We start from the raw sequence: 72,089 nt of genomic DNA, 5'->3' as shown, positions 1-72,089 counted from the left end.
TTTCTTAACTCTTATTCCTCTCTCCCTAAGATTACCTTTCATCTCCTTGAGAAAAACAGCCTCTTTACATAAATTTTTGCCCATGATCGATGGGACGACACACTTACCTCAAGACTCTCCCGCGTTGCACGAGTGATGTGGTCTGGGCATCTCTACCCTGATCCTCTCCGGGGCCCCTTCTGTTGTCCGTCGTCCGTCAGGTCACCGTGCCTCGGGCCCCACGTTCGGACGCCACTTGACCTGTCCCGTGGGCCAGGTTATTGAGGAGACCCGAGGAGGCACCTCCTGAAAGATCAATGGGGGCGAGAGAGAAAGGAGACCAGGCACATAAGGGAAGACAGAGTCAGTCTGAGTCACGTCAAGGTCTCCTTTATTGACTGGGTATTGAGGCTTATAAGTAGGGTTTCAGGCAGGGAGGGGGAGCAAGGGAAGCAAAAGGAGAGAAGAATGGAAAATTCCTAAGGAAGGGTGAGGTTGCTTTGGTCCCAGGCCCCTGCAGCTGGCTGATTAGCAGGTACTCCAGGAAGTTGTACAGCCCGCGGTTAGGCCAGGAACCTGTTTTTGCAAGGTTTGATAAAGTAAGGAAGGTCACACAAAATTCAAGACACAGCTGTCCAGAGTCGGTCTCCAACAGCTATCATATCATCTGCAAATAACAAATGTTTGACTAATTCATTTCCAATTTATATCCCGTTTATCTCCTTTTGTTGTCTTATTGCTCTAGCTAGAACTTCAAGTACTATATTGAATAGATATGGAGAGAGTAGACAGCCTTGTGTTGTTCCTGATTTTAATGGAATCACTTTGAGTTTCTCTCCATTTAATTTGATGTTGGCTTGCTGTATATTGCTTTTGTTATGTTTAGGCATGTTCCTTGTATCCCTGATCTCTCTACGACCTTTATCATGAAGGAGAATTGGATTTTGTCAGCATGTAACGGGATGATCATGTGGTTTTTTTTCTTTCTGTTTGTTTACATGGTAGATTACATTGGCAGATTTTCCTATGTTGAACCATCCCTGCATCTCTGGGATGAAGCCTACTTAATCATGGTGGATGATTTTTTGAGGTGTTCTTGGATTCTGTTTGCCAGTATTTTATTTAGTATTTGTACATCGATGTTCATGAGGGTTATTGGTCTGTAATTCTCTTTCTTTGTTGCATCTTTATGTGGTTTGGGTATCAGTGTAACTGTAGCCTCATAAAAAGAATTTGGCAATGTCCCTTATGTTTCTATTGTGTGGAACAATTTGAGGAGTATTGGTATTAACTCTTCTTTGAAATTCTGATAGAATTCTGTACTGAAACTATCTGGCCCTGGGGTTTTTTTTTTTTTTTTTGGTTGAGAGACTTTTAATGAGTTCTTCTATTTCCCTAGGGGTAATAGGTCTGTTTAAATTGTTTATCTTGTCTTGATTTAATTTTGGTATGTAGTACCTATCAAGAAAATTGTCCATTTCTTTTACATTTCCCAATTTTGTGGAGTACAAGTTTTTTGATGTGTGACCTGATGATTTTCTGGATTTCCTCAGTTTCTTTGGTTATGCCCCCCTTTTCATTTCTGATTTTGTTAATTTGGATATTCTCTCTGCTTGTTGGTTAATTTGGATAAAGGTTTGTCTGTAGCTAGAGTTTTCCTGCCTGGCCCACAGTCAGGATAAATCTCTGCCCGCCAGTCCCAAGCCGCTCAAACCCGATCAAGTAAACACAGAGACTTATATTGGTTACAAACTGTATGGCCGTGGCAGGCTTCTTGTTAACTGTTCTTACAGCTTAAATTAATCCATTTCTATTAATCTATACCTTGCCACGTGGCTTGTGGCTTACCGGTACTTTACATCTTCCTTATCCTGATGGCGGCTGGCAGTGTCTTCCACTTCCCAGCTCTATTCTCCTCCTTGTCCCGCCTATACTTCCTGCCTGGCCACGGGCCAATCAGTGATTTATTTATTGACCAATCAGCAACACATTTGACATAAAGACCATCCCACAGTATTTGTCTATCTTGTTGGTTTTCTCAAAGAACCAACTCTTTGTTTCATTGATTCTTTGTATTGTTCTCCTTGTTTCTATTTTATTGATTTCAGCCCAGAGTTTGATTATTTTTGGCCCTGTACTCCTCCTGGGTGAGTTTGCTTCTTTTTGTTCTAGAGTTTTCAGGTATGCTGTTAAGTCAGTAGCGTGAGATTTCTCAAATTCTTATGTGGGTACTTAGTGCTATGAACTTTCCTCTTAACACTGCTTTCATAGTGTCCCATAAGTTTGGGTATGTTGTAGATTCCTTTTCCTTAAATTCTAGGAAGTCTTTGATTTATTTCTTTGTTTCTTCCTTGACCCAGTGGTGACTCATTTTGGCATTGTTCAGTTTCTATGAGTTTGTAGGCTTTCTGTAGTTTGTGTTGTTGTTGAATTCTAACTTTATCCCATGGTGATCTGTTGAGAATTGCTGTGTCTGACTATATGGTCTATTTTGGAGAAGTTTCCATGAGGTGCTGAGAAGAAGATTATTTTGTGTTTGGGTGGAATGTTCTATAGATGTCTGTTAAGCCCATTTGAGTCACAACATCTGTTAGTTCCCTTATTTCTCTGTTAAGTACTTACAGACCTGTCCATTTGTGTGAGTGTGGTGTTGAAGTCTTCCACTATTAACCTGTTGGGTTTGATGTGTGATTTAAGCTTTAGTAATGTTTCTTTTACAAATGTGGGTGCCCTTGTACTTAGGGCATAAATGTTCAGAACTGAGACTTCATCTTGATGGATTTTTTCTTTGATGAATATGAAATGTCCTTCTCTATCTCTTTTGATTAATTCTAGTTTGAAGTCTTTTTTTTTTTAAGATATTAAGATAGCTACGTCAGCTTGTTTCTTAGGTCCACTTGATTGGAAAAATCTTTTCCCAACCCTTTACTCTGAGGTAATGTCTGTCTTTGAAGTTGAGGTGTGTTTCTTGGTGCAGCAGAAGGATGGATCCTCTTTTAATATCCATTCTGTTAGCCTGTGTCTTTTTATAGGCAAATTGAGTCCATTGATATTAAGAGATATTAATGTCCAGTGATTGTTAATGTCTGCTATTTTTTGGTTTTGGTGGTGGTGGTGATAGTGTGAGTGTGTTTCCCTTCTTTGGGTTTTACTGCTGTGAGATTATCTATTGCCTATGTTTTCATGGGTGCAGCTAACTTCCTTGGCTTGGAGTTTTCTTTTAGTACTTTCTATAGGGCTGGATTTTTGGACAGGTACTGTTTAAATCCGGTTTTGTCATGGAATATTTTGTTTTCTCCATCTATATTGATTGAAAGTTTTTCTGGGTATAGTAGTCTGGGCTGGCATTCATAGTCTCTTAGTATCTGCAAAACATCTGTCTAAGACCTTCTGGCATTTTGTACCTTCATAGGCATGTCCTTCTTTAGGTTGGAAAGTTTTCTTCTGTGATTTTGTTGAATATATTTTCTGTGCCTTTGAACTGGAATTATTCTCCTTCTTCTATCTCTATTATTCTTAGGTTTGGTCTTTTCATGTATCCCAGATTCCTTGGATGTTTTGTGTTAAGAATTTTTTTGGATTTAACATTTTCTTTGATTAACAAATCTGTTTCCTCTATCGCACCTTCAATACCTGAGGTCGTGTCTTCCATCTCTTGTATTCTCTTGGTGGTGTTTGCATCTGCAGTCTCTGTTTGCTTATCCAGTTTTTCCATTTCTAGAATTCCCTCAGTTTGTGTTTTCTTTATTACCTCTATTTTAATTTTCAAGTCTTGAACTGTTTCCTTCACCTGTTTGATTGTTTTTTCTTGGCTTTCTTTAAGGGATTTATTGATTTCTTTCAATTTTTTGTTTGTCTTTTCCTCAATTTCTTTAAGGGCCTCTATCATCTTCATAAAGTTATTTTAAAGGTTGTTTTTTTTTGCTTCATCTGCATTGGGATGTTCAAGTCTTGCTGTTGTAGGACCACTGGGTTCTGGTGGTGCCATATTGCCCTTTATGAATTCTTATACTGTCGTTTACCCATCTGTTCTTCCAATTGGAGTAGGTGGTGGTTGTATAGCGACTGCTGATGTTGGTGGATGGTTGGCCAAAGTGGGATGATGGGGTTTGTGAGGTTGGGTGGTAGAGTGGGTTGTAGAGGTTATAGAGTCTAGGGGATGTGGGGGGTGTTGATGCAGCCTGTCAGCAGGTCTCTAACCTATTGGCTGGCTGCTGAGGATTGCTCCAGAGCAGTGGGGATCCACCAGAGTGAGGGGCAGGGCCCAACTGCCTTGCTGGGGCTGAGATGAGAGGGGGAGGGGCACAGGATATGCCCTGGGGCTTGGGACCTGGAGATTGGTGCTGTTTAGTTGAGGGACCAGTCACTCACTGTTCTTCCAACTGGAGTAGATAGTGCTTGTATAAAGGTCTTCTGATGTGTGGTGCATGTTTGGCCAAGGGGGAGTGATGGAGTTGGTAGGTTTGGGTGGCAGAGTGGGTCATAGAGGTTACAGAGTCCAGTGGGTGTGGGGGATGTTGGTGCAGCCTATCCGCAAGGTGTCTCACCTGTTGGCTGGCTGCACATGCAGCTTCTTAAGAAAACAAGTGCTAAGGTCAAAGTTTCTTCCCCATGCAGGTCACCATGCTCCCAGATAGGATGCACAAAGCATCCTTCAGGCTCCTGGTGCCAGCCTCTGTCCCAGCTGAGATCCTCAATTCAGGATGTATTATTTTGGTCCTTTCCTTCATACACTCTAAAGAAGAAATTTGGAGAGAGAAAATGTAGACCAACTTGCTAGAAAGGAAGGGAGGACAAGGTCTGAAAGTTAAAGGAAGATTGAGCCAAAAGAAAAAAAAAACCCAAAAAACCAAAAACCAAAAACCAAAACCAATGATATATAAGTACACAACAAGCTGGTGGGGAGGAATTTGTAGCTCAACTGCCAGTTAAAGGATCTTGGCCGCTTGTGCATTTCAGGGTCTGTTAGTGAAATTCTCAAATAGGTAGAAGAAAATATTTCACTTTGTTTAGATAATCTAATGTCCTCAAGGGATGGCCTACCTAGAGTGAATAGGAAGAAGTTGTTCAAAAAGTGAATATCCATGGTGTTTATCATAACTGCCTTAATGGCTACACACATCTTGGCTCATTTAGTCCTCACAAATTAGTTTTCAAGGTAGGCATTATCTTTACTTTTTAAAGAGAAATCAAGAAGGTCAGTACTTGAAGGTTACTCAGTTGAAAGGTGACAAAATGTCAATTCATTAGTTCATTCATTCATTTAACTTATTGCCAGGTTACACACATTTTCAAGCAATTACTTATGTGTATAGAGGAACATGTAGGCTCTTTGTTTTCTACATCTGAGGACTTCTTATTGGTGCTCTGTGGCACTGCAGGACAGCTGAGCTGCTGAGACCCCCGGGATGGGGAAGCCCTCCCCACCTCCCACTCTGGACTGGTGAGCAGGCCCAGACTGGCTTGCTTTCCTCCAAGTTCCATGTGAATAGGAACATTTCTTTCTGTCACTGTGAAAAATGTTAGAAAACCCTACTTTAACAGCTGGGTTAAAAAATTACAGATGAGTGGGAGTATGCACTTTTCATACTTTATGAGGAGATCTTAGTCTTGGTTATTTTTGAACAGATTTGATTTTTTTTTATTAAAAATTTAACATGTATTAATTGAACCTGTTAATGCCTTCAGGGTGATTCCTAACCCCTAGTAATCACTATGCTACTTTCAAGTTAACTGTCTTAGCTTCTATGTAAAGAGAGAGAGAGAGAGAGAGAGAGAGAGAACACAGCATTTGTCTTTCTGTGTTTCAGTAACATTCCTTTCCAGGATAAATTGCTCTTTTCAAGGAAGCTCATCACCTTCCACCTAAATGATTGGGTTTTCAAATTTTCACTCTTCCTTCCTTACTCCAGGTTGGTTTCCTACATGTGTGTATATGACCTTTAGTGGACCTTACTGACATTCGATGAAGGTTCCCGTCTTGTTTCTATGAACCTGCACAGAAGTGCTCCCGGAACCCATTGCTGGTGTTGTTACCCATGCTGAAGTCATCAGTTGTCAACTGTGGGTGTTGGTTAAGCAGTGGCACTCATGGCTGGCTGCCGCATGTGGTGGCCATGCCGACGGTGGAGAGTACTGGTTGGTGGAAGAATCATGAGCTATAGTTACCTTTCTAGAGCTTTATTGGGAGAGAGGGGGAGGGAGAGAGAGAGAGAAAGAGAGAAAGAGGAAAAAAGAGTGCACAGAGGGCACGCCCGCTTTTTAGACTGGGACACCCTTGCAGGCTAGTGATGTAATTAAGGACATAATCCTTACAGTGGGCCTTACTTTGTCCTCCATTTCAAGAGTCATGGTCTTGAGGCATCTTACTCCCCACTCGGTGCCTTCTCAGTTCTTTTCCTATGCTCTCATTAAGGCTCATGGGAATATTTGGGTTGCCTGTACATCACACATCAGCCATGAAAATGCACCAATCCTGTCTCAGGCAATCTATATAAACTCTTCTCTGGATTGTCCTGTGACTGTGTACTGAGGCACTGAGTTCCTCTCTCTGAAGGAAGCCCCAGTGGCCCTCTAGCTCTACCATTTCCCAGCAGGTGAGGAATCTGGTGGAAAGATGCTAAGAGGGCATGTCCTTTTCTTAGACCATGCTTTGAGTGCCTGAGATTCTGGAACTCCTGTGAAAATCTTCATAAGCTTGCTTCCAGGCCCTGTGTATCTTTTCCTCAGCCACCAGTGTGCACATTCTGGGTGTAAGATAGATAGAGGCCACATGGTAGGGATGTCCATGGCAACCCTCATGTGGTACATGATGGAGCAAGGAGCAGAAGGGACACAAGTCAGACTAGAGACCACTATGTAAGTTCTTATGTACCATGGCAACTCCTCCCTGTTTCGAGGTGTACTCTGCTCTCTGCCAAACTGGATATGATGCTGTGCTGGGTGACATGTCTGGGTGCCCTCTGTACTGTGTCCAGGGAAGCTGGCCTCCCATTCTGGTGTCTCTGGCTTCTCTTTATATATATTTTGTATATTCCTGCCAAATCCAGCAATCCTTTCCCCAACCTGGGTTCTGGGTAGGTGCTTATGGCTGTAGTGGTCACTGAGATGGTGAGAGGAGGCTCACCATCTCAGAATATGGCTGACTTTGCCTTTTCTGAAACCTCTCCACACTTCTCAGTGATTTCTTTCCATGGCACAACTTCACAGCCAGATCTCAGAAGTTTGCTTTTGTTTAAAGGAAAGTGTGTGGAACCTTGATTTCTCCACTATCTGACTAACATCAAGCTATACCACTTCAGCAACTTGACATTGTCACAATTACAGTATAATCCGTGGGTTTGTTTCATTGAACAAGATAAAGACTTGCTTTGTTACTCTCAAATACATGTCTTAAATCACATTTAGATACTTCTTATGCATAATAGAACATACACAGATCTTGACTCACAGGAGAAATGCAAATAGCAGTATCCCAAGCCAGTTGCCCTTCTCTATGGTTAGCTTGAAATGCACCTACTTAGAAGGTCCATTGTAAAGTATTTAACTATGTAAAGGTGTGTTGCATTTGTTTATACTGTAGAACATTACTTCATGTGAAAGTGTGTTACATTTGTTTATGCTGTGGAGCATAACTTTATGTGAAGGTGTGTTATATTTGTTTATGCTGTGGAATATTACTTTATGTGAAGGTGTGTTACATTTGTTTATGCTGTGGAATATTACTTTATGTGAAGGTGTGTTACATTTGTTTGTGCTGTGGAACATTACTTTATGTGAAGGTGTGTTACATTTGTTTATGCTGTGGAATATTACATTATGTGAAGGTGTGTTACACTTGTTTGTGCTGTGGAACATTACTTTATGTGAAGGTATGTTGCATTTGTTTATGCTGTGGAATATTACTTTATGTGAAGGTGTGTTACATTTGTTTATGCTATGGAATATTACTTTATGTAAAGGTGTGTTGTATTTGTTTATACTGTGGAACATTACTTTATGTGAAGGTGTGCTACATTTGTTTGTGCTGCATTTGTTTAATTATGTAAAGATATGTTGCCTTTGTTTCACCTTGCCTGCCTGGGGCACCTGATTGTCTAATAAAAAGGTAAACAGCCAATAGCTAGGCAGTAGAGGGATGACGGGGCTGGTGGGCAGAGAGAATAAGTAGGAGGAGAAATCTGTGCTCAAGAGAAGAATGAAGAAAATGAGAGAGAAAGAGAGGGACATCCTTGGGGCCAGAAGCCAGGCAGCCACCAGCTATCCAGACACCGGAAGAAGCAAGAAAGTAAGATGTATAGAGAGAAAGAAAGGTAAAAAACCTTGAGGCAAAACATAGATGAAGAGAAACAGGATAACTTAAGTTACAAAAGCTAGCAAGATAAGGCCAAGCATTCATAACTAATAATAAGTCTCTGTGTCATGTTTTGGGAGCTGGTTGGTGGCCCAAAAGAAAGCTTGCTACAGTCCATAGCTCAGAGTAAAAAAGAAGAAGAAGAAGAAAAAAAAAAGCTTGTCCAAGACCTGATTTTCTAGGTGGAAAATATATATTTTCCAAAAATAGATGAGTTGTCCTAGGGCAACTGACTTCATAGGATGTGAAAATGTTTTAAATATTAATTAACTATCACGATGTACCAAGTGTGTTCTAGTTATTTCCAGATCCTTGATTTCAGGTTTATGTTATTCTAAAAGCCATGCTCATTCTCCTGAACTGTCTTAGCTTTCCAATCAGGTCCATTGCAGTTTAAAGCTATTTCCTTCTAATCTTCCACTTTTTATTCCCTTTGATCCATTTCTTCATCTGTTGGCCATGTCTGAGCTTGATCTGATTGATGGTTCATTCTAATGCTTAGCCATAGCTTTTATGAACCAGAGCCTCTGAGTTATTCTAAAGGGCCCAACCTTCCCAGGTAGAAGTCAGTTTCCTGCTGTTGTTTCCAGGCCTTTTCATAGCACAGTTGGCATTGGGTTTGGCTTTCTTAAAGACCAGTGTAGATGTAACCAACCATCTTATTAAATAAGAAACACAGAACCAATGCAAAGAAGAAAGCCAAGAGATCAGAGCTAAGAGCCTTACCCGTCTGCTGCAGCTAGCCTCTTCAGCCAAGAGAGACCTACTTCCTGTGTGTTTGTCTTTATATAGACTTTCTGTTCTGCCTTCTCATTGGTTGTAAACCCAACCACATGACCACCTCGTCACTGCCTGTTTGTACAGACCTCCAGATTTTCTATGGTTGGTATTGAGATTAAAGGCATGTGTCTCCAATGCTGGTTGTATCCTTGACCACACAGAGATCTACCTAGCTCTGCCTACCAAGTTCTGGGATTAAAGGTGTGCACCACGAACGCCCAGCTCTGCTATGGCTTGCTATTAGCTCTGACCCCCAGGCAACTTTATTTATTAACATACAAATAAAATCACATTTCAGTACAAATAAAATATCACCATAGACCAGTAAATTGTGTGCTCCCATTCATGGAGTCCTTGTGGCCAGTCATTCCCAGGTCTTCAGCTCTGGTCCAGGCTCATTTGAGGAGCAGGGTCAGTGGCTGCTCCAGCGTGGCTCATCCCTCTAAGTTGGTGATCCCTTAGAACTCCAGGGAGTAGAACTCCAGGGAGTAGCCCTTAGCCTCTGGGGAATTTGGGCATTCTTGTCATGTTCTTTGGTGTCTTTTGGCCTCTCATGCAGGAGAGAAGTGAATCTCACAGTGGCTTCCAGTAGCATCACCATCCATCCCTTCAATATGGTTAGAAATCTGAATTCTTCATTCACAAACCCCAGGAATCTGCAGTGACGTAGATGAGCTCAGCCACCTGTGTTCTATCCAACTATCCAAGGGATCCTGGTTTTCATTTAGGTTTGAGAACCAGTCTTTGGAGAAACAGTCTCACCTATTGGCCTACGAGCTGTTCACACTCCAGGATGATCATGGCTCAGCTTTGTGCACCGGGATGCAGAAGGATCTTCTGAACCTTGCTTGTTTATGGTGGACAAAACTGGATTTGCTGTTGATTTTGAGGTGTTTAAGGACCAGAGACCCAGGAAGCATGAGCCTGACTCCTAATAACAGCTGTCACCTTAAGTCTTGAAGAGTTTTAGAGAAAACTATAGGTGAACAAGAAGAAAGAAACATGTGTGCACGTGTGTGTGTGCACACACTTGTGTGTGTGTATGTATGTGTGTGTGTGCACCTGTGTGTATATGTGTATGTGTGCACCTGTGTGTGTGTGTATGTATGTGTATGTGTGTGTGTGCACCTGTGTGTATATGTGTATGTGTGCACCTGTGTGTGTGTGTGCACGCGCGTGTGCGTGCGTGCACATATATAGACAGGTTGTTGTTGGGTGTCTTTATTACTCTTTCATATAAGTTTTTGAGCATCTCACTGAAGCTGGAGCTAACTAATTCATCTAGGCTGACAGTCCAGTAAGGCCAGGGGTCCTCCTCTTTCTGTCTCTCTAGTGCTGGCATCATAGGCCAGTGCTGTTGGGTTTGGCTTTTTAACATGGATGTTGAAGATTTTGTGGGGTCCCACAGAGACCCAGCTTGTGACTTGTTTTCATCCTGACTCAAGGTCAGAGAGTCTGAGCTTGTTTCCCCCTGCAAGGCTGCATAACAGGATGTTTTGGCCAAAGGCATGGTTATACTTCAAGGCCTATTTAGAGGATACTTTGCTGGAAGGCATGGTCATCAGATGTCTTGAGCACTAAGGAGGTGTTTACACTTGATTGTACTTTGTATCTTGAGCCGTGATGTCCTTCAAAGGTCTTTTTGCCCTCTTTGCTTTGGGTATATAAAGGCTGTGAGTAATAAACTCAGGGTCTGCAGTATTGACTTAGACCCCCCAGAAGCTTTCCTGTGTCCCTGTCTTTTTCTTCATCTACGTCTATATTTCATAGCTATCATTTCCCAATTCCACACCCCTCCCCCCCTCTTCAGAACCCGTTCAACAGGTTGAGTGGGACTCGACAGGATTTGAATTTAGGTCTTCAGATTTGCACACAGTAATCACATTACCAATTGAGGCATCGCCTCAGGAACCTCTTTATTAAGATGTGACCACTGAAGCCCAAGAGGAAGCTTTGTAGGCTGTGGCTTAGTTTATGCAATTTTGCCTTGGTGCCTATTTGGTGTCTTCTCTTGCGACAAATGCAGATTACAGGTCACATTGCTATGGGAATGATGGACATGAGGAGAGAGGCCTTGTGAGTTACTGAGAGTAAGTTTGAGAACTGCCCCTGGCTCACCCTGTCACCCAGGCTGAATGGGATGGTGGGTCAGAAAGGGAGGGAGACGGCTCTTCACAGGCGTCTTTCCTGCGTGAGCTCAAAGGGTTTAGTGTAAGCCCTGACCTAAGAACAGGGGCTAACACTTATGGATTACTTACTCCATACTAGCCCCTGTTCTGAGTGGAGAAAAAGAACGATTGATTTACCCGTTTTTCAGTGGAGAAAACTGAGTTGCATGGGCATATTATTAAAGTAACAAAACCGGTAGAGGGCAAAGCCAGGCCGTTAGAACCTAAAGCCTGATCTCATAACTACTAGGCTAAATTGTTTTCCCTTAAAAAGTGCATGATGTGCCGGGCGGTGGTGGCGCACGCCTTTAATCCCAGCACTCGGGAGGCAGAGCCAGGCGGATCTCTGTGAGTTCGAGGCCAGTCTGGGCTACAGCGCGAGATCCAGGAAAGGCGCAAAGCTACACAGAGAAACCCTGTCTCGAAAAACCAAAAAAAAAAAAAAAAAAAAAAGTGCATGATGCCTAATTACTGGTTGGGTGCAAGTGGTCGGGGAGTGTGACATGGACAAAGAAGGGGCAGGTAGACACACACACACACACACACACACACCAGTGGGGCAATGATTCCTGAGCTTCATAGACCTTTACCTTTCTCCTTGACTTACTTAAAAAGGCCTAAAGACAGCTGTAGACTCCTGAGGGTCAGCTCTTGCTCTAGGTCCTGAGCATAGGACCTAGTCAGGGCCTAGCAGAAGGGGTTGGGGAGTGCTCCTGCTTTTAGGGCACAATGGTTGTCTGTTTCTCTGTGGCACATAACATATATGACCCTTTGTTTAATCCCCCAGCCGTCACCTTGATACTCAGAGTTTCTGAGAAACAAGAGGAGAATGAGATTAAAGAAACTCTTGTGTGTATGTGTGTGCCCACAGTAATAAGGCTACAGAGTTCATTTTAGGCATAACCAGGCTTTGCCTGAGGGAGCCATATTACCCGGTTGTGTCCTTTCCCAAACCATAGGTGATAGGAATTCTAGACACGCCCCCATGATCTTGCATGCCCTGGTGAGATACTTAGTCACTTTTGCCTAATCATATCCAGGTCGTATGTCCTTCGTAACTCATGCACTATGGGGTCGCATAATTTGCGCCCAGCGTGATCACATAATCTATGTGCATGCATGAAGCAGCCACGTGGGCCCATGTGCGCATGCACAGGGTAGTCCTTAAAAGGTTGGTCCCATCTACCCTCCCCCTCCTCACATGTCTTTTGAGCAGGCCTGACCACAACTCTGTCCTGTTCCCCCCTCCTCCTAGTAAAACTCTGATAGTGGGTTTTGTTGTTACAGAGTAAGAGCACTGCATAAAACCACCAGTAGGGAGGCAGGAAAGATAGGAGGGAAGGAAGCTTCAGGATAAGGGTGTCTCTGTAGTGGGAGTGGACTGGGCTCAAGGTCCATGCCTGAGGAAAGTAGGAAGTGGGAAGAAAAGACTGAAAAACAGGTCTTCACTGATCTCCATTCGGCCAGTTTCACAACTTCTAGAAGGGGAAATGAGAGTGAGTTGCAGAGAGGTCAACAAACAAGGAAGTTAATGTTCCTGCCCTTTAAAAAAAATATTGTAGACTTGTTCTCTCTCTCTCTCTCTCTCTCTCTCTCTCTCTCTCTCTCTCTCTCTCTCTCTTCAGTAAAGCCACCGTTTGTCTACATTTCTTCTTTTTCTTTTTTTCCTTTTTTTTTTTAATGTCTTACAGCACATATTGGGCACTTTGATGGAGACTTTATTCCTCAAGTTACAAATAAGGCAGTGGCCTTCAGGAGGCTGAGTGGCCACCAGGGGTGATCAGTCAGCTGTCACGAATTAGGTCCCAATTCTCTCGCTGTTGTTCTGGCCAATATGTGTGCTCCTGGGCACTCATGTAGCACACCCTCCCCATGCTTTCATGGCAAGTGACCTATTTCTGACTAGGCTCACACAGAGAGGCCCTTTACTGACATACTTCAGTCTTAAGAGAAGTTAATGCCTTCCCCTCCCAAGATATACATATAATGGGTTAAATTGCTATCTGTTGTACCAACTTCTAAAAAAAAAAAACAAAAACCCATCCCAGTGGTAGAGCACCTCTCACTATACCCAGGAGGGTGTGCAATGGTCCCAAGAATCTTCTAGGGCTTGGCAGTGTCTCCTTGTAGCTCTGGAAGTCCAGACAATACACCCAACAGACACCACATAGATACAGAACCTGTGTTAGTTCAGGCAGCCAGGGCTTTCTCCATTTCATCCTCTACAAAGTACATGAGGCACAGGGAAGCATCTGAGTGACTGAGGACATAAGCCAGATTAATTGTAATTTATTTGAAGGGAGGAAAAAAATGGAGGGAGAAACTCCATGTCATCAACAGAGGTGAGTGAGGAAAAAAATCAGTAAGAGTCCTCATGTTAGATGAACAGACCTTAGATGAAGGACAGAATTTGACACAGGGAATTATTGTCCAGGAATCCACCCAGATGCTAATGTATAAAGGGAAAATTCTGGAAATACAGTGCCAATTAACTCAGGTCTCTATATGATGCCCTCTAGGACTGGCTAAATGTCAATCTACTTCCCTCTGGCTAAAGTAGACAATGTGCTAGATTTGAAATTAAAGACCTTCCCTTTGTACCTCTGCAATTGCCTTTATAACATGCACAGGCAAGCTGCTTGTTCTAGCTGTTTGTACCTTTAGCTCTGAGAGTTGTGGGGTGTTAGCTTTGCAGTGACTGGACATTTTGAAATGGAAGTCTTTGAGAGTCAGCAGTTAATTTTATTGTCTACATCTTTATAGGATTCAGTTTATTTCTGAGATATTTTCTTGCTTTAAAAACCATAGTAATTAACTCCTATTATCAAACAGAAAAATATACAATTCTAATTAATAAAATTAGTTTCTCTTTGTTTCCGTTAAATAAGTATTAAACAAATATTTTGGGCAAAATGGTGCATGCCTTTAATCCCAACACTTGAGAGGTAGAGGCAGGTGGATCTCTGTGAGTTTGAAGTCAGCCTGGTCTACATAGCAAGTTGTGGGTCAGTCATGGCTACGTTTTGAGACCCTGTGGGGAGGTAGGGAGGATCTGGGAGAAGGTGGGGGAGGAGAAACTGTAATCAGAATATTGTTGGTTAAACGGCTCACTGCTCGTGGCTGGCTGCAGCCTGTGGCGGCCATGCCGGCGGAGGAGAGTGCTGATTGGAAGAATCACAGCCATGGTTACCTTTTTAGAGCTTTATTGGGAGAGAGGGGGGAGAGAGAGGGAGAGAGAAAGAGAGGGAGAGAGAGGACAGAGAGAAGGAAGGAGCGGAAAGGAAAGAAAGGACGCACAGAGGGCCCACCCGCTTTTTAGGCTGGGACGCCTTGCAGGCTGATGATGCAATTAAGGACCGAATCCTTACATCCCAGACTTTCACTTATTATAAAAAAAACAGGTAGATGGGAATGGGGCATCGTTCCTCTCAAAAACTGCTTCCAGCTGACTTTTGGACGTTGGTTGGCTCTGGGGGGAATGGAGAAGGGGAGTTTTCCGAGGTAAACAGGCGTTGTGGGATGTTGTCTGTCATCTGTTTGCTCTGGAGACATGTATCCCTCTTGGCTGTGGCTGGGAACTTTTTGTTTGACAAGATGCTGGTGACACAGAAAAAAACTTAGAGAGATAAAAGAATCATTACTATTTTGTGCTGACATCTGAGGTAGATCCGGCCTGTCCCTATGGATTTTGAAATATGTTAATCTTTATCAGAGACAGATTATTTTTTTTTTTTTTTGGTTTTTTCGAGACAGGGTTTCTCTGTGTAGCTTTGCGCCTTTCCTGGGACTCACTTGGTAGTTCAGGCTGGCCTCGAACTCACAGAGATCCGCCTGGCTCTGCCTCCCGAGTGCTGGGATTAAAGGCGTGCGCCACCACGCCCGGCAAGACAGATTATTTTAAAGCACCTGTTTCCTTTATTAGTTTGGCACCCAGGAGACAAGTGATCAATTGTTAAAAGCATCTCACAGTAATAAATGTTTATATTAAAGTCTTTTTTGTAGCACCCAGACAATTTTGGGTTTGGGGGTGTAAATACCTTTTAGCTGTTACAGTTTCTTACTTGGTGATCTCTGAACTCTGGTTCTGTGGTGGTCCTGTACCATTAGCTGAACAGTGAGTTAGAACAGGGAACTGGGAAGAGAAAAGCTTGTGGTGCATGAGAATTTATTTTTTTGGAATTAGGGACAAGGCAAAGATCTGTATGCACGTGAGAAACACAGGCAGTGGATCTGAAGTGAAGCAATGGGCTCTTATTTTAGGTGGAAATCTTTTTTCATTAGTAACTCTGAGAGTGCAATTAAATCTGGTGAGGTGGTAAGGCTGTCCTCTGTACCCAACAATAAAGGAGAGGTGGCATCCCAAAACTCCCAGGACTGAGTCAGTGGCTTTGGTTTCCAGAAGGAAAGAATCGGATCGCTTCCCTGCTGCGTTCTGGGTTCCCTGCCATGTCTGTAGCCAAGCCTAGGTCTGCTGGAGGTCTTAGCTTGATGTACCCATGCGTCTTGGCACCTGGGGGCAGTCAGCTGACTCTGTCTTTCTAGGCAGCACTTTTAACAAGGCTGTCGATGGCCTGGCGGGGCATTTGCTAGCCTGTGGCCTTTTCCTAACTTAAGACAGGGACCCAACAGCTTTTGGGAGTCAGCGAGTGCCAGCACTTGGCAATTTTGTTTTCAGGCTTTTATCTCTTCCCTGGCACACCTTAAATGCCACAGATGACTCTTTTGCCTGTAGGGTCAGGAGCCTTGCTCTCCAGATGCTTAAGTTTTAGTCAGGGAGGTTTGGGGAACAAGAGACAGATTTTACTCCATGTCCTGAATTTTTTTTTTCTTTTCCTGATGATTGGTGGCTTAAGGATAGCTTTTGGAAGATCTGCTAGTAGGCAGACTATAAACAGGTCCTTTTGGAAGACTTGTTTGAGGCTATAAGCTGATTTTTGGCTTAAGAGCCATCCTGACTACTGTAAACTTATTTGTATGGATCTTAGCCGCTTCCAGATCAGTCTGTTCTTCTCAAGGCAGTTTGAGAATGAGTGGGTGGAGTTAAGATGAGTTAGGGCGAATCAGTAGAAATCGCCCAAGCCTGCCCATTTGAGCCCGCCCACTGCCAGCGGAAGTCAGACAGAAAAGGTTTCACGTGGCAGACACACAAGTGGGGAAGGAGAAGGGTTTAGAGCTTTAGCAGAAAGCTTGGAGATAAAGTAACTCTTATTTGCCCATTCGCTGGCAGAAGTTCTTGATACTCTGTTATGCAGCCAGGTTTACTGGTGGCCGCCCCTATCTGCCAATGTAGGTGGCAAATGTATCCGCCCCTTTGTCCCATGGCTGTAGCTGAGAGAAAAATAAAAAATTAAAATAACAATCTGGGATCAGACTACAATCTTGGGCGTTCCCGAGAGTGGAGAGAGATCTATGAATCAGCTCAGGTCACGAGTCCTCTTCATCAAGGGATCGTGAGGGCTGCAACTGTACTGCAGTTGGTCCACCCAGTAGACCCGAGACAGCATTTACTTTCCCCGCCAGGAACGAAAATGTGCCTGCTGTTGCCAGTACAGCCCGAGGACAACCCCCAGGGTGTCCCTCACCAAGAATATAGCTCAGACTGCAGCAGCGAGAACGGCAGACTCACTGTGGTGACGGCAGCGGTAGCTGTGTGGGGGTCCAGCGGAGGCGGTGAGGGACGCGTGCGCTTACGGTCTCGAAGTCTTGCTGGATGGGGAAGAGGCGGCAGGCGGCAGCGGTCACAGCAGGTCCTTGGTGCTCGGTGGTGCATCCGAGTAATGGCACCAATGTTGGTTAAATGGCGGGCTGCTCATGGATGGTCGCAGCTCGAGGCGGCCATGCTGGCAGAGGAGAGTGTTGATTGGAAGAATCACAGCCATAGTTACCTTTTTAGAGCTTTATTGGGGGGGGAGAGAGAGAGAGGAGAGAGGAGAGAGAGAGAGAGGGGGAGAGAGGGAGAGGGAGAGGGAGAGAGAGGGAGAGGGAGAGGGAGAGGGAGAGAGAGGGAGAGAGAGAACAGATGGAAGGAAGGAGCAGAAAGGAAAGAAAGGATGCACAGAGGGCCCACCTGCTTTTTAGGCTGGGATGCTGTTGCAGGCTGATGATGCAATTAAGGACTGAATCATTATAAACATATTATATGTTTTCAAAAAAAAATAGTAGATAAGTCTTAAGTAAAAAAAAAAAAGGACAAATATTTAAAGAGTGTTGGCTTGTGGAGTCACTCTCCTACCAACCGCTCCTTTGTTGGTTGCCAGCTTCTCAATAGAGGGCAGAATCGGATGAATAAGCATCGACTTTACTGATGTCCTGGGAAGAAACGATGGAAGTTGGTGACAAAGCAAATGCGCAGAGGAGGCTGAAGAGCAGCTGTAGCTGTGTGGTCGCTGCACAAGTGTGTGAGTTCACGCGGGTCCGTGGAATAAGACACAGATAGGGCATATTTATTTACACTTTTTTACAGTTTAGATAGATAATTTCCGTACCTTCAAAGCAACCTAAAAGGAGCTCCCAGAGACCAAATGCCGGGTGCAAATTACTTGAATGACCAAGTACCTCAGTTTTCTGGGTTTCCTGGACCAAGTTTTGCATACGTCTTTGATCCTTATGGGACTCTCTGATCCTTGACTCTCAAATAGGATTCACATAGAGCAATAAAAGGATAAAAGAAACAAAAGGTAAGAGAAACAAAAGGTGTGGTTAAACAAAGGAAGGATTAGGGCTAGGTGCTGCTCTCTGGAGCCAAGCCAGGAGCTCAGCAGGAATGCAGCCACAAGTTGAGATTGACAGTTGAGATCTTACTCAACCACTGAACAGAGGACCTGGCATTTTCAGGAGCTGAAGGCTCTCAGCAGCCTTCCTCAAAGGGTCGAATCAAGCCAAATGATGGACTCTTTGCTTTGCTTCCAGTTTTAAAATGGGTGTAGAAATTCAAAGATTGGCTGCACCAGTATAAAGAGATGGATACGCCTTTGTCACACGCAAAAAAGAGTCAAGTACAGGAAAAAAAGTGATGTATCTTGTCTTTGCTGTATTTGGTTGAAACTGAGATCTCACAGAGGTATCAGAAGGGATGGATGAGTAGCAAGTCTGGAGGAGGGCTGTGCAAGCACACACATGGGGGTCCCCTGCTCTACCCCCATTTGTTTAAGTTAACTTAGGGAGCTTATGAGAGGTGATTCTCTATGCTGTTGATCACATGATTTCCATGAAGTGAACACAGAGCCTAATAATTATAGATATGTAATTTTCCCATGTTGAACACATGAATTACTATTTGAGGTGGATTTCCACATTTTTCTTTTGCCCTTTTACAGATCATTAAATGCATTTTCAAATTAAGAAAATTCTTAGAGACCTTTCTAATCTGGGGTTGTTTACAGAGAGCCAAAACTCAGCTCTTATATTTGTAACTTACTGATGCTTTTTTGTAAAATTCAGAATTTCTGTATGAAACAGGTGTCAGCCTGGTGTGTATTTCACTGCTTCGTTAAGTAACTACCTTTCCTTTCAAGGTACTTCCCATCCTGGTCATTTATTTTGAATTAAATTGTGCTGAGCTGGAAAACACAGCTCCCAGATGGTAGTAAAATTATTCCAACAAGGTTGACTTTGGGACTGATAGCTGTAATGTGGTCTTTATAGGCTGGTGTCTTTTATACTAACCTTCAGTGACTACATGAAAAGTACAGGCCTGGCACCAGGCCAAGGCGATGCTTGACCAATGCTTCATGGTCCGTACTTATTAAAAGTTCACTTTGGGTTTTCTTTTCCCTGGGATGTGTGGAAAGCTGTGTGCAGAGGAGACATTCAAAGGTTTTCTGTTCCAGAGAAAAATACAAACACACACACTGGCCGTTCCTGTCCAGAATCCCCTTTCACTGCTTACTTTGCTGTTTTTGAATTTCCCTGCAGGAATGGGTTCTCTTTTTTTCTGAGACCTCTCTTTAGTGGGGGAATGAGCAGCCTAGAAGAACTCTTGCCCTTTAAGAATTTCTGAGCTTGATGGGTCTAAACTTTGCCTCTCCTGAAATTTAGTCTCCCATTGCTGGAAGCCGGCGTCGCTTCCTGAGCAGTGTCCACCTCTGAGCCGCAGCGTTGGCTCCTGTGGTTTCCGCCCATGCTGCGGCGCTTGCTCCTTGTTTCCGTTTTTCTCTTGGAGTCCGCTACCTCCTACATCCTAATTTTAAGTCCAGCTAAGCAGCAGTGGGCATGAGCAGCCAAAGACAAAGGAACGAGTCGTGTGTTCTCCTTTATAGGAGCTCTCGTTCTGAATGTGTTTTCCCGAGGCTGTGGGTCTTGACAGCTGGGTGTACAGCAAGCAGCATTACCTCCAAAGCCCAGGCTGTGCTCAAGGCGAATGTGCCAATCTCCAGGGCGGGACCTGGCCACCAGCGTTTTTACAAGGTTTCTTAGCTAACTCTTCGCCAAAGTTGAGAACCACTACATTAAACATATCGGAACAATTCCGATATTTTGTGGTCTGTGCTAGTGCGAAGTGACTGGCTCTGTTTGATTTCCTTGAAATAAAACTAACCTGGAAGAGACTGCCTGAAGTTATTACTTGAGGTGTCTCTGATACCCGAATGTTAAGACTCTCTGCTCCAAAAGAAACTACAGCCTTAAAAGGGCTTTTAGCATGAGAGAGCCAACAGGTTTTCACTACTTAATGAATAAATTTAAAAGACAAGTCCCAGAACTGAGAGGGGGAAGTGGACACAAAGTCCTACTGCTAACCAAGAAGCTATTTGCAATTGATACCTGCTGGGAAAGGGAAAATCAGTTTTCTCCAATGGAGTGTCACCGGGTGTATTAACCACACTCCAGGACAGGTCCCATGACAAACACAAAATGGACTTCATGGGTTTTTGTGTGTGTTTTCTGTTTTGTTTTATTTTTGTCTTACTGTTTTTTGTTTGTTTTGATACTTGTTTTTGTTTTATGCTTTTTTGAGATAAATAGATAGATAGATAGATAGATAGATAGATAGATAGATGGATAGAGAGAGAACATGAATTTGGGTGGGTATGGAGGTAATTCCTGGGAGGGGTTGGGGGAGGAGAAAGAATATGATCAAAGTATATTGTATGTTAAAAAAATTAAAAAATAAATTATAAGTATTGATATGAAATTACTTCAGAAAGTACCATTAAGTAATTTATATGTATGATTATGTTGTTTGTTATTTATTTTTAGTCATGTTTTCTTTATATTTGCACTCTGCTAATGCTGGCCAGTGTTCTGCTGAAATCGAAGAAAAAACTTTGCTCATTTTGCTAGCATTAAATTCACATAGGCTCCATAATTCTGCCTTCTAGAAACAAAATAAAACAGCAGCAAAAAAAAAAAAAAAATACAGAACCAGACTTGGAGGAAGCCTCCTTCTCCTCAAGGACTAGCTCTTTGTAGTATTGGAAGGTGTTATGCAAGCTGCTAGAAGAGAAAATCAATTAATAGTCCTAACCAGCAGTGAAGCCTAAGACTACAAGACTGCCAGCAAGACATCCCTCATAGAGCAGTAGTGGCACTTTCATCTTGGGGTAACCAACTGCTTTCTAATTGGACCTGAGGCTCACTCAATAGGAGATAATTCATTGCTGGTTCTGTAAAATTACCCAACACTCCATGGTTGAAGAGGTCATAGACCCTAGAGGAGAACCTACTACTTCAGATTTCCTAAACTGATATAATTTTTTACTACATTCTAAATATTTATAACCACAAATAAATACTGCTCCTACCCTTCGTCAAAGAAACTTCTTTTTGCAATGGATATTAGGCTATTACAGAGATACACAAATAGTCAAAATGCAGAGAATAAATAACCATGGGGGACCCAGCCACAAGCGATTCTTTGGCAATGCAACCTCTACACCTAAGACTCAGGGAAAATTTTGGAAGAGGAGAGGAAAGATTGTAAGAGACAGAGAACCAGAGTGCCTAAGTGATGAATATATATGACAAGGAAGCTATACCCATGAAATCTCACTAGTATGGTTGCTTAAACAAAATCTACATGATGACAACACCTATTGACATTCCAACATGGATGTGGAAATTTCAGAAGGTCCTACCCTCAGATGAAAAACTACAGGCAATCAGTGGCTGCTGAGAGAAAGAAATGAGTTTTCTCCAAGGATGAGCTCCATGATAGGATATCCTATCTCAAGTGCTCAGCCCTAAACACATCTACATACCAGAAATGAACTCAATAGAATGTACATACAGAGAGAGAGAGAGAGAGAGAGAGAGAGAGAGAGAGAGAGAGAGAGAGAGAGAGATGCTCTGGGCTTGGTATAGGCTTTTGAAACCTCATAGCCTATCTGCAGTGACCAACCTCCTTCAACAAGGCCACACTTCCTAAACCTTTTAATCTTTTCAAATAGTTTCACTCCCTGTTGACTAAGCATTCAAATATATGCATCTATGGCGGCCATTCTAATTCAAACCACTACACACATTCTCCCTTGTATTTTAAATAATCTCTAGATTAGCAATACAATTTAACATGATATAAATGCCATATGCATTGCTGCTATGTTGTTTCAGGAAAATGCCCATGTTCAGTATGGACACCACACACATCATATTTTATATATAAGGGTGGTTAAACCCGTGGATACAGCACCTGCAGATTTGGAGGGCTGACTGCACTTTGTTGACTTTTACAACAATGGCCCCTCACCTATGAGCAGTGCACTTTGAATTTTCAGATTAAATTATAATCGTTCATAACTTAATACTATAATTTTGAAGGTATGTGTAGAACTCTTTAGTTTTTTGAGATCAGATATTATTGAGTTACCGAGCCTGGTTTTATGGACTCAAGCAATCCTCCTTAGTCTCCCAAGCTTCTGATAGTGCAGCCTTGTACCACTACATCCAATGCAGCACTTATTTTCATGAGTGAAATACAAAATTATTTGAAAACACTGCTGGATTCAGAGGAATATTCTGATTTCTTGTTTTTTTCCAGTGGATGATACTCTCATGATTGCTGTCATGATAAAATTGGACACCTGCTGTGGGATGGTCTGTATGTGCTCTGATTGGTCAATAAATAAAACACTGATTGGCCAGTGGCCAGGCAGGAAGTATAGGCGGGACTAACAGAGAGGAGAATTGAGAGAACAGGAAGGAGGGAGGAGACACTGCCAGCCACCGCCATGACAAGCAGCATGTGAAGATGCCGGTAAGCCACTAGTCATGTGGCAAGGTATAGATTTATAGAAATGGATTAATTTAAGATATAAGAACAGTTAGCAAGAAGCCTGCCACAGCCATACAGTTTGTAAGCCATCTAAGTCTCTGTATTACTTGGTTGGGTCTGATCGGCTGTGAGACTGGCGGGTGACAGAGATTTGTCCTGACTGTGGGCCAGGCAGGAAAACTCTAGCTACATACACCCCTGATTTAGACCTAAAGGGTACAAGAAGTATCACAGCTGTGAAAAGCTCAGACCTTCCTCAAGACTAATGAAAAGTCTCAGTAAGATTGCCTGCGGACAAGCTTTGCCAGTAGGCCTGTGTGTTGTTGACATCCACTGGAGTGAGAAGGAGTCTTTCAGGACACATAGAGGGCATATAATCTGACACCATGGGCACCAACCTTGACTTTGATTTAGTTTAAGACTGTATCAAGACCTGGAGGTATTCTAACTGCTTTCAGGTCAGTAGAGAGCTACCCAGCTGTTGAGAGTGACAGAGTGTGCTGATGTGGCTTGCCATTGTATTTCCTGTGTTTGTGTAAGTGTATTAATTTTAGCTGGAAACATTTTATTCTCTCTTCCTCTGTGGCTCAGTTTCTCTCAAGTCTTTCTTTCTCTCTTCCTTCTTTTGTTCCTTCCTTTCTGTGTGTGCATATGCTTATGTGTTGCATATGTGCATACAGGTACATGTGTATGTGTGTGCAAATGGAGGCCAGAGGTTGACATCTAGTGTCTTCCTCAACTACTCTTCCACTCTCCACGTTTTTTTTTTTAAGACAAAGTCTTTCTCCTTGAACTTGGGACTCACCAATTTGGCCAGATTGGCTGGCCAGTGAGCTCCGGAGATTCACTCATCTCTGTGTTCCAGCACTGAGGTTGGAGACACATGTCAGCATGCCTGGATTTTACATGGGTGTTGAGGATCCAAACTCAAGTCCTTGTAGTAGGGTACAGCAGACTCCTCAGCTCCTTCCCATTTCTCAATCTCTGAAAAGGAGAGATTCACATTTCTTCTAATTCTTAGAAACTATCTATACAGCTAGGTAGTTAATTACTTTACAGGAGCCAAGAGGTGTGCAGCAACTATCCTGAAACCATTCTTAGTGACAGACTAGAGTTCATTCTTTACTCAGAAGACTTCTTTTAGCAAGATTAAATAAATACCATGGGGCCACATAAAAAATATCAGGCTCCTCTATAATTCCTTCCACCCTTTCTCAGATCCCTTCTTTAGAACTTCTACAGGATGCTCTGAAAACAGAACACATTTGGGAAATGCCAGATTCACATCCATCCCATGACTGATAGGGTTATGGGCTAGAGACCACCTAGAAAACATTAGTCTCTTCTCCAGGGATCAGCAATGGATGGAGCCAGGGAAAGGGCACTTTAATCATGTAGAGCATGCATAGATTTTCTGAATCAACATGCTAGAACTGTGGAGAAGCAAAGGTGGAGGAGAAGGAATGTCTTGGCCTCTGTCTGGTTTTGAAGGTGGCAGTCAATTGCATGGACAATGGCAGCAAAGCAGACTTAACATCCAGGAGATTGCAGCAGACATGACTGGTTGATCTACTGAGTGCAACATCCAGGAGATTGCAGCAGACATGACCAGTTGGTCTATTTAGTGCTCGTTTCTAGATTTCTAGCCTTCCACCCCACAGAGATGGAAAAAAAACTGAATACATGACTTCATGGTTTGCTGTTAAGGAAGTTGTCCATATGAATAGTCTTGCTGATGGGATATGGGAGGAAAAGGCATATGAGAGAGTTCTGTCTTTCTTCATGGTAGTGAGGGAAGGAAGAACTGGGAATGTAGCTCAGTGGTGGATCCCAGGACACAGGTCTATTTGAGCCCTAGCACCCTAAGAATACAGAAGGAAAGTCATCACTAATGCTAGTTATTTCCTTTCTTTGTTTCCAATAGAAAATTGTTTCAGGAGGTTAGGCACTGATTTGCAATCATGAGGTAGCAAGCATGTAAAGAAAGGTTAAGGCATTTACAGAGATGCTGTACTTACACCTACTAAACCAATGCCGATGGGGACTCTACTGTAAAAAGTTAAACCTTAATTACAGCCAGTGTAAGTTGTACTTGCTGTCACTGAGCAGTTGCCTGCATTCTCAGAAGACAAACAGCACATGAGAAGTATCGTAGCAGGCAAGAAGGACTATGTCCTATTTAAGGGCATAGAGTTGAGAGTCAGAGTTCTGATGCATTATGAACTGTGAGACCTTGGTCAAACAATATAACTTTTGGAGCCGCAGTTTCTGCATTTGAGAAAGGTACATGCAGGAGGAAGGGTGCATCAGTTTTAGTGATGCAAGTATTAAACGAGGTTAGAAAATATTTACCGTAGTGCTTACCACATGAAAAATACTTGGCTTGCTTCTATGATAAGCATCCCTTTTGAGACCTTAGAAAACACTTACGCAGAACACTCACACACACACACACACACACACACACACACACACACACACACACACACACACACCCCTGTATCTGTATTTGTATCTGTATCTGTATATGTATATTATATGTATATGTATGTATGACAAAGCTCTGTACCTGTTACATAATAGGTGCCAGGGGAAATTGTTCTGATGAAATGACGTAGTGTCTAATCAACAAGGCTCTCTAAGCAGAAGCCAAGGCTTAGTATGATTCAGAACTCAGGTCACAACACCTCTTTGTAGTGGATTCCACCCATGTCTTTTCTTCAGGACTGAGTCTCTTGTTTCCCAGGTGCTGGGGTTGTTGGTAGCTGATTTTTATTTGAGAATTTATCTCAGCCAAAGAAAAACATCTCACTCAAGGTCACATGCCCTTTCCCGAGGGCAGCCTACATCCAGTGCTAGTCAGCACAAGGTTATGAAGGACAGACTCCTACTATATCTTGAGAGATCTCTAAAGGACCATGCCAGCTCCAGAAATCAGAAAGTTTCCACTTGGGCCTTTGATGTGAGTGTTTTCAGTTCCTCTCAGCCTAGCCCTGTTCTCTCTTTCTTGGAGATGTTGATTCTGAAAGTACTCCCCAGTGGCGTTTTTTGCAGGCAGATCTCATATCACAAAGTTTGAAACTGTTTGGTCCTATCTGTGCATACGGACATGTGACCAGCAATAGCAGATCTTTGCATCCTTGGAGATAAAGAACAACCTAGACCACAGTAGTTCTCTCTGGGTGAATCCCTGGCTTGTGCATGCATGTATGGCTTGTGTGGCATTATTTCCATCTCAGATGAGTCTGTTTATTAATAATTCATTACAGCAAATATTTATAAGCTGCCCACATGTATCAAGCTCTGTGCCAGGCTATGCTGTGGACTAGTTGAGAAGGTAAACATTAATTAAACAAGTATGTGTGCCTTTTAAGATACAGCTGTGACAAGTCTATAAAAGAGAGATTCATGAGAAATTGAGTCTCAATGGAAGAGGCAGAAAAATATCCTGTCCAAGAACTGAGGGGCGACGGGGATGAACTGGCTCGAGAGTGAGGGAGACCACGGCTGCCAAGAGGTGCTTTCTTTACCGGTTCTGTGGTAGGAAGGCGTTAGTGAGAACTGACAGGGGGATGTATGGCTGCTGTGGGATGTTCTGTATGGCAAATGTGTTGCTCTGATTGGTTAATAAATAAAACACTGATTGCAGCAGCCAGGCAAGAGGAAGTATAGGCGGGACAAGGAGGAGAAGAATTCTGGGAAGTGGAAGGCTGAGTCAGAGAGACACTGCCAGCTGCCGCCAGGACAGGAAGATGTAAGGTACCAGTAAGCCACAAGCCACGTGGCAAAGTATAGATTAATAAAAATGGGTTAATTTAAGATGTAAGAACTAGATAGCTAGAAGCCTGAGCCATTAGGCCAAACAGTTTAAATAATATAAGCGTCTGTGTGTTTATTTTATAATGGGCTGTCGGACTGCGGAGCTTGGCGGGAGCTGGAGAAAAAACTCTCCAGCTACACATGGCTGCAGTTAAAAACTGGGGGAGGGCTGTGTGAGGAAGGCCAACTTTGTCCTGTGTAGAAGTAACTTGATTAGCTGAAGGGTTCATTGTGGCCTCTTTTAACCAGGCTTTCATCTACTTTGGAGGGGACCACGAGTGGCATCTGTAGCTGGTAGGTAAAACCCAGTGTCTTTTGCTTCTCTTGGGGAAAGAGCTCCAGCAGTTGGTCTTCCAGTGGAGGCCCTGACCACAAGGAGGCCATCTTTGTCTAGTTCAGCACTTCTTTTCCTGGGGAAGAGCAGCCTGCCTAATACTGGGCTCAGAAGTACACAGTGAAAAGGAAAGGTAAAATTCAGAGAGAAAATGCAGTTTGGATGACAGAACACTGAAGCCATATTCCTCTAACCTGCCTTGAGCATAAATCAGATTATGGTCTCCATTGATTGACTCCTTACTCCTATTACTCTATTGGCCAAAACTTGGGTGAGAGAAAAGGATGCTGTTTTTGGAGTTCTCAAAGATCCCGTGGGTATACATTGAGACCATATTGATCATGAGGGGCCAAGCCATTCAGAGCCTTTTGGTCTTCATCAAGAAGTTTAGATTTCATCCTATAAACAATCAAGTACTTGGATGGTTTACAAGCAGAAACATTTGACCTGATAAACATTTTGAGAAGATCTTTCTTATTCTGTGGAGAATAGGAATGAAGATATTTAGCCCTGGGAGGCTCTTTCTCTGTGTCTTTGGAAGCCAAGCAAATCTCAGGTCTTGGCTTCAGGAGTTCCAAAGCTGGCAGACCTGCCCCAAAATCTGGCCCCATGGGGGAAATAGCAGAGGCACCCCTTTGCCTCCAGCCTCAGCTGAGGGCAGCAGCTTGACTTCTTACCCTAACAGCCTGATCGGTCTCGGTGGGATGCTGACATTGCACTCAGGGATTACTTTTAATGGAGAGTGGTGATTTGCTCTTTTCAGTTAGTGATGCTGACAGAAGGAAAAGGTAAAACTCAGTAAGAAAAACACAGTTTGGTTGTCAGAGGTAGACTGGCCGCAGTCTCTCTCCTTTCTCTGTGGCATCTTTCTCTGAGTTGTTTGGTGAGATGGGAAAAGTGTTTGCTGATGTGGGGTGGGGAGAAAGGAGGAAAAGAGCAGCAGTTTGACTGTGTGCTGTAAAGAGGAAGCAGGAAATAGTGGCTGGTTTTGACAACGGCTTGTTGAGAAGCAATGGGAGGACCCATCCCAAATAAGGGGCCAGGGAGGGCTCATTGGAGCAATGCGAGCAGAAAAAGGAGCCAGCAGATTTAGTGTGGTGAGGAATGCGTGGAGGATCCTGAGCCCTCAAGAGAGTGTGGAGGGAGGCAAGATGAAGTCAACTCAATGGGAAGATGATAAAAAATTGCAAAGCTACATGGGAACCTGTTGAAACAACCGGCCCAGCAGGAGGGAGGAGGCCAATCTGGGAAGTCTTGATGTCTGAGTAGGGATTCTTCAGCCTGGCACGAGATCGAAGCCACCCCAGACCTCAACGGGGATCACTTAAGGACATGGAAATAGGAATGGACATAATCTGGGTCAGACACTTTCTTTAGAAAAGTAAAAAGTTAACTGATCCATAGTCTCCAGCTCTTGTTAAACTTCCTCATTTCATGTTTCTTTCCCATGTGTATTTTTTCACTGAAAATAAGACCAGATAACTTTATTTACTGCTCATGCTATGAAAAACCTTCAGTGTTGGGTCAGATTTGGCAGAATACAACCAGAACGGTCTCCCTAATATTTATTTCTGTAGCCTGTTTATTTTGTGGGCATTTAAAGAGGCACAGTGCACTACCAGAGAGATGAGCTCATGCTTAGAAGTTGGTCCAAGCAGCAGAATGCTTGGAGAATTGCACTGAATCAACCTGGACAGAAAGTTGGGACATTGATCACAGAGAGAAATCTAGAAGGGCAAACTTCTAAATAAGTCAGATCAGAAACCAAACATTTTTCTTTCAACTTGTGCCTCTGAAAGGTCTTGTTTTTTCTCTCTTTCTCTCCCAGGGCAGTTGCTAAAGTGGGAATGATTACAGATAAACATCCATTAAGACTGATTTTCCACCATGCCCTCTCCACTGCATAGCTCACTTGTCTCAGTTGCCCTGGGAAACCCAACATCCCTGCCCATTCCATGTCCCTCCCCCTTTCTTTTATAACTGTCTCTCTGACTCTCCTCGGTCCTTCAAACCTCTCTACTCTGCCATCTGGCTCCTCTGATGGAGTTCAAGAAAACCCTTCAGAATATTAATTTATTTTCTGAACATTTTCTTCCTCTTCTTGCATTCCACTCAAATGGTGTGGGCCTTTTGCCTCTCCTACCTTTTTCCTGTCTTGGGTAAAGAGGCAGGTGAAATCTTCCTCTTGCTTCTCTACGGTGCCTTCCAGGTCTTTGTTCTTCTGACTTCTCTAGTGCTCTGGCACCAATAGGGCTCTCTCATATCCTCCTTCTTTTCATCATCTACCTTCCTTATCCATATGTACTTCTTTATTGATGACTTCAGCACCTACATCTCAGTGGTTTTTTTTAATCACCACTCCTCTCATCATTTTATGTATTTTGAATTGCCATGCAGATGACTGATCTAACACTTGGCATTCCCAAGAGCATTCTTTTATGCCACGGAAGCACAATAGACTTTGTACCACCCATTCCTTCTCTAGCTTAGTGTTGCCAGTTCAATTGCATGCTTTCTCAGCATCATCTTCATCCATTTCCTCTGCCATCCCATCTCCAATAACTCTGATGCCTCTCAGAGCTCCAGTCAGTATTATTCCTCTCACTTTCTTCTTCCTCCCTAAGCAGGTGAGACTTCATGGGGTGCTCTGTGCATTTTGCTTCAGGCCAGTGAATCTCCTTGTCCATTTCTCTTCTTTGAGGTTGGTAAAACTCCAACCACAGCTAAATCCAACCTGAAGTGGCTCTCAGTCATGCCTGGGAACTATTTCACTCACGTTGGCCATTCATTTCCCAGCGTCCTAGAGAGCTACCTCAGTCCTGTTTTCTCTGCTCTCAGACCACCAGTGCTATGTCCCTGCTGCTTGCAGCCATGTTCCTCACTTCATGGAGAAAATGGAAGCAACTTAAAGAGAACTCCAGTGGGCTTCTCCTGTGACAGACTTCTCTGTCGCTTAAGTAATGTTGCACGAATCCTAGTTGGTCTTAATAAAAACCTGGAGCCAGAGACCACGTAACAAGTAGTTCTTGCTCCTCCCTAAGGCTGATTTTCCATGTGTACACTGGGTCTAGCCCTCTCACCCACTCACGGAGTGTCCTCCTGTACTCCACCTTGCTTTCTCCTGCATTACCCACATTCTCTTTCGTTCGGTGACGTGGACGTGTACTGCACCACCTCCTGTTTTTAACCTTACATCTCACTCAGGGCAGTTTTGCTTTTAGCTTTATGGGCAATCTCCTTTTAAAGCTAGCTCTGCTCTTTCCCTGTTCCTTACTTTGTGTCCTTTGTTTAATGCACTCCCATAATGCTTTGTTCCTCATTACTCTACCTAAACTCCACGGCTACATTAATCACCTAGTAGGAAACCTAGGTCATTATCTCAACTTTTTAGTAGCCTTCATCCCCTTACTCATTTCTTGAGGACCTTTCCCTTAGTACATGGAATGCCACTCTGCCCTGGCTTCCTTCTTACCTCACTGCCCATTTGTTCCTAGTTTCACTTACTAGATCCTCTCTTCTGGATCTCTAGCAATTGGACCAGACTTGGGCTCTTCCTGAGCCTCGTCTCTACTTTAGCTGTACACCAATTTTCTGTTTTTTATTATTCAACTCATTGCTTTTAAAGCCATCTAGACCTGTAGATTCTGGAACATGATGACTTTATGCTTCACTAGGGCATTATGATGCAAGGAACCAACTAACTAACTAACTAACTAACTAACTAACTAACTAACTAACTAACTAACTCACTGACTGACTGTGCTGTGGGATGGTCTGTATGTCAAATGTGTTGCTGATTGGTCAATGAATAAATCACTGATTGGCCCGTGGCCAGACAGGAAGTGTAGGCGGGACAAGGAGGAGAATAGAGCTGGGAAGGAAGGCTGAGGAAGAGACACTGCCAGCCGCCATCAGGACAAGGAAGATGTAAAGTACCGGTAAGCCACAAGCCACGTGGCAAGGTATAGATTAATAGAAATGGATTAATTTAAGCTGTAAGAACAGTTAGCAAGAAGCCTGCCACGGCCATACAGTTTGTAACCAATATAAGTCTCTGTGTTTACTTGATCGGGTTTAAGCGGCTTGGGACTGGCGGGTGAGAGAGATTTGTCCTGACTGTAGGCCAGGCAGGAAAACTCTAGCAACATGACTGACTTTCTCTCTCTTTCTCTCTTTCTTAAAAGTCAACTAATATCTATTTATCTGACAGTTTCATACAAGTATGTAATGAATGTTAGCGTTTTCATCTCTATTACCCTCTTCCATTCCTCTCCCACTGAAAAGTTTCTTCCATGCATCCCTCTCCTAATGTCATGGTTTCGTGTGTGTCTGTGAACTACTGAGTTTAACCTAGGATGCTTTCCTGACCACAGGCGAAAGGCTACTGAAGCATGGGCAGCTTTTCAGTGGCTACATTACTGAAGAGAATCACCCCATCACTTGCTGACCGTTAACTAACTATGCCTATAGTCCTCCAGGGAGGAGTGGGCCTCATGAGCTCCTCCTTGATCCGTGATGACTAAACACTGCCCGCTGCAATTCTGTGTGGTAGTCACGGCTGTGGTGAGTTTGTTGGTGCAGTGGCCGTGTTATGTCAAGAGGACATCTTTTCCAGCACGCCTCCCTAGCCTCTGCCTCTTACGTTCTTCTCTTCCATGTTCACTGAGCCTTGGAAGGGGTGATGTAGAGATCATGTTTAGGGTCAAGCACTCTGCCATCACTTGTTCTTGGAGCTTTGATCAGTTATGATAGAAGTCTCTGTATTAATCACCACTAGTAGCAGTTACAAGCTTCTCTGAAGAAGTCTGAAGGAAACACTAATTTTTGCATATAAACATGAATATTTGGGAGGCACTTGGCAATGTGTGCATTTAGGAAAACAGTAGTAAGTAGTTCTCCTCTGCATATGTGACTGCTGTGAATTCATGTGTACTGCATTCTGTTGGGGAAACACTGTTTTTTTGCAGATACTTAGTCCCTCTGGCTCTAACAATCATTCTGAACCATCTGCCAGAATGATCCCCAAACTTTGGGGGAAGAGGTATACAGATGTCTTCTGGTTTAGAGCTGAGCACTTCCCAGTCTCTTATTCTCTAAAAGTTGATTCATTGTGAGTCTCTGTACTAATCATCATCTACTGCAAAAAGAAGCTTTTCTGCTGAGAATTGGGAGATGGACTAATCTATGGATATAAATATAAAAATGTAGGGGCAGTTTATTCCTGTATCTATTTAGCAGAATAACAGTAGTATATTCTCCCTTAAGGCCTATGACCTAGTCAGCCATTGGATTTTGGCCCAGTTATGGACAAGCTTTAAATTCAATCAGAAGGTGATTGGTTACTCCAGTAACATGTGTGCCTCTGTTACCACAGTGGGCATGTCTTTCTAGGCCAGTAGCTCAGAAGGCTCATATCTGGGTAAGACTGTTGATAACTTTTCTTCCCTGATAGTATGCATAGAATCTTCTGGCACTATGGAAGCTATTGTCTGTCCTTTAAGAGAGACTCATGGAACCCATCTGTGCTCATGTACTGGCCTTCCTTGCCTGCACCCTGCTATCTAGTTATGCTGTGGATATCACTCTGTATAAATAAAATGCTGATTGACCAGTAGCCACAGCAAGCAGAGAAGAGAATTCTGGGAAGTGGAGGCTAAGTGAGAGATGCCAGCCCACTGTCCAGGGAGCAGCATGTAACAGGCACACAGGTAAAGCCACGGAACATGTGGCAACATATAGATTAACAGAAATGGGCTGAGTTTAAGTGTAAGAGCTAGTCAATAGTTAGCCTGAGCTAATGGCCAAGCAATTTTAATTAATATAAGCTTCTGAATGATTATTTTATAAGTGGTTGTGGGGTCCGTGGTGCTAGGCAGGACTGGAGAAAACTTCAGCTACATAGGTATGTGCCTCAGTTTCTCATGTACTCATGCCATTTGGGGCTCTGTTAAGTATTGATGCACTAAATGAAGTAACATCCTTCATTTACTTCCTATGTTGCCATCATTAATGGCATTTATGTCTTCTTTGCATGGAATTGGAATGTATTTTTTAACTTGTGTTTTGTCTTCTACAGCAGTCTTAAAATTCCATGAGGGCAGGAACTTTCCTTTTTTTATTATATTCCTGGAACCTAGAACAGTGTCTAAACTGTAACAGCTGTTCAATAAATAAATGCTTGTTGAGTGGATGGATAAATGAGCAGCATGGTTACTTCTTCATGTCACCAGGCCTGTGCACTGGTGTTCCATATGTGGGGTGTTTATTAAATGAGGATAATAAGGAAGCTAAACTCTGTGGGCTATTGTAAAGCTTGAATTGGGTAATAGATATGTTTTGTGAGGTTCATGTTGCTGCTATTATTGCTGAAAAATTTACTGTTAGACATAGCAATTTAGATTCCATTCATCTATTTACTTTATGATTAATTCTGAGCCTCTCATAGATACAGCATTTAGTGTTCAAGTTTCTGGGCATGCAATCATGAGCAAGCCATATCTCTGTTTTGCTGTAGCTTAAGAGTTCTCAGAAGACCAAGTTTCTTTTTTCCTTTTAAAAATCATGATTTTCTATAATTTCTCAGAGGGTGAGAAGAGTGAATGAAGAAATATTTAACACATGGGAAAGGAGGTATAGAGGGTTAGTATAGAGTAGAGAATGTGGGTTGCTGAGCTGGGGTGATGGCACTGTCAAATTTTAGCTGACCCTTAAAACTTAGAGAATGCAGACCTTACCTTGTCTTTGCAAACCTCAGCTGTCTCTCCAGTAAAAAACAGGAACTAGTTGTATTTGTCTCAGGGGGAGGGTGAAGATAATCATATGAAGTATTTCCACGTAGTATCTCCTGAGAAATGAGAGCTCAGGTGGTATTTGTAGGACTTTCGCCAGGAGAGTTTGAAGCACAGTGTGTGTGTGTGTGTGTGTGTGTGTGTGTGTGTGTGTGTGTGTGTGTGTATGAGTGTGCGTGAGTGTGTGTGTAAAATGTGTGTGTGTGTGTAAAATGTGTGGGTGCTTGAGGAGATCCCCTAGAGGTGGAATTAAAGATGGTTGTGAATAGTCCAATGCAGGTTCTGTGAACTGAACTTGGGTCTTCTGGAAGAATTACAATCACTTTTAACCATTGAGCCTTCTTTCCAGATTCTATCTATATTTTTTTTGTAATTAATAGATAATTGCATAATTTCCTCCTTTCTCTTTCTTCCCTCTAACCCCTCCCATGTACTTCTGTCCCTTGCTTACTCTCAAATTCATGGCCTCTTTTTTCTTGCCATTTTTTTCTTTGGGCCTCTTTTACAAACTTAGAATGTGTGGGGTTTTTGTTTTGTTTTTTAGATTTATCTTATTTTGTGTGTATGAGTGCTTTGCCTGCATGTATGTCTGTGCACCACATGCCTGGCTGGTGCCTAAGGAAGTGGTAAGCCTCCATGTGGGTGCTGGGAATCAAACCTGGGTCCTTTGCAAGAACAACGAGTGCACTTAACCACTGAGCCAACTCTCCAGCTCATGGCCTCTTTTTTAAAACAATGTTCTCACACATGTACATTCCTAAATATATAAATATAATATGCTTAGTCTGTATAATGTTACTTGTATGTGTATGATTTCAGGGATGACCACTGGTATTGGATAACTAATTTGGGGACTCTACCCTGGGGAAAGACTGTTTTCTCTCACTCTCAGCATTCCTTAGTTGCCTTTAGTTCTTTGTCTGGAGTTGGGGCCTCATGAAATTTCCCCTTTCCATGTCTGTTGGTGTCATCCTTGTTCAAATCTTGTTTAGGTATCCAAGTTGACAAGACTTCATGGGTTCTGCTTCCCTGACATAATAAGAGACACAGTCTCACAGCAGACATTTTGTACTCTGGCCCTTATTCCTTCTTTCCCTTTTCCACTCTGATCCTTGAGCCCTAGGTGCAAGAGTTGTTGTATCAGCCGAGTCTGGGGCCCACCTAATCACTGGTTCTCTACATTTTTATCCATTGTGATTTTCTGTAGTGGTCTCAGTTTGTTACAAAGAGAAGTTTCTTTGTTGAGGGATAAGAGCTACACTTATCTGTGGGTGTAATGAAAAATATTTAGAACGCAGTTTGGAATTATGCTGGTTTAGTAAAGTGGTGTTTGTAAGTTCTCTTCCAAGATCCATGACTTCACCAGCTCTGAGGACTTGGCTATCTTTCCCTCTTGTTGAGTGAACCTTAAGTCTAATTAGAGAGCTGTTGGTTAGTGCTATGATATGAGTGCCACCATTGTGCTCTCAGGATTACTGGGCCATGTGGGTAGGACTATTTGTTGCTTCTCTCACTTGGAAGCTTGCATGGCTCCTTCTGGTACCGTGAAAGCTAGTCTGAAGGAAGAAAGCTTCCAGATCAAATCCAGCTCACATCGTCTGGGGACCCTGTATTGGAAGTGCATGGTGTCTTAAGGGATAGGGACTTACCTTAAACTTCTGCCAGGCAACCAAGGGCGACATCAACAGTCTGTAACATTTTGGGAGTCTCTGTGACAGTCCTGACCAAAAACTCATAAAGGGGCTTCTTGTGTCTGGTATGGGTTTTTTTCTAAATATTCTGTGACTCTTGGGGGAGTATTGCCTGCCTGAGTGGGAAAATTTCATTTAAAGTATATTCATGTTTATGTATACATAGACTTCTATGTATTAGACTTATGTGACATACCTACTGTTATTTTACTTTCTTCTCTTTCACATTTCCTATATTGACCTCTTTCCCCTGTTCTAATAAACCACCCTTCATTTTTCCCACTTTCCCTTTCAAATTACTTCTAACCAGCTATTCCTGTCTCTATTGCTGTATTTTTAAATCTCAATGCAAAAGCAGAAATAATCTCAAAAGAGCAAAATTTATATAATTTAAGATAAACAAAGATGGAGATACCTTATCTTCATAAATCCATTCTACCGATGTGCATGGACAAGACTTCAGGAATATCCAGTGCATTTTTAATCGCATATATTCTTTGTTTTAAAACTGGTTTTAGTTGAAAATTTAGTTCATCTACATGTACTTCTGTGAATGATAATAGAAAATAATTATTCCATTGAACTGTAGAAATTCTAATCCAAAATGATGAGCACCAACATAATTTGTAATTATTCTACACTACAAAGGACCAAACTGTAATAATTTTTTCACTTCGGATAATATGAAGCTAAGATCAATTATCAAATCAGGGTTTGGAAAAGAAAATAGATTTCTAATCCAAGCATTTTCTTTGATGTTTCAATTTTAATTTCTCCTTTGAAAGTCAAACATTAAGAAAATAGGGCTGTCCTTAGCTGAAAACACCTACACAGCTCATTAAACACAGAGCGGTTGAGCTGGTGTCTACATAGAGCCTTTACTCATATGTCCTAGCATCTTTGGTATAGGAAGGTACTCTACATTCTACCAAAAGAGAAATGTAAGCACCAACCCAGCCAAAAATCCTATGATCTACAATGGCATCCTGCCTGCAAGATGTGCTAGGGTGATGGTAGCACAAATCTTGTGGGAGTTACCAACCAATATCTGATTTGACTTAAGGCCTACTTCACGAGATGGAACCCATACTCAACACTGCTTGGGTAACAAAGAACCAGAGAATAGATAGTCCAGGGACCTAGGGTAAAACAAAAGACTACTGATCTAAAAAAAAGTAGCAACAAAATGATATTCTGCTATATTCATAGATTAGTGCCTTGCTCAGTCATCATCAGAGAAACTTCCTCCTACAGCAGATGGGAACAAATACAGAGACCCACAGCCAGACATTATGCATAGTGAGAGACCTTGGACCACTCATCCTTAAGTGGGATGTGTCCATTAAATCCCTCAGGGCTCAGGGAACCCCTTGAAAGAGGAGGCAGAAAGAGTGTAAGAGCAATTGGAGATAGAGAACACCAAGAAAACAAGGCCCTCTAAATCATCATGATCAAAGCTGATTAAAAACTCACAGAGACTGACGCAGTATACACAAGGCCTGCATGGGTCTGTACCAGGTCCTCTGTGTGTATATTATGACTTACAGTTTAGTACTTTAATGGACTTCCTGTGTGTGAAGGAGTGAGTGGGTCTCTGTTTCTTGTGCCTTCTCTTGGGCTCTTTCTTTTTCTTCTGTTTGTTTGTCTTGTCCAACTCTGATGTGATAATTTTGTTTCATCTTATTATATTTTGTTACTATCCCTTAGAAGCCTGTTTTTTTTTTTAAAGATGTATTTATTATCTATACACAGTGTTCTGCTTGCGTGCATGTACCTGCACGCCAGAAGAGGGCACCAGATCTCATTACAGATGGTTGTGAGCCACCATGTGGTTGCTGGGGATTGAACTCAGGACCTCTGGAAGAGCAGCCAGTGCTCTTAACCTCTGAGCCATCTCTCCAGCCCAGCCTGTTTGTTTTTTAATGAGAGACAGAAAGGAGGTACTGGATCCAGCTGTGGGGGTACTGGGAGGAGCAGAGGGAGGGGGATCCATAATTAGGATATATTATATGAGAAAAAAATTCATTTTCTTTTTTTTTATTCTCACATATATTACATCCCAACCACAGTTACCTCCCCTCTCCCCCCAATTTCTCCCCCTCTCCCAGATCTACCCCCACTTTTGTTTCCCCTCAGAAAAGAGAAAGCCTCCAAGGGACTTTAATCAAACATGGTAAAATATGCTACAATAATACCAGGCACATACCACTCTATCAAGGCTGGACAATTTGACCCAGTAGGAGGAAAAGGTCTCATAAGCAAGCAAGAGTCAGAGACGGGCCCCTGCTCCCACTGTTAGGAGTCCCACCAAACTACTTAGACATAACATATATGTAGAGGATCTAAGTCGGACTCCTACAGGCTCTCTGATCTTTGTGAGGCCCCATAAGTCTTGGTCAATAGATACTGTGGGCTGTATTCTCATGGTATTCTTGTCCCTCTGGTTTCTCTGATCCTTCCTCTCCTAATGTTTGGGCTGTGGGACTCTGCATCTACTCATCATCAGTTGCTGGATGACGTCTCTCTGGTCTCTGATGAGGATTCTGCTAGGCTCCAGACCCAGAACACTCTGCAGGCAGGACAAACTGTAGGTTGAAGGTTTTGTGGTTTGGTTGGTGTCCCAATCCCTCGACTTGAGGCCTTTCCTGGTTACAGAAGATGACTAGTTAAGGTTCTGTGACCCCCATTACAAGGAATCTTTGCTAGGATTAGTCTCATAGATTCCACAGAGTTTCTATTACACTAGGTTTCCATCTCACCCCCAAAATGCCCCCAATTCCAGTCATTTCTCCAAGTATTTTTCTCTTTCCCTCCCCCTACTTGATATCTCAACCCCACCTGCCCCAAGTCCATCCTCAAAATCCATTCTATTACCCCATCCCAGGGAGATCCTTGTGTCCCCCCTTAATCCCTCCTTGTTACTTAGCCTCTTTGGGTCTATGGAACCTAGCATGATTATCTTTTACTTTATAGCTAATAACCACTTATAAGTGAATACATACCACATTTGTCTTTCTGTGTCTGTGTTACCTTACTCAGGATGATTTTTTTCAAGTTCCATCCATTTGCCTACACATTTCATGATGTCATTGTTTTTAAACAGCTGAGTAATACTCCATTGAGTAAATGTACCAAATTTTCTTTATCCATTCTTTGATTGAGGGACATCTAGGTTTTTTTCAGTTTCTGGCTATTATGAATAAAACTACTTTGAACACAGTTGAGTAAGTGTCCTTGTGAAATGGTGGAGCATCCTTTGGGTGTATGCCCAGGGGAGTATAGCTGGGTGCTGTGGGATATTCTGTATGGCAAATGTGTTGCTCTGATTGGTTGGTAAATAAAACACTGATTGGCCAGTAGTCAGGCAGGAGAAAGTATAGGCAGGACAAGGAGGAGAATAAAGCTGGGAAGTGGAAGGTTGAGTCAGAGACACTGCCAGTTGCCACGATGAGAAACAGCATGTGAAGATGCCAGTAATCCACGAGCCACATGGCAAGGTATAGATTTATAGAAATGGATTAATTTAAGCTGTAAGAACAGTTAGCAAGAAGCCTGCCACGGCCATACAGTTTGTAACCAATATAAGTCTCTTTGTTTACTTGGTCGGGTCTGAGCGGCTGTGGGACTGGCAGGTGAGAGAGATTTGTCCTGACTGTGAGCCAGGCAGGAAAACTCTAACTACACCTGGGTCTTGAGGTAGATTGATTCCTGATTTTCTAAGAAACTGCCATATTGATTTCCAAAGTAGCTGTACATGTTTGTACTCCCACCAGCAGTGGAGGAATGTTCCCCTTGTTCCATATCCTCTCCAACATGAGCTTTCACTTGTGTTTTTTATCTTAGCCAGTCTGACAGGTGTAAGATAGAATCTCAAAGTCATTTTGATCTGTGTTTCCCTGATGGCTAAGGATGTTGAACATTTCTTTAAGTATTTCTCAGCCATTTGGGTCCTCTTGGTGTCTAGTTTCTTGAGTTCTTCATATATTTTTGATATTAGCCCTCGGCCAGATGTGAAGTTGGTGAAGATCTTTTCCCATTCTGTAGGCTGCCTTTTTGTCCTATTGGTGCTGTCTTCTGCCTTACAGAAGATTTTCAATTTCATGAGGTCCCATTTACTAATTGTTGATCTTAATGTCTGCACTATTGGTGTTCTGTTCAATAGTTCAAAGTTGTCTCCTGTGCTAGTGTGTTCAAGGCTGTTGCCCATTTTCTCTTCTATCAGGTTCAGTGTATCTGGTTTTATGTTGAAGTCTTTGATTCACTTGGACTTGAATTTTATGCAGGGTGATAGATATGAATCTATTTCCAGTCGTCTACATGCTGACATTCACTTAGCCCAGCATCATTTGTTGAAGATGCTTTCTTTTTTCCATTGTATATTTCTGGCTTCTTTATCAAAAACCAGGTGTCCCAGGTGTTTGGATTTACATTTGGGTCTTCCATTCGATTCCATTCATCCACCTGTCTGTTTTTATGCCAACATCACATGGTTTTTATTACTACACCTCTATAGTACAGCTTGAAATCAGAGATTGTGATACCTCTGGAAGTTCTTTTATTTAGCTATCCTGGGTTTTTTTGTTCTTCCATATGAAGTTGAGTATTGTTCTTTCAAGTTCTGTAAAGAATTGTATTGGAATTTTGATTGGGATTGTATTGAATCTGTAGATTGCTTTGGGTAGGACAATCATTTTTGCTATGTTAATCCTACCAATCCATGAGCATGGGAGGCCTTTCCACCTTCTGATATCTTCTTTAATTTCTTTCTTCAAAGACTTGAAGTTTTTATTATTTAGATCTTTCACTTGATTGGTTAGAGTTACCCCAAGATACTTTATATTTTTTTGTGGCTATTGTGAAGTGTGTTGTTGCCCTGATTTCTTTCTCAGCCCATTTGTCATTTGTATATAGGAAGGCTATTGATTTTTTTTAAAATTAATTCTTGTATCCAGCCACTTTGCTTTAGATGTTTATCAGCTGTAGGAGTTCCCTGGTAGAATGTTTGGGGTCACTTATGTATACTATCATATCATCTGCAAATAATGAACTTTGACTTCTTCCTCTCCAACTTGTATCCCCTTGATCTCCTTTAGTTGTCTTATTGCTCTAGTTAGAACTTCACTTACGATATTGAATAGATATGGAAAGAGTGGACAGCCTTGTCTTGTTCCTGATTTTAGTGAAATTGCCTTGAGTTTCTCTCCATTTAATTCGATGTTTGCTATCAACTTGCAGCATATTGCTTTTATTGTGTTTAGATATGTCCCTTGCATCCCTAACCTCTCCAAGACTTTTATGCAGGGGTGTTGGATTTTGTCAAAGGCTTTTTCGGCATCTAAGGGGATGATCATGTGTGATTTTTTCCCTTTCAGTTTGTTTATATGGTAGATTACATTGGCAGATTTTCATATGTTGAACCATTCCTGCATCTCTGGGATAAAGCCTACTTGATCGTGGTGGATAATCTTTTTGATGTGTTCTTGGATTCAGTCTGAGAGTATTTTATAGAGTATTTTGTATCAATGCTCATGAGAGAAATTGGTCTGTAATTCCCTTTCTTTGTTGAATTTTTGTGTGGCCTGTGTATCAGAATGACTGTGGCCTCATAAAAAGAATTTGGCAATGTTCCTTCTGTTTCTATTTTGTGGAATAATTTTCAGAGTAGTAGCATTAGCTCTTCTTTGAAAGTGTAGTAGAATTCTATACTAAAACTGTCTAGCCCTGAGCTTTTTTGGTTGGGAGACTTCTTATGATTACTTCTATTTCCTTAGAGGTTATAGGTCTATTTAAGTTATTTATTTAATCTTGATTTAACTTTGGTAAGTGGTATATTTATCGAGGAAGTTGTCCATTTCTTTTTGTGGATTAGGGTTTTGAAGTATGATCTAATGATTCTCTGGACTTCCTTAGTGTCTGTTGTTATGTCCCCCTTTTCATTTCTGACTTTGTTAGTTTGGATATTCTCTTTCTGCCTTTTAGTTAGCTTGGATAAGGGTTTGTCTATCTTGTTGATTCTCTCAAAGAACAAACTCTTTGTTTCATTGATTCTTTGTATTGTTCTCTTTGTTTTTATTTTATTGATTTCAGCTCTCAGTTTGATTATTTCCTGACATCTCCTTCTCTTGAGTGTATTTGCTTCTTTTTGTGCTTGGGCTTTCAAGTGTGCTGTTAAGTTGCTTATATGAAATCTCTGCAATTTATGAAGGCACTTAATGCTATGAACTTTCCTCTTAGCAACACTTTCATTGTATCCCATATGTTGTACATTAATTTTCATTGAATTCTAGGAAGTCTTTAATTCCTTTTTCATTTCTTCCTTGGCCCAGTGGTCATTCAGTAGGGGGTTGTTCAGTTTCCAAGCTTTCTGTTGTTGTTGATATCCAGCTTTAATTCACCTGATAGGATACAGGGGGTTATTTCAATTATCTTGTATTTGTTGAGACTTGCTTTGTGCCCAAGTATGTGGTCAGTTTTGGAGAAAGTTTCATGAGATGCTGAGAAGAAAGTATATTCTTTTGTGTTTGGGTGGAATGTTCTGTAGATATCTATTAGGTCCATTTATTCATAACATCTGCTAGCTCCATTAGTTCTCTGTTTAGTTTCTGTCTGGATGATCTGTCCATAAGTTAGATTAGGGTATTGAAGTCTCTCATCATTAATGTGATAGGTTTGATATGTGATTTAAGCTTTAGTAATGTTTCTTTTACAAATGTAGGTGTTCTTGTGTTTGGGGCATAGGTGTTAAGAATTGCAATGTCCTCTTGGTGGATTTTTCTTTTGATGAGTATGAAATGTCCTTCACCATCTCTTTTGATTAATTTTGGTTTGAAGTTTATTTTGTTAGCTATTAGAATAGCTACACTAGTTTGCTTCTTAAGTCCATTTGCTTGGGAAATCTTTTCCCAACCCTTTACTTTGAGGTAATTTCTGTCTTTAATGTTGAGGTATGTTTCTTTTATGCAGCAGAAGGTTAGATCATGTTTTCATATCCATTATATTAGCCTGTGTCTTTTTATTGGAGAATTGAGACCACTGATGTTGAGGGATATTAATGACCAATTTTACTAATTCCTATTATTTTTTGTTTTGGTATTGGTGGCGGTAGTGTGTGTGTGTGTGTGTGTGTGTGTGTGTGTGTATTTCTCTTCTTTTAATTTCTGACTGGTGTGGCTAGCACCTGAGCAGTGGAAGTTTCCTGTCATTAAAAAAAACTATTTTCAATAAAAGGAAAAAAATAGAAAAAAGAAAAGAGGCTGCAAGAAGTTACGATAACAGTTCTAACTTGATTCCAGTTGGGTTGTGTCTGTGAATTATGTCCTTTCTGATATGCTATAACAATATTGGGAGCCTGTGTTACTTATTAAGTGGCACAATATTATTCATTAAGTGGTGCTGTTTACTATGTGAAAAAAGTCACGAGGTACAACGAAACCCACTATAAGAGTTTATTAAGGGAAGAGAACAGAAGGGGTGTGCTTAGGCCTATGGAAAGATTGTGAAGGAAGAGAGGGGAGGGATAGATGGAACCCACTTTTTTATAAGTTTCCCCTGCACATGTGCATATGGGTTTACATAGCTATGCCACACATGTGCATAGATTGCATGATCATGCTGTGTGCAAATTACATGATCATACACCACAGGGATTACATAGGACGTAAGGATCTGGGATGACTAAGTCATTCACTCATTTTCTTTTTCCATTCTCTTTTCTTCCTTTCCTCCCCCCTTTCCTCCCTCCTTCACTCCCTCCCTCCTTCCTTTTCTTCTTTTTTTTTAATTTTTTGACATGGTCTCTCTACATAGCCCTGGCTGTCCTGGAACTTTCTATAAAGACCGTGCTGGACTGGAACTCCCAGAGATCTGTCTGTCTCTGCTCCCCAAATGCTGAGATCAAAGTTGTGTGCCACCATGCCCAGCTGAATTCAGTCATTTTCAAAGGAATTTGAATTGTAGAAAAAGTCCATGGTTTTAAAGATTTATTTTTATTTTATGTGCATGGATGTTTTGCCCTCATGACATGCAGTGCCCACAGAGGTCAGCAGAGGGCACCAGGGCCTCTGGAGTTGCAGACAGCTGTGAGCTGCTGCTGTGTAGGTGCTGGAAACTGAAACAGGTCCTTGGAAGGGCAGCCTCAAGGAGCATGTTTTAAATCCACATCATCATAGAAGTTTGCATTGACTTTACTTGTTAGAATGAAACTTAAGTCTAAGCTTATTGATTAGCTTCAGCATTTTATACAGTATTGTTAGTTTTTACCTCCTTCTGAACTTGTACATATTCCTTGTTTTTTTTTTTCCTCATTCTTATTTGTCTTTTGTTAATAAAGCAATCTATTTGAAGGACATTTTCACTGCTTCAGTGAAAAGATAGCAATTGTTGAGAAAATTTTCAAAAGTCCTATTCAATAACATCCTCTTTCTTAAAAAAAAAAAAGACCTTGCGAATTTGTAACTAGAACTCAAAGTCTTTATAGGTTTGTTCACATGGGAAATGAAAATCATGGAAATAAAAAAAATCAAGTTCACCAAATCAACTATCCCACTAAGATGATGAATAAAGTGGCTGTCATAAGCTGAGAACTAGAGTGAGAGATCATTGAGGGAAAGAGAAAATAACCCACCCCTGGCCACTGTCTCACATGGGGTGGGGACTGGTTACAGTGTCACATGGACAGGGTGTCTCATACACTGATTCTGTGATCCACCAGTGGATGGAGGCTAATGTTGGAGAAACAAGAAAGGGATTGAAAGTTCCCACTGGATCTACATCAAGGTGGAAACAAATTAATATTCATGAACTATAGATGGAAATTAGAGAAAGTGTAGTGGGGACACAAAAATTGGTGCCTGAGGTGTTCACAAACCCCTAAGAAGTCTTAAGAAATAACAATTGCTTGAGAAGTCCCAAGTACTTTAGGCAGGAAGTTGGCAATTTCCCAGAACATGTATAGAAGTTTGAGCCAAACCTAAGGGAGACAAATGCCTTGGATGTTACTTGCTTGACTGCCTGGAGGGATAGAGTGAAGTGATCCAGATGATGAAAGGGCTGTGGCTGCTGGATTTGGCTCTTCATTCTACCAGTAGCATCTTTGTGAAGGATGCCTTTTGTAGTTCCATTTTCTCCCTTGGGAACTGAGATCTCTCTCAATCTGAGAGTCATAGAGGTTTTGAGCCAAGAAGATTATTGAGGAGTCAGTGAGTTACCACATACCATTCATGTTAAAACATTTTTAATGGTGTTTGGAGCTGTAAAAACCAATTGCCACAGGGAAGGGAGATATGTGTTGGTGTTCTGGAGGACTTGTAAGAGCTTTTGGGGGTTGCTGACAAGGTCTATTCAATGGTGGTCTCTTTAGGGGAATGGCATTTCTTAGAAACACTAATTCCCTGGAAGATATATCCCAGGGGTCCAGCCACTGCTGCAGTAATCTGCATTCAGAGACTGCAAACAAGTGACTGTCCAGGAGCTGGAGTACTATAAATTACAAGGAGCTTGAGTTCAGTTAGGGAATGTCCACTAATGTTTTCATGAGTAGAGTATGAGAGTATGGGGGGAAGCTCATTAGGAATTTATCTGTGTGGTAGAAAAACTTTTTTTCTCCATATTGAGTGGTATTCTCAGTACTTCATTTGTTTGTGGATGTGAGTAGCATTCCTATATTCACCAACTCTGACACCAACTGAGTACCTTGTGGTTTAATGAATTCTGTCACTATTTACCCTAGGGTAGTATCAGATCCACAGGTTAAGAGCTCAGAACCAGAGGATTTCCCCCACTCCAACACCAGTGACTGGTCCAGATTACCACTGGTTCTGACTGACCCACTCCTGAGACCTGACCACTCACTATGGTCATAGAGTACAGAGAATCATGTGCATTTACTAGTACACTATTCAGGATTTAGTAAAGGATATAGATATGAGGAAGTCTGGGATGTGCCACCTTCCCCAGAAGCTTTCTAAATTCTGCCCTGCTGTGGGATGTCTTTCTGTAAACTGTGAATATGTGTTGCTATAATTGGTTAATAAAGATGCTGCTCTGGCCTATGGCGAGTCAGGTTATAGCCAGGCAGGAAATCCAAGAGAGAGACAGGAAGAAGAAGAAAAGAGAGGCAGGAGAGACATCAGCCTGCCACCCAAGGAACAACATGCCAGCAGACCAGTAAGCCACAGAACATGTGGCAAAACACAGATTAATAGAAATGGGTTAATTTAAGATATAAGAGCTAGCTAACAAGAGGCCTGCCATAGACCATACAGTTTGTAAATAATATTAAGCCTCTGAATGATTATTTTATAAGTGGCTGTGGGACCGCAGGGCCAGGCGGATCTGGGGAAAACTTTTGACTACACTGCCCTTTGGTCTTATGGGGTTTTATGGAGGCTTCACTGGTCATTAATAACTAGTGGAAAGTCTAGCATCTCTTCTCTCCTTAAAGGATAGGAGCAGTGAGGGGGTATTTAGGGTTGTAAGTTTTGGCCCTCTGAGCACCTGGTTCCCCTGGCAACCAACTCTCACTCAGAGCCATGGAGGACCTCTAGTCACAGTCACCTCATTGGCTTTCACAACACACAGCACATCAGAGATCCTGAGGGTTTCAGGAACTGTGTGCAGGGACAGAGGATGTGCAGAGACCACATAGAGATTTTTTCACTGTCGGGTTGGTGTCTGGGCTCACTGTGTTTTGCATATTTACCTGCAAACCTAAAAGAGAACTTGAGATTCTCTTTTCTGTTTGTAACGCAGGATGAAGGTGGGGCTGGCAAAGCAGTGGTGGCTTTTCCTCTAGGTAGTAGTTACAGGGACTCTTTGGATGGTGGGGTCAATAGGAAGCTACAGAGGAGGTGCAGAGTCAGAGGACATTCTGGGTGGATGGAGAGCTAGAAAGTGAAGGTGGTGAGTGGCTGGGCTCATGCTGTGAAAAGTGGTACTCACTGAGAAATACGAGGAGTGGGAGCAGTTAGAGGGCCAAGAGTGAAGCGCAGAGGAAGACTCCTTATGAATTCCATTTTCCATATAAAGTTCTTTCCATTATCATAACCCATCTCTCATACTTTTCTATGCCATGTCTGTCAAATTTGCACCCTGACCAAAGTTTAGGGAATTTTAGTGATATTGGGAGAGAGACTTACGTTCTGTTCTTGCTTTCCTGTCTGAGAGCTGATGAAAGGCTGGAGGAACACACAGCTCTGTGAACTCGAGTGGAGTGGCCGTTCAACACCCCAGGAATGGAGTTGCAACTTTGAGCTGGAGCCATGATTTACTAGCTGAGCAAAGCTGTACCAGTCAATGGAGCTCTGTATGCCTTGGTTTCCTCTTCTAGAGAACCTGCCTGGCTCTGAATGACACTTACCTTTGACTGTGGTGAGCATTGCATGACAGAAATGTGTATCTGGCCCATACACAAACTAAGCACCCACTGGATATGAGCAGCTGTGCTTTTAATGACTGTCGCTGTTCTTGGAGGTCTTGGATATGATTGAGCAGCCCAGATACCAAGAATAGCATGAATTTGGAAGGGGCACAGTGTCTAGGGAAACACTAAAGCAGTCTTGGGAGAAAAGAGAAGGGATTGGATGGAGAGCGGTGGTCTGATGCCAGGAACAGCCAGGTAGCAGTAACAGCAGCAAACACAGCTCAACTCATACAAATAACTCTTTGTTCAGCCCTTTACCGGCCTTTTCTCCTCAGACACTGAGGCCATTATAACACAGGTCTCCTGAGAAGCACACACCAGCTCCAGCTGCCAATGCCAGGTCTGTGGAGCCAGCCTCCCTAGCTGTGGGCTGGCTGGCTACCAACTCATCTGAGAATTAGGTGCTCAAAAGCAGAAGGGCCAAAGCACTAGGGTGTTGGATGGATTTTGGTGTGCTGGACATAGATGAAAGAGCTGTGTGGGGGTGGGGTAGGGTGGAGGTGTGTGTGTGTGTGTGTGTGTGTGTGTGTGTGTGTGTGTGTGTGGTATGTTTATGCATGTATGTATGTGTATGGTGTGAGTGTGTGTGTGCATGCATTCGGGTGTGTGCATGCATGAGTGAGTGTTATGTGTGTGTGCACATGTATGTGTGATGTGTGTCGTGTGTTTGTATGTGCACATGTGTGTATGTATGCAAGTGTGGAGGCTAGGAGTCAACATCGGGTGTCTTCTTTAGTCATTCCCCACCTTACAATTTTCAAAACAAAGTTTCTCATGGAGGAGAAGACTCAGCTTCCCAGTGAGCTTCAGGGCTCCACCTGCCTATCTCTCCTCCAGTGCTGGGCAGTTACTCCACACATGGATTTTTATATGGTCTCTGGGATCCAAATTCAGGTTCTTTTTTTTTTTTTTTTGATACAGGGTTTCTCTGTGTAGCCCTGGCTGTCCTGGAACTCTCTCTGTAGACCAGGCTGGCCTTGAACTCACAGAGATCCATTGACTGCCCTGCTAAAGGTGTGCTCCATCACACCCTGCCAAACTGGGGTGCTCAGGCTTGCATGGCAAGCACTTTACAGACTGAGCCATCTCCACAGCCCCAAACCAGTCACTTTTAGAAGCTACCTTAAAGCTTATGGGGGGAGACAGACACACAGACACACAGACACACAGACAGACACAGACAGACACATATACAGACAGACAGACACAGACACACAGACAGACACAGACAGACACATATACAGACAGACAGACACACAGACACAGACACAGACACACAGACAGACAGATACACAGGCAGACACAGACAGACACACATACAGAGAGACAGACAGACACACATACATACAGACAGACAGACACACGGACACACACAGACACAGACAGACAGACAGAGTGACAGACACACAGACAGACGCAGACACAGACAGACACACATACAGACAGACACACAGACACACACACACAGACAGACACAGACACAGACACAGATAGTAGTGAACTGAAAAGACAGCAGCTATTCAAGCTTATGAGAAGTTCTTTTGGTTGATGGAATGGAATGGTTTGGTGTAGGTTTCTATACACATGGAAAATTAATCAAGTGATTGAGATCTCTGTGTAATTAAAGTCCTTTATAGGGATCAGAGAAGCCTAAATGAGGGAGGCTTTAAGAGATGGAGGCTTTGAGCATGAGCATTCTGGAGATCTTAGAGATATCTAACTAAGGTTGCCTTTGTCCAGATTTAAAAAGAAGCTGAAGAAAAATCAGGAGGAACAAACCGTGCTGTTCACATCTGTCTGGCTTCAACCAAATCCCACACTGAATGGTATGTGGCTGTACGTCTCAATGCTGCCAAACTCTTCCAGTGTGCTCTGATGTGGCTGGTGAGGGAGGGGTGCTATACCCCCAAACCCAGCTGCATCTCAGGCACATTCCTGTGTCACAGGACCTGTTCATGTGCTCTGTGCAGTGAACAGGAAAAGTCCAAATTGGTGGAGGCTTTGGAGACAGATGGAAAACCTTATTGCAGGGCTTCAGTACCAGAAATCCTTAGTTTAAAAGCTAACTAACCAATTAGCTCACTAACCAGCCAACCAACCAGCTAACAACTGTTAGCTAACTGACTGGCTAACTGAATATGCAGGCTGCTCAGCTTTTTTTGTGGCCCTAGGTTGCTTTGCAACTTCTCTGAGGATTCCCTTTGTTCTGCCATGGCCTCCTTTCAGTCCATTCCAGACACCAAGCTTCCAAAGGGTTGAGGTTTCTGACCTGCCTTCCCCTTCTGGGTGGGCAAGCCTGCACCTGGACAGGTCTGGCTCCATCCCTCCCCTCAGCACCTCTGGCTTGAGCCTGAAGCTTTGTTTCCTTACATCTGACTTGGAGTGCAGACACTTCCTTCCTCTTAGCATTAGCTGTGAAACTCTGCAGTCCAGATCTTTTCTTGCTTGCCTGGATCATTAGTGAAAAGCACCCCCAACAAGGCATTCTCTTCTTTTTTCAGTCCATCCTTCACACCCTAGTTATCTTTCCAGAGTATAGATCTGATTAAGTCAACCCAGGTCCAAAAATTCACAGCAGTTTCCCACTACCTACAATGCACTGAAATATGGAGTCCAGGGTTGGTAACTGCTGTAATGTGATGTCACTCTCTCTTCCCATATACTTTTTCTCTCCTTCTCTTCGATTTATTTGTGCTAACATGGTCATGCAATGCATAACTTCACAGACCCAAGTGCATTTCCCTGTTTCATGCTTTTACTTTATTACTCTCTGCCTTTCATTTCCCTTTGTAGCTGTACTCAATTTCAGCGATCCTCAATGCCTTCTCTTCTGTGACACCTGTTCAGATTCTCTGCAAACAGAGTTGACTCCCACAGAACTTTGTTCCCACAGAACTTGGATTTCACATCTGCAGCACTTTACCTGTTGCTATGACAAAATAGCTAACAAAAGCCACTCAATGAAAGACGGTTTATTCTGGTTTATGGTGTGAGAGCGTGGTCCATCATGGCAGGAAGGAGTGGGGACAGGAACAAGAAGCAGCAGGCCATATGGTATTCACAGTCAGGAAGCAAAGATGAACTCTAGTGCCATTTTATTCAGGCTAGGAGCTTGGCCTGTGGGACTGTGCCATGCACATTCCTGGGTGCATCTTTATAGCACAATGAAGTCTTCCTGGAAAGAAGAGACTCCATTCAGAGGTGTGTATTCACGTGCTCCTAAGTCTTGCCATGCTGATGACGGACTTTAGCAGCTCTGTCAATCATTTGTTTTTCTGCTTTGCATTGGTTTGTGTCTTCCGGATGCCCCTCCTCTACTCTAACGGCCTTCAAGGCTGAACTGTATCTTATTAGCTAAAATTAGTGCTTTGGTGGATACAGTAGGGCTTAATATCTCTGTGTTAAGCTGAACAGAAGGCAATCTGCCTAATTTTCAATAGGAATAGCTTTGACGTGCTGTAGATGTGGACTCTACAAATTAATATACAAATATCCTCTTATTGTTGAAAATTTGAAGTGACCAGTGATTCATATCCACCTCTTGTTCAATTATGAACCTATTAAAAAAAATCACAGCAACCAGGTTGGGATCAGAATACAAAGTGCTTCTCTGACAAACCAGGATTGCAAAATGTTATCTGAACTCAAGGCCTAAGCAGGGAATATGCTGCTTGGCTATCTTGAGTTAACTTGTTCAACCAGAAGGGTGGAACTTGCATGCTACAGGCCTCCCTGTGGTCTGTGCATAGTGCAGGGCAGCCCAGTCTGGTGCTTGTTGCCTGAAGAAAGGAAAAATGAATTTACTGGGCTGTGGAGTCAGCTCAGCTGGTCACATGACTACCTCGCGCAAGCATGGGGGCCTGAGTTTGATGCCTACTTTCTAGTCCCAGTGCTGGTGACATTGGAAATGGGGGAGGGAGGGTCCTCTGGGGCCCACAGCTAGCCAGCCTAGGCTGCTCTGTGATCTCTAGGACAATGAGAAGGCCTTGTCTCAAAACCAAGGTGGCTGGCTCCTTAGAAAAGATACCCAACGTTGACCTCTGGTCTCTACACACAGGGACACATACATATACAGAGTGCAAGGGGAGGGAGAGAGGGAGGGAAAAGGGAGAGAGATGGGCAGAGATGAAGGCATATTTCAGGTAGATAGCTTGGTCTAAAATAAGAGCAAAAAGGAGCCTAGGGCTGGACCACATATGCTTCTCCCTTATGTTCCCATTTCAGTAACCAGGTAAGTTGTATTCTATTCGCTCAGAGGTAACCAGCACTGATTGCTTAACTGGTTCTTCTAGGCCCTTTTCTTTAAACTACTTGCACCATGTCAGTCCATATACAAACAATGTCTATATTTTGTACACACTGAGTTATTCTGCAATTCCTGACCCACGTGCTCATTTGTCCTTATCACATGTCTAAGAGGAAATTCTCCTTTTTCACACTTATATTTTGTTATCTTCATAGGCCACATGCAACCCATGGGAAAGATTTATCATAAAATATTAATTTTCTTCTGAGTATAAAATTCTGGAATTGCACTTATTTTCTCTCATTTTGTTAATGGTATCATTAAACTGACTTCTGGTTTCCATTGTGGAGGGTGGTATTCAGCTGTCAGCCTAATGGATAGGAAGTCATCAATCTATCCTCTCCTTTTTTTAAAATTATAGCTTCTCTCCATAGTCACAGTTTGCCCAGGTGTATGTGTGCATATGTGTGCATGTATGTCTGTGTGTGTCACTGTGTGTGCATGTGTGTCTGTGTGTGTGTGTGCATGTGTGTGTGTATACGTATGCATGTGTGTGTCTGTATGTCTCGATGTGTGTCTTTATTTCTCTGTGTATGCGTGTGTGTATGTGTGTGTGTGTGTGTGTGTGTGTGTGTGTGTGTGTGTGTGTGTGTGTGTATGTGTGTGTGTGTGTGTATGTACATGAATTTATTTTATTTAGCCTTTTCGGTATGCTGTGTATCTTGAATCCATAGACTTCCAGTTTTCAGCAATATTGGGAACCCTTGACTATTACCCTTTAGATATTTTTTCTGTCATCTTTACTCTCCTTATGAAACACCAAATGTTAGATGTTAGGTCTAGCTTCCATACCTCTTTATTCAGTTGTCTACATTTTCTGTACTTTTCTGTCTTTAATTATTCATCTTGCATGGTTTTGGGGTGGCCTGTCTTTTATTTTATTCACCGTGCCTTTTATTGTTTTTTTCCACTGTGAAATCTAACTATTGAATTTTGAATGTTAGTTATGATACTTCTATCTCTAGAGATTTTGTTTGGCCCTTGTCCTAGTCAGCTTCAGTTATTAATTGATATAGCCTGGAGTAATCTGAGGAATTTGCAATGAGGGGTTGTCCACATCTGACTGACCTGTCCCCATGTCTGTGAAAGACTGTCTTGATTAACAATTGATGCTCACTGTGGGTGGTGCTGTCCCTAAGCTGGTGTGTCTATGTTGTAAGAAATCTGAACACTATTCAAAGAGATAGTCCCTAACCCAGTTCCTGCCTCGAGTTTCCCGCCTTGAGTTCTCGTTCCAACTTCTCTCAGTGATGTACTACTGCCCAGGGCTGTGAGCTGAAATCAACCCTTTCCTCCCCAAGTTGCCTTTGGTCATGATGTCTATCACAGCAACAGAAATCAAACTACAAGAGTTACATTAAAATCTTCTTGAACTTTTTAGTTTCTTATTTATTATACAAAAGTTTTAAATGTCTGTTCTTTGTTTGGTAATGAGAAGCATGGGTATTTTGTACTTTGACTATTATTATTGTATCAAAATTATTTTGAGGTCTGGGTTTTCAGGATCATTTTCGTAGCTCAGGCTGCCCTTGAACCTATGATTCTCTCACCTGTGTAGCCCAGGCTGCTCTTGAACCTGTGACCTTCTTGCTTTGGCTCTGGAGTGCTGTAATTACAAGCACGCATTACCACATCTGCTTCTTGGGGCCTTTCATGTTTTGGATCTGGAATATCCTTGATGTGCTCATCATTTGAATAGTACCACCCTCAGCTTGTGGTACTATTTTGAAGGCTGTGGAACCTTCAGGAAGTTGGGCATAGCTGGCAGAAGTAGGTCACTAGGGGCAGACCTTTGAAAGTTACAGCCTGGCTGTGGTTCCACCCAAGTCCGCTGTCATGTGAACTCCTTCCTCCATGTCTTCCCCACATGACAGACAGGAATGTGCAAAGCTGGGGGTCCATATCAAGCCCACCTCTTTAAAATTATTACTGTTAGGTATTTTGGTCACAGCAACTCAAAAGTCACAAACACGGTGCGTTTCTGATGCTTACGGTTTAGGCTGCTTCTCACTTTTATATTGGTGAAATTATTAAGGCCACTCCACATAGTTAAAAGGAAAGTTTATTAGTGGCGCAACTTACAAATGAAGGGATAGGTAGGTCACAGGGTCTGGGGAAGGTGTATTGCAGGCCAGCGGTGTTCTCTGGAGCTCTGCTCGGTCAACCTCCACCATCCAGGGTCCAGGAACAGAGCGCGCAGCGTGTCCCGATCTCAGGTCTTCAGGGCCCTCCCTTGGCTCCGCCTTGTAGGCGTGATAGTTGCCGAAACCTCAATGGGGGCTGGAACTTCCAGACCAAAACTGGAATGGCTACCCACCACACTTTTACATTTCCTTTTTTTTTTTAGTGCTTAATGGGTTTTTCATTGAGGAAAGCTTAGTGCATGTGTGCGTATGAAAATTCTTGAAGCACAAGGAAGGTGAATTCTTTTGGTAATGTGTCCAAAGACATCAGTTCAGAACAATCTAAAACCAAATATATATTTTGAAAAAAAAAGAAAACTATTTTATTTATTCATTTTAAGTGACAACAATTATATTTACCATCTACAGTGTTTTGTTTTGAAACATGTACACATTATGGAAAGACTAAGAATTGTTTTTAGGTCACCCTTGGAGCCTGAATTTGAGCAATAAATTGATAAGAGGAACAGCTCCTGGGTATAAGTAATAGGAAGTTTTGTTTCTCTGTTATTCTTCTATGATTATAACCCTTTGGGGCCTTAGCTTTATGAAATGAGAATTTTCTATTAGTCTCCCCAGGTTTGCTGGGTCTTGACATTTCTCAGACTAAAAGGGAACAAGTTAAGACTCCCTCTAGCTTTGCTGTGCACCCTCAGGGCCAGCGCAAGCTACTGTGCTTGTCATTCAGAATTTCTCCTTGACATTTCTTCATTATTTTGCAGCTCTTTTTGCCTTTAAGATATTTTAAATATTTTTCCCAAGCACTTTAATTGTTTTTAGTGTGACAATTGGTATAGAAGCCATCTACATCACCCTTCACAATCTGTTGAAACACTTCTGGAAATTTAATTTTCCTTCCAATCTTTTTTATTATAAATCATACTGTGATAGACATGTATCTTTGCACCCAAGTGTGAATATGCCTCTTAGGAGGAAAAATACAACTGGTAGTGCTGTGTAGAAGAGAGGGTGGATTTTAATTTTGAAACAAATGCATTATTAATTTGTCATTCCCAAAATGGCATATGAAAATGCCCTTTTTACAAACCTTTCATTGCACTAGGTTTTCATATTTATGTTTGCAGCAATGTGACAGATTAAAACACACCCCTTATTTGTCCCTGTATTTATTGAAAATTAAAAATTTATATTACATTTTAGCCATTTTGTATTTTTACTCCATGGCAATTTTTTAAATTTTGTCTACTAAGTGTTTAATTGTATTTATTTATGGCTTTTTAATTTTATACATTTTTCTAATATTAGTAGCTCTATTCCTTCCTTCCTCCCTCCTTTCTTTTTTCCCCCAAGAAGACAATGAATATTAGGAAATTCATTGCTAAATACATCACACAGAGGCCAGAAGAGGGTGTCAGTTCCCTGGGGCTGGACTCATAGGAGCCTGTGAGTTTGACGGGGCGCTGGGAACTGAACCCAGCACTTTTCAAGTTCTCCTAAGCACTCAGCCATCTCTCCAGTCCCCTCTGATCTGTTTTAGAATTGTGGCTTCATTACATGCTCACTCTTAGCAGTTTACTCAACCTCTCTGAGCTGCTGACGTTAACTCCTCTGATATATATAGATTCGGTTTTTGTAAATGAATAATGCAATGATGTATTTTTGTAAGCACAGGGCTGTGCACGTAGTAGGTGCACTCTCCACTCCTGAGTTCTGTTTTCATTCTTTAGTTTGACCCGTCTGGCCTTGACCACCCTGCAGTCCAGTCACTTCCTCCATTTGTGCATGCGCTGCCTTAGCCTTTGAGTGGCTGGAATTTCAGGCCTGCACCACCAGGCCTTAATTTCTTTTTGATCAGGTAATTATATGCCATTTTTATTTCATCAAGACTTGGAAAACAATGGGTTTTATCATGCATTCAATTTCCATGTATACATTGTAGATGTAACCAACCGTCTTATTAAATAAGAAACACAGAGCCGATTCAGAGAAGAAAGCCAAGAGGTCAGAGCTAAGAGCCTCACCCTTCCTGCTTCAGCAATCCTCTTCAGCCAAGAAAGCTCTCCGAAAAAAGGGGCTACTTACTGTCTGTTCGTCTTTACATAGACTGTCTGTTCTGCCTTCTTATTGGTTGTAAAGCCAAACACATGACAGGTTCATCACTGCCTGTATGTACAGCCCTCCAGGTCCTCTATGGTATTGAGATTAAAGGTGTGTGTCTCCAATGTTGGCTGTATCTTTTTACACACAGAGATCTACCTAGCTCTTTCTACAAGTGCTGGGATTAAAGGCGTGCACCACCACCGCCACGCTCTTGCTATGGCTCTGACCCCCCGGGCAACTTTATTTATTAACGTACAATTAAAATCACATTTCAGTACAAATAAAATACCACCATATTTCCCCTTTTCTATTTTAGTAAAAAGAAAAAAAAGAAAAAGGTTATAACTAACAAAAGAAAAACTAAATACAAAAGTACAATAACTATACACAATATATACAAGTAATAAATGTCTAAACAATGTCTAGTCCATTTTTATTTGACAAATTCAGAGAAAATAACTCCATTATCTATCCTATTTTGGCAAGTCCAAAATGAACCTAATTCACTTTCTATCCTCACTAGTAATCAACTATAACTAACTAACCTTCAACTATAACTAACTAATCTTCAACTCCCTCAGAGACCCAAGATGGAAATAATATTAGCTAACAAAAATAAAAACAGGAAGTGCATGCAAGCAACTTCCAAAAAATTTGTGAGTTGACAGAAACAGCCAACTGCCTGGACAGTCACCTGAGGTTTCTCCGCAATGCTGGGGCATCATCTTCATCCTATAGGCTTAGCATATCTGACAGACTCATTTGTGAAGTAGGATGTACACAAGGTCAACAGTTCAACCTCACATTGCGTGAGAGCAGTCCATGTACCAGAAACACCTGAATTCCACTAGTGTCATGTCATGATTCAGGATTTTAAATTCTGGAAATTGTTGACGGTTTTTTAATTCATCTGTCTAGTCTTCCTGGCTGTGTATATATGGCTTCATCTCAGCATCCCATTCTTCTCCACATCCCTCTATCAAATGCCAGTCTACTATTGAGAGGCGTGAGCTTAGTTACTCTTCAAGAATAACTGTTTCAGCTGCTGTTCCATTGCACATCAGAAGCCATCGGCCCACTGCCTGTTCAGCTGCCTTTGAAGAAAAGGGCACTGTACCTTTTCCGAATTGCGAAGGCCACTTCAGGGAGGGTGCCATATTGTCCTGGCCTCAGTAGATGCCTTTTGACAAAGCCATAACCACGCTTGTTTAGGCAAGAATCAGTAGTTTTTTGTTTCATGTCCTGTCTGTCCATTTTGTCAGCAGTTGATTCGAGGATACTTTGTTGTCCAGTGGCTAACTTTTGCCACAATGAAAGTTAACTCCATATGCAGTTTCTTCAATGCCCATATTTTCTCTGAAGTAGATTGGTACTGCCAGGAGCCGACATGTCTCAAAAAAGAAAAAATTTCTAAGTTATTAAAACATTTTAGATGCCATATTCTGTAGATCTCTGAAGGGTTTGAAGATGACTTGTCTAAAATGTATCTGCTCAATTTTTAAAACATATCTAATATGACTACAAGTTCTATTGTAATGTCTAACTACTAACTTTCATTTCTTTATAGTCCAATAGTTGGTAATAATAACATTCAAGGATCAGAAAATTGCATTGTTAAATGAACGGTATAAGTACAATTAGAAATATACATATAGCATTTTCTAACAATATCAATTTCCATATGTATAATTTGTATACAATATAAAACAATCCAATCCAATGTAAAGTATTTAAAACTTTTTTTTAAAGTTTTAAATTAAAATTAAAAGTAATTGTCTTTTTCTTCTTTTCTTTCTTTCTCTTTTTTTTAAACAAGAACCTTAAATCTAATCTCCTTTGCTTAGCCTTTTTCCTAACCCTTGACAACAACTTGTAACCAACCCCCCAAACAATGAAAATTATCCCAGACCCAAAACCCATTGAAAAGACCAAAAAACCACTTGCCCCATACCACCTCTTTGGGAATGTGGGCGTTGTATTCTTAAAATTGCTTACTGCTGGGTATAGGCGAAGGTATCTTTATCCTGAAAGAAAAATTTCAGGTTAATTGTCAAATTCTAGGAAAGGTAACTATATCCTTCATTATCCAGTCTGTGTATAATGCCAAAGTTCAGGGTTTATCTCAAGTCCTTATTCAAGTAGTCTTTGAGACTGGATCATCTCAGCTAGTTATCTCAAAATTGCTCTGAGCACCTTGTAGTTCAAAGCTGATCTGTAGATGATGTTTGTCAGCTTAATGATATTATTATTGTCCACGTGGAATTGTTGTTGTTGTGGGGCCCCATATTCTTCCTGGAGACTTCAGTTGATGTTAGGCCTGGCCGTGATTTCCTGCAGAAAACTGATAAGAGACTCAAACACAAAGACATATATATGCAGCTAATTGAAGCTTTTTTTCTAGAATTAATTAGTACTCTATATGACCATTCATATCTTAACAAAGTTTAAAATGTATATATATCTATATATATTAATCTTGTAAATTTTGATATAAAATTTATACTTTAAGAAAAGTTTAAAGAATCAGAATAGAATCAAAGAGTTGAGATTAGTAATAGAATAGTCCCTTAATTAATTTGGCTTTTCTCCTGTCCCATAGCAGAAGATGGCTCTTTTATTCTGGCATGATACAGGGAGTTTGCATTTTCCTTTTAACAACATGCTTGAGTTTAAAGAAGGAGAGAGCCATTCTCCAACTCCAAAGTCAGCTTTAAATTTTAATTGAACTGGGACTATTAGAAGACCAATAGTGTTAAATCTTTAGAGAAAAGCAGAAACAAACATTTAGGAAGACATAAAATTTTTTAGATAATATATACCCATACGCCGTTTCATTCTGTTTCCTGGGATAGATGATTTGTCACTTTTCTTCAGTTGTCTCATTTGTCCAGTGTTCTTCAGATTCCTTAACCTTCATTCTCCTGAAAGACAAAAACAAAAACCTTTCCCCAAGACTAATTTTGGGGATGTTCCTTTTTGGCAAGTTATTATCTGATTAAATGAAAAGGCATGTGTTACTGGTATAAGTTAGTTTAAATTGGATGTTCATGCTGGTTGATGAACTATCACCTCCTCTAATTAAAAGGTTTCTCTTGTTCAAATCGAACCTTTATCAATTTTGATGGTACCCACAGCTTATCTTCTCCTGTAGAAACAAAAGCAGAACCTCGTCCCCAACGTAATACATACCCTGGTTTCCATTCTGAGGTCAGCACATCCTTAAAATATATAGGCTGATTTAATTCTGTAGTTTTTTCTATTATCCAGTGTCTCTCTGCAGCTGTTGTTCCTTTCTCATTGACATTAAGAAAGTTCAAAGTTAGCCGGGCGGTGGTGGCGCACGCCTTTAATCCCAGCACTCGGGAGGCAGAGCCAGGCGGATCTCTGTGAGTTCGAGGCCAGCCTGGGCTACCAAGTGAGTCCCAGGAAAGGCGCAAAGCTACACAGAGAAACCCTGTCTCGAAAAACCAAAAAAAAAGAAAGTTCAAAGTTAATAGAGCATTATGCAGTCTATTTCTGGGGTTTTTTGTTACCCCTTTCTGTTTATTTAGCATATCCTTTAGAGTTCTGTTTGATCTTTCTATAACTGCTTGACCTGTAGGATTATGTGGTATGACTGTAATATGCTTTATATTGTAATAAGCAAAAAACTATTTCATTTTAACAGAAACATATGATGGGGCATTGTCAGTTTTGACTTGTGTAGGTATACCCATGATGGCCATAACTTCTAGCAAATGAGTGATTACAGAATCAGCTTTTTCAGAACTCAAAGCAGTTGCCCATTGAAATCCTGAATAAGTATCAATAGTATGGTGTACATATTTCAATTTTCCAAATTCTGCAAAGTGAAACACGTCCGTCCATCTGCCAGATTTCATTCGTTTGAGTACCTTTTGGGTTACATCCTGCTGGTAATGGCATTTGATTGTAGAAGGAACAAGTAGGACATTTCCTTACTATTTCTTTGGCTTGTTGCCAGGTTATAGAAAAATCCTTTTTTAAACCTTTACTATTGACATGATGTTTTTTATGAAATTCTGAGGCCTCCAGCACATTTCCTATTAATAATTTATCAATCTCATCATTGCCTTGTGCTAGAGGGCCTGGTAGACCAGTATGGGATCAAATGTGAGTTATATATAAAGGATGACTCCTTTTCCTGATTATATCTTGTAATTGAATAAATAGTGAAGTTAATTCTGAAGCATCAGGGATAAATTCTGCAGTCTCAATATGTAATACTACTCTTTCAGCATACTGAGAGTCAGTTACTATGTTGAGAGGTTCTGAAAAATCCATTAATACCAATAAAATATCATACAATTCTGATTTCTGAACTGAATTATAAGGACTTTGAACCACTTTACTTAAATTTTCTGATTTGTAACCTTCCTTTCCTTGTTTGTTGTCATCTGTATAAAATGTACAAACTCCAGATATGGGTTTTTCCCGTACAATTCGAGGCAAGATCCAATCAGCTCTCTTTATAAGATCAATTCTATCGTTTTGGGGATATTTGTTGTTAATTTCTCCCAAAAAATTACTGCAAGCTCTTTGCCAAGGTTCACTTTCTGTCCACAATTTTTCAATGTCCTCCTTAGTTAAAGGTACGACAATTTCTGCTGGGTCTATTCCTGCTAATTGATGAAGTCTCAATTTTCCTTTCCAAATCAAGTCAGAGATTTTTTCCACATAAGTTTTTAATTTTTTATTTGGTTTATTTGGTAAAAATATCCATTCCAATATAATATCTTCCCTCTGCATTAATATTCCTGTAGGGGAATGCCTAGAAGGTAAAATAACCAAAATGCAATCCAGTTTTGGATCAATACGATCCACGTGCCCTTCATGTACTTTCTTTTCTGCCAAGGCCAATTCTTTCTCAGCTTCAGGTGATAATTCTCTTGGACTATTTAAGTCCTTGTCACCTTCTAAGGTTTTGAACAAATTATGCAGTTCATCATTTTTTTACCCCAACAATAGTTCGTAGATGAGAAATATCTCCAAATAATCTTTGAAAGTCATTAAGAGTCTGTAGTCTATCTCTCCTAATTTGCACCTTTTGGTTCTAATTTTTTGTAGCTCTATTTTATATCCTAAATAATTAATAGAATCTCCTCTTTGTATCTTTTCAGGAGCATTTTGTAATCCCCAGCAAGGCAAAATTTCCTTTACTTCTTCAAACATTCTTTCTAAAGTATCTGCATTTGAGTCGGCTAGTAAAATATCATCCATATAATGATAAATTATAGATTTAGGAAATTTTTTACGTATCACTTCCAATGGCTGTTGTATAAAATATTGGCACAAAGTTGGGCTATTCAACATTCCCTGTGGGAGGACCCTCCATTGAAATCTTTTAACCGGTTGAGAATTATTATAAGTAGGCACTGTGAAAGCAAATCTTTCTCTGTCTTTTTCTTGTAAGGGTATTGAAAAGAAACAGTCTTTTGAATCAATATCTATGAGAGGCCATCCTTTTGGTAACAGAGTAGGCAAAGGAATTCCAGATTGTAGAGAGCCCATTGGCTGAATTACTTTGTTAATTGCTCTAAGGTCTGTTACCATTCTCCATTTACCAGATTTCTTTTTAATAACAAACGCAGGAGAATTCCAAGGGCTGGTTGATTTTTCAATATGCTGAGCATTTAACTATTCTTCTACCAGCTCTTCTAAAGCCTGGAGTTTCTCTGTTGTTAAAGGCCATTGCTGGACCCATACAGGCTTGTCTGTTAACCATTTTAAAGGTAGAGCTGTTGATGTCTTTGGAAGATCATCAGTTGTTGTGCCCTGTTCTTGTATAATATGGATGGCTAGTGACCACTCAGAATAATGCCTTCTAATATTTCTCTCAGAAACATGTGCTAGTTTATGATTTGTTTCTGAGATTGGAGGGATGTTAATCTGAGTATTCCATTGTTGCAACAAGTCTCGACCCCACAGGTTCATAGCTATGTTAGCCACACATGGTTTTAATTTTCCTCTCTGTCCTTCTGGACCTATACATTTGAGCCATCTTGCACTCTGTTTCACTTGAGATAATATCCCAGTTCCTAACAGTTGAACGTTTACCTCCTGAAGAGGCCAAGTTGGATGTCAAAATTCTGGTGCAATTATGGTAACGTCCACACCTGTGTCTACCAGACCAGACAACAAAACACCATTTATTTTTATCGATAATTTTGGTCTTTGTTCATTAATAGAAGTTTGCCAAAAAATTTTCTTTATGTTTTCTCCTGAATTTTCTATTCTCTCTGTTTCATCATCCTGACCAGCATGATTTATTCCAATAGGCATTTGGTTATTTAATTGCTCTGAGTAGGGGTTTCCTCTATGACTGCAGGAAAGGTTTGAACTGGATTTGCTATGGGGGCCTGCATGAGGCCCCTCTGGGAGTTTCCCGAAGACTGAGGCAAAGGATTACCCTGTCTGTCCCTTGTTGATCTACATTCGTTGGTCCAGTGTTTTCCCTTACCACACCTTCTGCATACTCCAGAAGGAAGGGGCATTCTGTTGCCATTGTTCCTTGAAGAAACATTGTTTCTAGGAATGACCTGTTTACAGTCCCTTTTCAAATGTCCTTGCTTTCCACATCCAAAACATCTAACATTCCTCAAATCTTTTGAAATTGCTTCTCCTACCCACATATCATCATGCTCATGAGCTTCAACATTAACCATGTCTCTAATCCAGTCTTCCAAAGGTGCAGATCTTGCCTTTAACGGCCTGATTATTCTTTTGCATGCTGTATTTGCATTCTAAAAGGCTAAAGATTCAATTATTATCTTACTAGCTTCTGAATCTGGGACCATTCTCTTTACTGCTGAAGCCAGTCTTTGTAAAAAATCTGTGAAAGATTCTTTTGGGCCTTGTATAACCTTTGTAAATGACTCAGTTTTTTTTTCCTGGTTCCTCAACTCTGTCCCATGCATTCAAAGCTGCCATTCGACATAAAATTAGGGTTTGGACATCATATAAACATTGTGTTTGTGCTGAAGCATATTGACCTTCTCCAATAAGCTGATCCTGGCAGACTTGTATTCCTTTATCCCTCCACTGTTTTTCTATGTTTTTGGCTTCGTCCTTGAACCAAGTTAGCCACTGAAGCCTTTGACTGGGTTCAAGAACAGCTTGTGCCAGCTCCCACCAGTCCTGTGGTACAATCCTATTATATGTTGACCAAGAGTTTAACATTTGCTTTACATATGGGGAATGCATACCATAAGATACTATTGCCTCCTTAAACCTTTGTAAATCTAACATTTCAATTGGAGCCCAAATATTTTGTGTAGTCATTTGATCAGGCAACTGCTGTACGGTTACTGGACAAATTAAGGGTGACTGTGTGAAAACAGGCTTTCTTTCTGTAACCTTATGATCCAATCTTGAAGCAACTTCACTGTTAATTTCTTCTGTCTGAATTTTTACAGGTTTAACAAGTTTTTCTAAAGCTGTCATCCTGGCACTTAAATTGACTATCTTTTTAAATAGTAAAATGAGGATAAGCATAGTAATAAACTGCATAATTCGATCAACATTAATCTTCTCATATAGTTGTTCCATTGTCAGACTGCCTAAAATTGCAAACAAAGCCCAATTTTCTTCCAATGTACACAGAAGACCCATTTTTTTTAATGTGGAAAAAATTTCTCTTTTAAATAGTTTCCTTTAAAATATCTGATATGTTAAGTGACTTTCCAAGTCCTCATAGAACAGTACAAATCCGAGGGAATTTCAAAACAGCCACCTAGTGTCCGAGGTGTGAATCCAGAGAGAGAGAGAGAGAGAGAGAGAGAGAGAGAGAGAGAGAGAGAGAGAGAGAGCAAGCGTAGCCACAATTTCTGCCTAAGAGCTTGAATCCAGCCACGTGTTACCACTTGAGCCTAGTCAAGCCTTGGCTCTAGCTTCCTTAAGCTCCAACCACGTGCGTTGGCTTTACAGGCAGGGGACCTGTTCGGCAGGGCAGGCCTGAGTTGTTTGTAGCATCGGCTTTAAGCAAGTAGTTCAAGGTTAGTCCGGCCTGAGGCCAAGCCGACCTGGGCCCGGGCTAGGGGGCCGGCTGTCCAGGTGGGAAACCAGACCTGCCGGCTGCCCAGGCAGGAAACTGGACCTGCCGCCAAGCCAAGTTAAGTGGTTTTTAATGGATTCTTATCAAGTTGGGCGCCAAATGTAGATGTAACCAACCGTCTTATTAAATAAGAAACACAGAGCCGATTCAGAGAAGAAAGCCAAGAGGTCAGAGCTAAGAGCCTCACCCTTCCTGCTTCAGTGATCCTCTTCAGCCAAGAGAGCTCTCCGAAAAAAGGGGCTACTTCCTGTCTGTTTGTCTTTATATAGACTGTCTGTGCTGCCTTCTTATTGGTTGTAAAGCCAAACACATGACTGCTTCATCACTGCCTGTATGTACAGCCCTCCAGGTCCTCTATGGTATTGAGATTAAAGGCGTGTGTCTCCAATGTTGGCTGTATCTTTTTACACACAGAGATCTACCTAGCTCTGTTTACCAAGTGCTGGGATTAAAGGCGTGCGCCACCACCGCCATGCTCTTGCTATGGCTCTAATAGCTCTGACCCCCGGGCAACTTTATTTATTAACATACAATTAAAATCACATTTCAGTACAAATAAAATACCACCATAGATTGTGTCTTGGAATCTCTCTCCTTGCTCCAACACCCTATTCTAAATCTTTTTTGTCTTCAGAGCCCATCTTCCTTCACCTGGTTAAAAAATTGCCTGACCATTCTAATATATATTACAATTTTTTAAAGCTCCACATGAAATATAACCAGCCTGTTACAAATCCTTTTGAATTTTTTACTATAATCTTACTGACTTATAGCTGACTTACAGTATGAAAGGCACTAAGGACTTTTTTTTTTTTTTGGTTCTTTTGGAGACAGAGTTTCTCTGTATAACAGCCCTGGCTGTACTGGAACTCAGAGATTTGCTTGCCTCTGTCTCCCAAGTGCTAGGATTAAAAGTATGCCCCACCTATGCCTGGTGAAGTCTTTTTCTTTTTAATAATAGGTATTTCAATTAAAAATGTGGAGATTTCTTAATTTAGTTTGGACAGTAAAAGTATCCCTTAATAACTTTTCAAAAAGTTTCTTCTATACTGCTTTTCCTATGTTTACTATTATTTTTATTTAGATATTTTGTATGCTTCTACAAGAAATAGGATACCTATTTGAGGTGGTTTGAAAGAAAATGGCCCCCAAAGGAAGTGGTACTATTAAGAGGTGTGGCTTTGGTGGAGTGGGTGTGGCCTTGTTGGAGGAAGTGTATCACTGTGGAGGCAGGCTTTGAGGTCTCATATATGCACAAGCCACACCCACTGTCTCAGTTCACTTCCTGTTGCTTTTTCTCACTAAAAATTAATCATCTGATTTCTTAGATGATATAGTATCTACCATAAATTATGACTTTTTGGTTTGTTTGATGTGCAGGTATGCATAATAAGATCTCCTTCAACCCCACATTTGAATCATATAAAGAGAAAACAATGGGAGGAAAAACTCTAACAGCGATTTCTGAGTAGGAACTGACAACTTGACCTCATCCCGAATTTCCAAAATGCTGTTGTCTAATGCTGCATGTCTTGATGTAGTTCCATCTCTCTCTTTCACCTTCTCCCTGTTTCTCACGCTTTCCATAGATAAAATGCTGGTACAGAGCCTTGATTAGTTTTTATTTTTGACCCTTATGAATTGTGTCTTTTCTTGTCTTCTTGCATTGACTATGATCTTCAATACAACGATGACAGTAAAAATCTTTCTCTTTCTCTGTCTTTAATGCAGATGCTTTCAGTACAAAGTTTCTCAGAGGGTTCTGACTCTGCCATGTCAATTGTTTGCTTTACTTTGTTAGTGTTTGCTCCTTCTGAGTCACAAAGGAAGTTGTTTTATTGAACATTCTTGTAATCAATGGTTTTATGTTTTTTCCTTAACTTGATAATGAGGTGAGTGAAATTAACAGAAATTATACTATTATAATAGGGAGACATTCTTACATGATTAGAATAAACTCAACTTGATCATGGTATGTATTTAAAAATCTGCAGCAGTAGATGGAATTGATACAGAAACCCACAGCTGGACAGTGTGTGTAGAGTGGGAGACTTTGGAGCACTCAGTCCTAAACAGGATGCCTTCATCAAATCCTTCCCTTCAGGGCTCAGGGATCTGCATGGAAGAGGAGGTGGAAAGATTGTAAGAGCCAGAGGTGATGGCTGACTCTAAGTAAGCAGACACAATAGTACTGATGCACACATGAACTCACAAAGTCTGCGGCAGCATGCACAGGGCCTGCACAGGTTCAGGCCAGATGGGTTCCCAGGACTGAAAGGGAGAAGTAGACTTGGGGGTCCCACCCACTATCAAGAAGATATTGCTAGAGAGATGGCTCAGCAATTAAGAACACTGGCTGCTCTTCCAGAGGACCCAGATTCAACTCCCAGCACCCACATGACAGCTCACAACTGTCTGTAGCTCCAGTTCCAGGGGATCTGATGTCCTTACACAGACATGCATGCAGGCAATGCACCAATGTACATACAATAGAAATAATTTATTTTCAACAATATTTTTATTGATTCTTTGGGAATTTCACTTCTTATAACAGATTACACTCATTTCCCAGTCCTTCCATGTCCACCCTCCCACCCCCTAACCCCCCTCCAAAATAAATAAAATAAAAATAAAAAAAGGAGAAAAAAGTCCAATTTGTGTTATCTATGTATTCACTGGAGCGTGGTCATACTCTCATTGGCCTCACTCTTGAATAGAACTGAGTCCTCCCCCACCTGCACCCCTGCCAGAAGCCATGAATTGTGGAGAGCTAACCAGCATCCTTATCACACTTTTAAAGATTTTTCTTCTACGGCTTCCTATATAGGCTATTACTTTTGGGGGGTGGGGGGGCAGGGGTTGTCATAGAAGCCTTCTATGTCCCTTTTTCTCAACTGTGCATCTATATAATCGTTATCACTGAAAAGGTAGCTTCCTTCTCTTTACAGTCAGCAGGAGTACAGATCATGGGTTTCCACATGCTAGTGACGGCACAGACTACAAGCATGCCCCAGACTGCAGGACCTGCAGGCTGTAGGACCGTGGACAAAGGCCCTCTGAGTGAGGCAGCCCAAGTCATGGGCATCAACATGGTCTCAGGGAGCAGCGCAGCCCCCTCACATCAGCCTGGTTCTCACCGCCATGGTGTCTCTAGTTCCATCTCTCTACAGTGCATGTACTACTCCGTTTTTCTCTTTCCCATCTCTCCATCACATATGTGTTCATCATAGTGGTGGCCACTACCCAAGATCCAAGGCGGAGCAGCGTGACTTCATGAATTTTTATATATATGTATTTCCAAGACAGGGTTTCTCTGTGTAGCCCCGGCAGTCCTGAAACTCACTCTGTAGACCAAGCTGGCCTCAAATTCAGAGATCCATCTGCCTCTGCCATAAATGATTTTTTAAAAAAGAGGATTTTTGCAATTGTTACCCATTGGCAAAGGAAAAATAAGTTTTCTCCAATAAAGTATCACTGGGTATATCAGCTACACTTCAAGGCAGGACCCATGCCATGAATAATTGGCCAGTACAAAACAAAAGTCCATATATATGGAGTTTGTTCTGTTTTGACAATTATTTTGTTTTATCGGTCTTTAGCTTGTTTGTTTTGATTTTTCCTTTTTTTGAGAGAGAGAATAAAAACATGAATTTGTGTGAGTAGGTAGGTGAGGAGGATCTGGGAGAAACCGAGAAAGGGAAAACATGATCAAAACATACTGTATGAAAAATTTTTTAAATTTTATTATTATTATTCTATTTTTTTTCAAGACAAGGTTTCCCTGTGTAGCTTGGGAGCCTGTCCTGGATCTCACTCTGTAGACCAGTCTGGCCCCAAACTCACAGAGATCCGCCTGCCTCTGCCACCCAAGTGTTGGGATTAAAGGCGTGTACCATGACCACCTGGCCTGAAAATTTTTTAAATAAAAATTTGCTGCTATATTCTGTCACAATTTACTAGTTTCACACTTATTTCTCTGCAATTGGTCAATAGTTTTCCTTATTTCTTTCACATTTTTCCTGGTTGTCAGGATGATGCCTGTTGCTAGAGTTTTCCTGCCTGGCCCAAGTCAGGACAAATCTCTCTCACCCGCCAGTCCCAAGCTGCTCAAACCCGATCAAGTAAACACAGAGACTTATATTGGTTACAAACTGTATGGCCGTGGCAGGCTTCTTGCTAACTGTTCTTACAGCTTAAATTAATCCATTTCTATTAATCTATACCTTGCCACGTGGCTTGTGGCTTACCGGTACTTTACATCTTCCTTATCCTGATGGCGGCTGGCAGTGTCTCTCTCCTCAGCCTTCCACTTCCCAGCTCTATTCTCCTCCTTGTCCCGCCTATACTTCCTGCCTGGCCACGGGCCAATCAGTGATTTATTTATTGACCAATCAGCAACACATTTGACATATAGACCATCCCACAGCAGATGCCAGCGCACATAAGATGTGCAGTGCTCATCTACTCACTGTGGATCACTCTAAATAACACAGGTTTCGTGAGCTTGATAGCACTATTAAATCATCCGAGCCTACTCTCACTTTTAGGATAAGTCTGTGGTAATGTAAAAATACTGTTAAATGACTATGAGTCCACTAAAAATTTCTGACTTCTTGAGTCATATAACTATGTGCAGCACACACACACACACACACACACACACACACACACATACAATCAAGTGGACTAATCTTCTTGCCTCCACCTTCGCTGTGTTGGGATTATAGTTGTAAGTAGCACACCCAGTGTATGCAGTGGTGGGGACTGAACCCAGGTTTTCATGCAGGCTAGACAAGCCCTCTCTCTAACAACTGTGCTGCATCCCTGGGCCTACAACTTGTTATTAATTATTTTTTCTAACGAATACAAGGTTGTTTATTTTTTTCCTTTTCTCCTCTATAGGGTAGATTTATGTTTACATTTCCTTTTAAGCTTTCTCTGTGGTAAAATATAAATTTATCATTTTAACATCATTTAAGCACATAGTTCAGAGATTTAAAATGTATCCACAATGTTGTACAGTCTTCCACCATCCATCTCCATGTTTTAAAACCTGTAAAATTGAAACTTAGTCCTCATTAAACTATAATTTCCCATCTTTCTCTGGCCACTATCCCCTGAGGTCTACTGTTTTACTTTCTAGATCCATGACTTTTACCCAATCTGAGTACACCACATAAATGGAGTCATACAACATTTGTATTTTTTGTTACTGGCTTATCTCAGTTTGTATAGTTTCTTTAAAGTTGGTCAAAGGCCACCATGTTGAAGAATCTTACAGACTCCCTATCCCTCTAAAGGCTAACTGATGTTACGGTTATATATGAGTGTACCATATTTTATCCAAATCCATCTATCTACTCATCAGTGAATATTGGGATACTACTTTCTTTTGGCTAATGTGATTCTTTGGTTACTCAAATCTGCCTTTGACTGTATCTAGTGGATTTTTCATTTCAGCTATAGTAACTTTCAGACTGAGAAATTCTTTTAAAGCTTTCTATCTATTTTACTGATATTTTCTATTTTTAGATTTTTTTCCAATACATCCTCAGAATATATCCCTATTGTTAAGTAGTGCATGTTTGTACATAAATCACAGAGATTCTGCTGGCTTATTTTCTCTATCCATGTCTTCCTTTAGTTTTGAGAGCATCTTTACAACAGCTAGTCATTGTTTAGGAGACCCGCCATCAGGTCTTCTGCTGGTCCCTTTCCTTCTTTGAACGGGCCATACTTTCCTGCTTCTTTGTATGTTTTGTAATTTTTGTTGTTGTTGAAAATAGGATTTTTCAACCTGATATTTAAATCTAATCATGGGAATCAGATTCTCTTTCCCTGATGTCTTAATCACTGTTCTACTGCTGTGAAGAGATGCCATGACTAAGGCAACTCTTATGAAAGAAAGCATTTCACTGGGGATTTGCTTACAGTTTCAGGGGCTTAGGCTATCATGGCAGGGAGTATGGAAGCAGGCAGGTATGGTACTGAAGAAGTAGATAAGAGGTACATCCTGGTCTGTAAGCTGAGGGAGCGGGAACACTGAGTATGACATGGGCTTTTGAAACCTCAAAGCCCATCCCCAGTGACACACTTTCTCCAACAAGGCCACATACCCCAGTCCTTTTAAAATAGTGCTACCCCTTGATGACTAAACATTAAAATATATGAGCCTGTGGGGGCCATTCTTATTCAAACCACCATACCTGATATTTCCTTTGTTGCTGTTTTTTGTTTGGTTTTCTTATCTCTTGCTGGTTATCTCTGTGCTAAGGTTTAGTCTGAATTACAAACACAATATTTTCTGGTTTTTTTTCCTTAGATTGTTCCTTATACGTTATAACTTTTTAGCTCTTCCTACATGTGTTTCAATATCCTTTCTTTTCATTAAATGTTTTTTCCTTTTATTGAAAATAGGTTTTTTTCCTCATACAGTATATCCTGATTATAGTTTCCCCTCCCTCTACTTCTTCCAGTTCCTCCTTATCTCCCCTTCCATCTAGAGCCATTCTCTTTCTGTTTCTCATTAGAAAACAAACAGGTTTCTAAGGAACAATAATAAAATAAAAATAATATAATGTAGAATATTATTTTAAGGTGTGTTACTTTTGTTTATGTTGCATTTGTTTAACTCTGTGAAGCTCTGTTGTCTGTTTAAAACACCTAATGGTCTAATACAGAAGAGCCAATGATGAGGCAGGAGAGAGAAATAGGCAGGGCTGGAAGGCAGAGAGGATAAATAGAAGGAGAAATCTGAGAGGAAGAAGGAAGAGCAAGAACAAGGAGAGGAGGACGTCAGGGGCCAGCCACCTAGCCACCCAGCCACCCAGCTACACAGGTGGGTGTACAGGTGTACAAACATGGAGTAAGAAGGAAAGAAAAGGTATACAGGAACAGAGAAAGACAAAAGCCCAGAGGCAAAAGATAGACAGGTTAAAGTTAAGGAAAACTGGCTAGAAACAAGCCAAGCTAAGGCCAGGCATTTATAATTAAGAATAAGTCTCCATGTGTGATTTATTTGGGAGCTGGGTGGCAGGTCCCCCAAAAGAGTAAAAAACAAATAATAATACAATGGGATAAAACAAAAACTAAGACATCAGAATAGGATAAAACAGACAAACAGAAGGAAGAAGTACCCAAGAAAAGGCACAAGAAACAGAGATCCACTTATTAACACACTTAGAAATCCCATAAAAACACGAAATTGTATGCTAAAATATATACACAGAGGACCTAGAAAAGACCCATGCCAACCCTGCACATGCTGCCTCAGTTTGTGTGAGTTCATCTGTGTTTTGATCATGTTGATTTAAAGGGCTTTGTTTTCTTGGTGTTCTCCATGCCTTCTAGCTCTCGTACTCTTTCTGCCTCCTCTTCTGAGGGGTTTTCTGAGCCCTGAGGGATTTGATGGAGACATTCTGCTTGGGGCTGAGTGTTGCAAGGTCTCTCACTCTCTGTGCAATGTCTGACTGTGGGTCTCTATATTTGTTTCCATTTGCTGCAGGAGGAAGCTTTTCTAATAATGGCTGAGCAAGTCCCACACACAGAGCAGAATATCATTAGGAGTCATTTTGTTGTTAATTTATTTTCCTATTTTATTATTATTCTTTAAGACCAGTAGTATTTGGTTTACCATGGGCTATAAAGTTTCTGGTTCTTGGTCACCAAAGCAGTGTCTGGTATGGGCTATATCTTCTGAGGTGGGCCTTAAGTCAAATCAAATTTTTGGTTGGTTACTCTCAAAAGCTTTGTTATGCATGGATGGGGTGTGTGTGTCAGGGAGTGAGGCTGAGGCTGGATCAAGTGGAAAGGAAAGGGGGATGAGGGACAGAACATGGGGAGGGAGCTAAAATTAAGGGCCATTGTGGGCTTGTATGAAAACCTAGTATAGTAGAAGCTGTTGGGTCTGGGGTCACTCAATAATGGGGGACAGACCACCAAAGTATATTAAACCAGAAGCAAACTTTATTTCAGAAAAATAAAAATAAAAAAATTAAAATTAAAATAAAACACTGCAGGGCACAAAAGCTTATCAGCTAGCTGACACCACAGCCAATGTTGGAATTCTGGGGCTGTGGCAATGGAGGCAGGTACTGGCCCCCTTTTATAGTATCAGGCATGGGATGCATGCTAGAAGTCACATAGACACAACTATTAAAAGTTAACTTTGGTCCAGGTAGTTGTTGGCTATAAGGGCCAAGGGGGTTAAAAGTTAACCCCTGGCTGTTGGCAGAGGAGCTGCTGTAAAGCAGAGAGCCACTGTTAGCATTAACCTTTAGAGCTGATAACTGTCAGTTTTCATCTCTTAAGCTTATAATTTGATATTTTTATATTCCTGGACCCTTTGTTGCCCCCTTGAGTTATATCAGAATCAAACCTTTGATTCTTTTAAGTCTAAATATAAGCCAGATTATAATCTTGAGTGATTTATATAAAATAATAATTTTAAGCCATATAATAACCTTTTTGGTTCTTGTATAAAGAAGGTTAAATGTCTTATCTTACTGTAGAATCATTTTAGTTAATGAATCTATCAATTGATAACCCTGGGCCCATTTTCTTGGTATATCAATGGTCATTATAGTTAGCTAATTTGACTCCCCTGTGTCAGGGAGTTTTCCTTGACTTGGCCTATTTAGCCCATTTTTGGAGCAGGGATGATGTATTCTCTTCTATAGCTGCTTCAAGCTGAATCGGGACATAGTTGGTCAGGGCCCAGGAAGGCTAAAAAAGGCTAGTCAAAGGTAAGGGAGGAATTTAGGCAATGGGGCATTTATCAGAAGCATCTGATTTGATCCAGCTGGAGACAAGGAGCCTTCATATTGGCTAGGCTGGTCCACATCAGCTTTTAGCAAGTCCAGAACAGTGTAATCAGCAACTGAAGCTTGGAGTGTCTGCCAGCCAAGTGAAAACCTGTTCAGACAATTT

This window comes from Peromyscus californicus, unplaced genomic scaffold, assembly GCF_007827085.1.
Source record: "Peromyscus californicus insignis strain IS unplaced genomic scaffold, ASM782708v3 Scaffold_20__1_contigs__length_68692818, whole genome shotgun sequence".
Lineage (NCBI taxonomy): Eukaryota > Metazoa > Chordata > Mammalia > Rodentia > Cricetidae > Peromyscus > Peromyscus californicus.
This window is presented reverse-complemented; position numbering follows the sequence as displayed.